Genomic DNA, 71,711 nt, shown 5'->3' with positions numbered 1-71,711 from the left:
CGAGCCTGTTTTACCCCCCTCCTATCGGGAAATGGCGGTCAGAGGGGCAACATAGGAGCCTAGAAAGCCGTCGCTACAGTAAGCAGGGGCCTCTGGGGGGGTTAAAACCATCAAGTACTGCATTCCTAGAAAGGAGGGGAGAGAAGGGCAGGATCATTCTAACGGGTCGCTCACGGGAGGAAGGTGGTCCGCCGAGTATCTTCTGGGCTCTTCCAAGAGTAGTAGCAGGCTAGCAGCAGCAGGTGGGTGAGTTGAGGACGGGTGGGAGGAGAAGCTGGGAGCAAGAAAGGCGGCTTGGTTTCCTCCGCAGCGAGGAAGCAGAGAAGCAACCGGAATGCAGAAAAACACATTGGCGGTCGTGTAGTCCAACCGCCTCCTCGAGCATGAGAACTAAAACCGTTTCCAAAACGACATCAACAGAATAACAGAGCTGGAAGGGACCTTGTGGGTCATCTAGTCCAGCCCCCTGCTCAGTCAGGAGACCATACACCATCTCAGACAAATGAGTATTTTCTTCAAAGCAGCCAGTGAGGAGCATCCTCAGCTTGGGAAGGTAAGCCCTTCCTCTGATTGCAGGAAATTTCTTCTTGTTTCTAGGATGCGTCTCTCCTTCATTAGTTTCCATCTATTACCTCTTGCCTTGCCTTCTGGTGCTTTTCAGAATAGGATAACCTTCTCTTCTTTGTTACAACATGTCACTTCTAATCCTTCTTTTCACCAGACTAGACCTACCCAATTCCTACAACTGTTTCCATCCGTTGTTCCTGCCCACTGGTGCCCTGGAAAATAGTGTGGATCCCTCCTCTCTGTTGCAACCCCTCAAGTGCCTGTATATTGCTATCATGTCTCCTCCAGTCCTCCTTTTTGCTAGACTATCCATGCCCAGTTCCAGCAACCTTTCTTCATATGTCTTGGTTTCTAGTCCCTTTGTCATGTTGGTTGCTCTCTTCTGTATCCTTTCTAGAGTTTTTATGTCCTTTTTGAAGTGAGGTGACCAGAATTGAATGCAGTACTCCAGGTGTGGTCTGACTAGGGGATTATATGGTGATATTAGCACTTATGCATGTTTTTCTGCCTCAAGCCCCCAGTCATGTCTGTTCTTTCATTTCTTCTCTTCAAACGAAACCTCCTGTTCATAAGTATTAAGTCAAGAATAGCTGACCCTCTAATTGTCTCTATCTTTTGCCCAACAGAATTGTCATATTCCTCAGGAACCTGTAAGAAGAAACTGGAGAGCCATTTATCCAGATGGTATGGGCTCTCCTGACTGAGCAGGGGATTGTCTAGATGTAGAAGATCTCCAAGATTCTTTCCACCTCTGTTTTTTTGTTATGAACCTGCTTGGTTATTTGATAATAATATTGGAATATCGGATTTTTCCTTTTTTGTTTCCATGTCTGGACACAAGCATGTGTTTCCTATTGGTGCCCCATCTATGTATAAATCAGATTAAAATTGTGTTTAAGGCAGCACTTTTTAAAAAATAGTTAATAACCATTGGGATGCTCTGTTGTAAATGCAGTCCTCCCTTACCATTTGTTCCCTGAGCCTTCACAGTTACAATGGCAGATATTTATTTATTTATTGGATTTCTATTCTGCCCCTCTCGGAGGACTCGGGGCGGCTCACAACATATAAAATATACAATACACAATATCTTAATCCAATTAACTAATCAAATATCTTTTTAAAAAACCCAGAAACCATAAAAGATATACATTTGGTCCACAAATTAGCGGCCATTGTAGCACATCCAGTCACAATTCAAAGTGTTGGTAATGACCTTTAAAGCCCTACATGGCATTGGACCAGAATACATCCAGAACCGCCTTCTACCGCACGAATCCCAGCGGCCGATAAGGTCCCACAGAGTTGGCCTTCTCCGGGTCCCGTCGACCAAACAATGTCGTTTGGCGGGCCTCAGGGGAAGAGCCTTCTCTGTGGTGGCCCCGGCCCTCTGGAATAAACTCCCCCCCAGAGATTAGAACGGCCCCCACCCTCCTTGTCTTTCGCAAATTACTCAAGACCCACCTTTATCGCCAGGCATGGGGGAACTGAGACATCCTCCCCCAGGCTTTTATATTTTATGTTTGGTATGTATGTGTTGTAGGGTTTTAAATTGTTGGGGTTTTAGATATGTTTTATTTTAATATTAGATTTGTCTCACTGTTATATTGTTTTTGTATTACTGTTGTGAGCCACCCCAAGTCTTCGGAGAGGGGCGGCACACAAATCTAATAAATTATTATTATTATTAATATTAATATTAATATTAATAATAATAACAACAACAACAACAACAACAACATGTTCAGCAACTTGAACAAATCAGCAGTTCCTGTGGCTATGAAAGTGCAAGAAAAGGACTTGCACCAATTTGGGTTTTGCCAACTGGTGCACATTTATGATGGTTTTAGCATCCCATACTCGGGATCCCCATTTGTGACCTTCCCAGCTAGATTCTTGTCAACCAAAACGAGTTGCAAGCCACAGTCAGGTGAACCTGCCTTTTAAACCCCCAGAGATTTGCTTAAAAACTGCAGAGCAGCAGATGTAAGTTGGCACTGTCATGTGATATCATGCTTCCAGATCAGGCTGCTGAGTGACTCAGATGCCAGTCCCAAATGCAGTCAGTAAGTGAGGACTGCTTCGATAGGAATGCCACCAGAGTGGTTGTGGAGAGTATTTTCTGCCCTTACTTGGAACCGAGGACGTTCATGGCAAAACTGGTGCTTCAAACCTTGCAGAGTCTTTAGGCATCATTTTATCAATTAAAGCCTCCATATCTTGAAAGTCAGCAAAGAAGGTTTGATTGTTAGCATTTTGGGTTTTGGGACAGCTTCCAGGCTGAAAACACATGGATTTTCTACATATGTACCGTGTGTCCCCAAAAATTCTTATTTTGTTTTGACCCGTGAAATAAGCAATTGACCTTATTTTTGGGGAGGTCTTAATTTTTTGGAGCGGCTGCAGGCTGTCTCTCCAGCGCCTGGAGGTGTTTCTGGAACACTCTTGCCAGCCCTAACCCTGTCAACCTGGGACTGAGGGGAGGGGGACTGGCATTGGGGCTCTGTCTCCGCAGCTTTGAAGCAGGATCGGCACGGGCAGTTCTTACCTGCAGCATTGCCGACCAAAATCAGATCAGAGTCACTGCCAGCCAAGATCAGCAGGCCAGATTTAGTGAGCCGGATGCAGTGTTGCTACCTGGAAGAATGGTGGGGAGACAGAGAGGGATGAAAGAGCGACTGAGTGTGTACCTGTCAATTGGCTTCCAGCGCCAGAGGGGGGGGGGGAAGGGGGGCAACCAGGCTGCCTTTAACTGGGGCAAATGGAGTGAGACAGGGCTCCTCTTATTGTCTTTTCTCCCCCCTTGTCAGGCATGGCAGGGCTTCCTGCCCCTCGCTTCTGCGGCTTCTGCTTTTGGCTGCTATGCAAGGAAAGCAGCAGAAATCTTTCTTTCTCTCCCCCCAAATGCCGCCGGAAATGAGTGTTTTTATTTATTTGTTTGTTTGTTTGGTTGATTGATTGGTTGATTGATTTGATTTGTATGCCGCCCCTCTCTGTAGCCTCGGGGCGGCTCACAACAACAACAACAAAACAAATCAAGACAAATCTAATAATTTAAAAACATTTTTTTAAAAGCCCTTTATAAAGCAGACAAACACACAAACATACCATACTTGAATTGTATAGGCCTGGGGGAGATATCTCAATTCCCCCATGCCTGATGGCAGAGGTGGGTTTTAAGGAGTTTACAGAAGGCAAGGAGGGTGGGGGCAGTTCTAATCTCAGGGAGGAGCTGGTTCCAGAGGGTCGGGGCCGCCACAGAGAAGGCTCTTCCCCTGGGACCCACCAAACGACATTTTTTCGTCGATGTGACCTGGAGAAGTCCAACTCTGAGGGACCTAATCGGTCGCTGGGATTCGTGTGGCAGAAGGCAGTCCCGGAGATATTCTGGTCCGATATTCTGGTCCGGTGCTATGAAGGGCTTTATAGGTCATAACCAACACTTTGAATTGTGACCGGAAATTGATCGGCAACCAATGCAGACTGCGGAGTGTTGGTGTAACATGGTCATACCTTGGGAAGCCCATGATTGCTCTCGCAGCTGCATTCTGCACGATCTGAAGTTTCCGAACACTTTTCAAAGGTAGCCCCATGTAGAGAGCATTACAGTAGTTGATAGTAGGTTTGTGAGTAGGTTTGTGAGACTCATTGCGCTGCTGCAGCTTCTTGAAGTAGGACGTTGTAAGGCTTATTGTTCCACCTACAGGCACAGCCACAAGCGGCAGGATGCCAGCTCTGCCTTTATGACGAAGCTCACAGCTCTGCAGCTATTTGTATGTGTAACGGTCATGGGATAGTGGGCGTACATTTGTGATCATGTGACTAGGTGGGTGTGGTTTGGCACTCTTGTGACTGGGTGGGAGTGGCTTTGTGGTGACTGGGAGAGGGTTGCTGGATGTCATTTGGCTGGGTGGTCATGTGACCAGGTGGGAGTGGCCAACTTGACATCACTCACATCAAGGGTTAGGATTAGGGTGCCTGGCCTCTCCTCATCTCAAAGGTCTCAATGAGATACAATGAGATATGTATGTTGTTGTGGAGTGGGAATTATTTCTTTTTAATATAATAGGGATTTTAGATTAGATAAGTGGGTTTTATATTAATTGGATTTAGGATTTGTATTGTATTGTTCTTTTTATATGTTGTAAGCCACCCCAAGTCCCTGGAGAGGGGAGACATATAAATCCAATCAATCAATCAATCAATCAATCAATAATAACTAAATAAATCCAATAAACAAACAAAGAAAATAAACAAACAAAATATACTATTTCATGCTATGTATATATGTCATATGTGTACTTACATGTTATACACAGGCACACAAAAAGATACATTATCTACTATATATAGTATGTGTATGCACACACACAGCTCTTCTAAAACTACACATTCAACCTCACTGTATTTGGAAAAACACACCCTTTCCACTTTCTGCCACACAATTTTGTGTAAATATGAATTGAAAGAGAAAGAGATTCTACCCAATAATTGCAGTATGAAAAATTTGTGATTGACCCAAGTCAACAATGTATTTCATGATTGAGTATATCTTTGAACTTGGATCTCAGTAATCTTTAATGTATGGAATGAGTCATAATTAACATTAGAAGCTATTTCAGCATTGTGGCATGTTTGATTTTTACTTGTGATGTACACTTTTTTCACATCCTCTGCAACCCTTTTATAAAGAAAAAAATTTAAACTTCCACTTTTATTTCAATCTTACAGATGAAGAGAATACCAATAAGAGCACTCGGGACAACTGAGGAGAACCAGCAACTTTGAAAATGAAAGCAAATTGATCCTTCAGAAAAGCAGAGAATTCTTCTCTTTCCCCAGCTGATGAGAGACAAAGGGGAGAAAATCAAGAAGAGATTTCAAATGGGGAAAAGTAGAATGTGCAGAACTCAACATTAGGTTACATGAAAAGGTCAAAGGAGATTATTTTTTCCATTCAGAAAAAGAGAGAAATATCTAGAAGTGAGTGGGTAGGAAAAAGACAATTCAATGGCCAAAAAAAGTAGACACTAATACAGATCTGTAAACAGTTATACAGGCCTTGCCCCATGAGGAAGAAAAAAATAATTTGAATCAAAGCTCCATGTAAAAAAAGATCACACGTATTTTTGACCTCAAGAACATCATGGGTGGAAAAACTCCATAGATGTATCTATTGGGGGGAAAGAACACATAGCAAATCACAAATTAAGCATAACATGGCACACACTGGAGGAAAGCCATACAAATTTTTTGAATGTGGGAAATGATTTATTTATTGAGACCATTTGCCTTGTGCTTCATGAGAGGGTCCACACAGGAGAGAAGTCGTATAAGTGCTCCAAATGCAATAAATGATTTTTCAAGCATCAGAGGAATCACACCAGGGGGAAACAGCTGATTGTGGGAAAACATTCTTTCAGAATTCCAACCTGTTGGTATATTAGAGGATGCACACAGGAAAGAAATCACATCACTGTCCTGATTGTGGGAAACGTTTCATTACAAATTTCCACCTGGTGATACACCAGAGGTCTCACACAGGAGAGAAACCCTTTGAATGTCCTGATTGTGGGAAAAGTTTCAGTCAGAATTCCCACTTGGTGATTCATCAGAGGACTCACACAGGAGAGAAACCATTTGAATGTCCCGACTGTGGAAAAAGTTTCAGTCATAACTCCAGTTTGGTGATACACCAGAGGACTCACACAGGAGAAAAACCATTTGAATGTCCGGATTGTGGGAAAAGTTTCAGTCATAATTCCAGTTTGGTGATACACCAGAGGACTCATACAGGAGAGAAACCCTTCCAATGTTCTGATTGTGATAAAAGTTTCAGTTGCAATTCCAGTTTGGTTAAACACAAGAGGACTCACACAGGAGAGAAGCCCTTTGAATGTCCTGATTGTGGAAAAGGTTTCAGTCAGAATTCCCAGCTGGTGATTCATCAGTGGACTCACACAAGAGAGAAACACTTTGAATGTCCTGACTGTGGGAGATGTTTCACTCAGAATTCCCACCTGGTGATTCATCAGAGGACTCACACAGGACAGAAACCCTTTGAATGTCCTGATTGTGGGAAACATTTCAGTCAGAGTTCCAGCTTGTCGACACATCAGAGGACTCACACAGGAGAGAAACCCTTTGAATGTCCTATTTGTGGGAAAAGTTTCACTCGTAATTCAAGCCTGGTGATTCATGAGAGAACTCACACAGGAGAGAAGCCATTTCAATGTTCTGATTGTGGGAAAGGTTTCAGTCACAATTTAAGTCTTGTGAAACACCAAAGGACTCACACAGGAGCAAAACCTTTTGAATGTCCTGATTGCGGGAAAGGTTTCCGACAGAATTCAACACTCGTGGAACATCAGAGGACCCACACAGGAGAAAAACCGTTTGAGTGTCCTGATTGTGGGAAAAGTTTCAGTCAAAATTCAATCCTGGTTAAACACAAGAGGACTCACACAGGAGAGAAACCCTTTGAATGTCCTGATTGTGGGAAAAGTTTCAGTCAGAATTCCAATTTGGTGATACACCAGAGGACTCACACGGGAGAGAAACCCTTTGAATGTCCTGATTGTGGGAAAGATTTCAATCAGAATTCAAGCCTGGTGATTCATCAGAGGACTCACACAAGAGAGAAACCCTTCCAATGTTCTGATTGTAACAAAAGTTTCAGTTGCAATTCCAATTTGGTTAAACACAAGATTACTCACACAGGAGAGAAACCCTTTGAATGTCCTGATTGTGGGAAAAGTTTCAGTCAGAACTCCAGTTTGGTGATACACCAGAGGACTCATACAGGAGAGAAACCCTTTGAATGTCCTGATTGTGGGAAAAATTTCAGTCAGAATAATGACCTGGTGAACCATCGGAGGACTCACACAGGAGAAAAACCCTTTGAATGTCCTGTTTGTGGGAAATGTTTCAGTTTGAATTCCAGTTTGATTAGACATCAGAGGACTCACACAGGAGAAAAACCCTTTGAATGTCCTGATTGTGAGAAATGTTTCTGTTATCAATCGAACTTGATGGTATACTAGAGGACTCATGAGATAAATGATATGAATGTCCAGATTGTGCAAAACATTTCTGTCAGAATTCTGATCTATATGGATATACCAGAAGAAGTGAAGCCACACGAGTGTGCAGAGTGTGGGAAAAGTTTCACTTACTGCTCTGTCCTAATGAAACACCAGATATCTCATACAGGAGAAAAGCCATGAGCGTCCAGATTGTGGAGAAAGTTTCAGTCTGATTTCCAACTTGTTGATATACTACAAGACCTCACACATAAGAAAAAACCTTTGAATGTCCTGATTGTGGGAAAAGGTTCAGTCACCATTTTAACCTGGCGAGAGACCAGAGGATACATGCAGGAGAGAAATCATACAAATGACTTATAGGTAATGTAGGTTTACACACTGGGTAAAAAGTTAAATAAATCCATATTTAGGCAAAAGCCGATGAGTTTAGAGAAGGCATACATTTTATTTTTGATCTGTCATTGAAAGTGTAGGTGAGAAATTGATTATTTAACTTCCAGCCTGATTCATTTTAGTGAAAGATATCTCAGAAGTAGACCTATGATTGGAGAAAAACGATTGAAAATATTAATTTGATAAAGGAATACTATATGGGGTTTTTAAAGTTAGAAGTTGATAAGTTTAGATAAGGCTTAAATTTGATTTTTGATCGTTCACTGAGAAATACTAATTTGATAAAGGTGTACTGCCTGGTTTTTCTTTGTTTGTTATCAAGATTTTCCCTCTCCACAGGATCCCTCCAAGTTTTGCCCTCTCCCACAGGGTCCCTACGGGTATTTCCCTCCTCCCCAAGGTCTCCACTAGCCTTTCCTTCCCCATAGAGTCCCCAGAGGCCTTTCCCTCTTCCACAGGGTCTCCACAAGCTTTTGCCCCACGCCCAGGTCCTCAAGGCTTTTCCCCTCTCCTGCTGCATCCCTGCAGTCCTTACACCTGACTTCCACTCCACCAGGCCTCACAGCCTTCTCCATATCCTTTGAATATCTCTGAACCTAATGTTGGTGGACACACATCCCAGGGCCACGTGGCTATATTCTGGAAGAAGCCATTATTTTCAGTGTGCCTGGGATTCAATCCTGGGCCATGTGATGGACTTGTGGATGCAGCTGCTTCAAAATGTAGACCAGATTACTTATTGAACCGTCTTCTGCCTCATACATCCGAACGACCTGTTCGGGCCCACAGAGTTGGCCTTCTCCAGGTTTGGCGGGGCCTAGGGGAAGGGCCTTCAATGTGGCCCCCCCAGCCCTTTAGAATGAGCTCTCCCCAGAGATTCATTCTGCCCCCACTCTCCCTGCCTTCTGCAATGTTTTAAAGACCCATCTCTGACGACAGGCTTGGGGCCATTGAAACTTGACATCTTGCTCCGCCCAAGGAATGAATGTTGGATGTATGGTGTGTGAATCTATTTATTTAGTTTTAGTTGTGGATTTTTGGTATACTGTTTTTTATGAAGATTTCTAACATGTTGTAAGCCGCCCTGAATCTCAGGAGAAGGGCGGCCTAGAAATCAAATAAATAAATAAATAAATAAATACTTTTTAAAAAATGGTGGCCCCTTCTGAGTCATTGTCGCATTGGACATGGAGAAACTGCTCTGTTTAGCTACCTTCACATAGTACAACTTGCATTAAGGGATTTTGTGTGTATACTGAAAATGATGGCTGCCTCCAGGAGGTCTCCAAAAGGCAGGTGTCTGATGGGTGTGTAGGGAATAGACCCAAGGCCCAATGAAAAAAAGGGATGTAAATTTTCAGATGAAAATGCTATTCTGCCTTGCAGGTGAATAGAAACAGAAACATAGAAGTCTGACGGCAGAAAAAGACCTCATGGTCCATCTAGTCTGCCCTTATAGGAATATTTAGTTGAGGAGAAAAGAGAAAATGGCTTTGATGACAGGATCTAAAATTATACAGTGATACCTCGTCTTACAAACGCCTCGTCATACAAACTTTTCGAGATACAAACCAGGGGTTTAAAAATTTTTTGCCTCTTCTTCCAAACTATTTTCACCTTACAAACCCACTGCCGCCGCTGGGATGCCCCGCCTCTGGACTTCTGTTGCCAGCAAAGCACCCGTTTTTGCGCTGCTGGGATTCCCCTGAGGCTCCCCTCCATGGGAAACCCCACCTCCGGACTTCCATGTTTTTGTGATGCTGCAGGGGAATCCCAGCATCGCAAAAACGAGCGCTTCGCTGGCAACGGAAGTCCGGAGGTGGGGTTTCCCATGGAGGGGAGTCTCATGGGAATCCCAGCAGCGCAAAAACGGGTGCTTCGGCTGGCAATGGGGGTGAATTTTGGGCTTGCACGCATTAATCACTTTTCCATTGATTCCTATAGGAAACTTTGTTTCGTCTTACAAACTTTTCACCTTAAGAACCTCGTCCCGGAACCAATTAAGTTTGTAAGACAAGGTATCCCTGTATTAGCAACTCTTGCTGTGATCTTGTTTTCTTGCAGTTTCCTCCTTGTTTCTCTTCGATGGTTGATGGTCAATAGAAGGACTCTGACATGTCTATTGTATCTCCTTGGTGGTGGTAATGTGAGAAAAAAATTGAATGGCGGAAAATCTTTCATTTTTAATAATGCATTGTGTAATGTAAGAACTATCAATAACTTTTGGCTAGGAAATAAATTGGGTAGCACCAGTGTTGCAATGAATGTTAAGGCAAGGGAAGGCACTCCAAATGGCCTACCGGCTCTGCAATGAATAAGTTTAATAATAAAATGAATAAAATTGTAACACAAAGTCCTTTTTCAATTCTTCTTCATATACAGTGGATTTCTAATACGCTACAATTATTAATCTACATGTAATCTGTCTCTTTTGCATTCTGCATTTCTATATCCAGTCTCTCTTCTTCAGCTTCATTTTTTCCCTCATTATAAATTTTAATTATCTGTTTCAATACCACCTCAGTCTATCCGCTCTGGGCCTCTGATGATGTGAGCTGCAATTAGGCCTCTGCCTCTTAAATTTGTTGCATTGCTATTTGCCTCAATCCTAAATCTATGAAAGGGTGACATTTCTTTATACAGAGGTTAAAAAATAAAATGCCTAAACTGGATCTGTTTTAATTGGCATTCTTCTCAGATTCAGGGGTGGCCTTCTCCAGCATTACCAGTCAGAGAGATCAAATTTAGGACATTTCAAAATGGCGAGCTAAGGTGCGGTTTCCCTTGTAACTTTACGTCCCCTAAAGCAGCCATTGATTGTGCCAGTAGGTTTGTAGCTTTTGAAAATCAAAAAACTAGAGAGGGTCTATCTGATTTCCCTGATGATTCTTCCAGTTCTGAAGCGGATCCAATAGATATTATGAAAATTGAGATCCTCGTGGATGGAAAAGGAGCCAATACACCAGTGGTTCCCAAACTTTTTCACTCCTCCGCCTCCTTGGTGCTACAAACTCATGCTCACCACTACACCACCGCCACCCCGTCAGGTGAGTGTGGCTGGGTGACTGGGTGGGCGTGGCCAAGTTATAAAATGTGGTGAAACTCATTTTCTTTTTCTTTCTGCCTTTCCTTCCATCTTTTTCTTTCTTTCTTCCGTCCTTCCATCCTACCATCTTCCTTTTTTTCTTTCTTTCCCTTTTTCCTTCTATACTCCCTTCCCTAACCTACCTCCTTTCTTTTTTTCTGTCTTCCTTCCTACAGTCTTCCTTCCTTCCTTCCTTCATTCAATCATTCCTTTTCTTTCTTTCCTTTATCTTTCCTTCTACCCCTCCTTTCTTTTTCTGTCTGTCTTCCTTTTTCCCTACCATCTTTCATTCTGTCTATATTCCTTCCCAACATCTTTCTTTCATGGGAGAGTTTGGTCCTGCCCAGTGCTCGCCTTACCATCCTAGCATGGCTTGGAGACTACCTGGCATGTCCATCCGCTGGCTTTCCAATTTCTCCCTGTCCTGAAGCCCAGGGGAGCTCCATAGGTGTGCAGCTCGATGCTTCTCGGCCCACAAATGTCCTGGAGCTAAAGCCGGGTGGCAGCAACTGCACTCTGACAGCATCACATCCCCTGTTATGTGATGTCTGGGAGTGTGATCTCCGGGCTATTGGAGGCCTTTGCAGGGCAGGCAGAAAGTGTAGAGCTGGCAGATTTATTTATTTATTTATTTATTTATTTATTTATTTATTTAGTTAGTTAGTTAGTTAGTTAGTTAGTTAGTTAGTTAGTTAGTTAGTTAGTTAGTTAGTTATTGGATTTGTATGCCGCCCCTCTCCGTGGACTCGGGGCGGCTAACAACAGTGACAAAAAACAGAATGTAAAAATCCAATACTACAACAGCTAAAAACCCTTGTTATAAAACCAATCATACATACAAACATACCATACATAAATTGTAGAAGCCTAGGGGGAAAGATTATCTTAATTCCCCCATGCCTGACAGCAGAGGTGGGTTTTGAGGAGCTTATGAAAGGCAAGGAGGGTGAGGGCTATTCTAATCTCTGGGGGGAGTTGGTTCCAGAGGGTCGGGGCCGCCACAGAGAAGGCTCTTCCCCTGGGCCCCGCCAACCGACATTGTTTAGTTGACGGCACCCGGAGAAGGCCCACTCTGTGGGACCTAAGTGGTCGCTGAGATTCGTGCGGCAGAAGGCGGTCCCTGAGATGGGTGTGCCAGGTGGTCTCTGAGTCTTGCCAGGAAGGTAAGTTGAGCACCAGCGAGTCTACTTACTCCCACTTGCACTTCGCTCCAACTGGCCAATGCGTTCCTGCCTGCCTCTCGCTCTGGCTGTCTCCTGGAAAGTTTTCAAGAGGCCAATGGTCTTGTTGGCGGCTTGGCCAAGGAAAATGTTTGAAAATGCTGCTGGAGGCAGCCAAGCCAGTCTCCCAGTTTGTGCACATAGCCCCCTCTCGATTGCTCCCTCCCTCTGTCTCTCCCGTGGCCAAGAGAGTACCTGCCACAGAAAGTGTGGCTGCTTTTTTTGATGACCTTATTGATGTTAGGTGACCAGACAGTTATAGGGGGGCAGATGACAGACTCAATGATTCCTCTGTAGAACTGTATCAGCAGCTCCTTGGGCAGATTGAGCTTCCTGAGTTGGCGCAGAAAGAACATTCATTGCTCTACTTTTTTGATGATCTTATTGACATTAGGTGACCCTTTTAGATATGATAGAACGTAGAAATTTGAAGGTCTCTACTGTTGATATTGCGTTGTCTAGTATTGTGAGAGCTGGAAGGATGGGAGGGCTTCACTGCACAACCCCAGCAGCATCACAGAAACCTGATAAAGATCCATCCACTCTTTCGACCAGTCGGTCAGCTGCCCTGGAACCACAGGCTGGTTCTGCTCATTAATAAACATGCCTTCATTTGTAAATAGCGTCTGTTTTATTCCCTGCTTGGAAATGGACCTGGATTTTTCTTCCAACAAAATGTAGGGCAGTTTTGATCTCCACTGAGAGTCACACTAAAATAAGATCAGGAATTTTACAAAGTAGCCCCCTGCAAGGTCCCTGCCTCCAATAATCAAGGTGGAAATCTCTGGAAATTGGGAAGGTTGCTCAGAGCAATTCTTTAGGCTCTGCAAGATAAAATGATACTACAGTCAATCCTTGACGTAAGAACAGTTGGTCAGTGGAATCTATTGCCTCCAGAAGTTGTGGATGCTACACCGGAGGAAGTTTTTAAGAGGAGACTGGACAGCCGTTTGTCCGGAATAGCATAGGCTCCTCCTACTTCCAACTCTTATTGTGTAATTCTTGCAAACGCCTTAACAGGGAGAGACGGGTTGAGCCTGTTTTACCGCCTCCTGTCGGGAGATGGCGGTCAGATGGGCGCCTAGAAAGCTGTCGCTATAGTAAGCAGAGGCCTCTGGAGTTGAAGCTTTAAAATAAATGGTTAAAACCATCAAGTATTGCATTCCTAGAAAGGAGGGGAGAGAAGAGCGGTATAATTGTAGCGGGTCACGGGAGGAAGGTGATGCGTCGAGTATCTTCTGGGCTCTTAGCAAGAGTCGCAGCAGCAGCTGGTGGGTAAATTGAGGGCGGGTGGGAGGAGAGGCTGGGAGCAAGAAAGGCGGCTTGGTTTCCTCCGCAGCGAGGAAGCAGAGAAGCAAACAGAATATAGAAAAACACAGTTGGATGTGAGCTTGGCGGTCCTGTAGTCCAGGGGTCTCCAACCGCCGGTCCGCGGACCGGGACCGGGCCGTTGGGGGTTTTCAGCCGGTCCGCGGCGCCAGGGCCCCCTCGGCCTTTCCGCGCTGCCCACCGCCCGCCCGATTTGCCCCCTCTGCTCCTCTGCCACCTCCTGCCTTTCACCGCAGCTCCTCCCGCACCCGGAACGCACGCCCTGCCCGCCTCACATTTGCCGAGAGGACTTTCGCCCCGGGCTCTCAGCAAGGGGGCTGCATGAGAGGCGGGGCCGGCGGAAGGTGATATTCAATGTCGGGGGCGCACGGGCGGTTTTGCGCGCGCTCCCTATCTCCCTGCTAGCCCACTCGGAATACTGTATTCAAAATAAGAAAAGCCTTCGCCGGCTTCCTTTCCTTTCTTTTCCTTTTTCCTGGATTTTTTTCAGATAAAGGAAGGAATTGGCACACTGGGTGCTCTTGGATGTGTCTGGCCTAATGGTACTGCCGTGTCCCAAATCCTTGGGTGCCAGAAGAAATCAGTTTTGGGATTGTGGGAAATACCCCACCCCCGGAAGAATTAAATATTTGGGGGAATATTAGAAAGCAGAATATATTCCCACAAAGGAGAAATTGAGAAGTATGTTTTTAAAGGAAGAAAGCAGTCTTTCTTAATAGTCCCCAGCAGATACGTTCATTAAGAAGGACCCGGCTAGTCTATTCATAAGTAAAGGACCTTCATCACTAGAGATGGGATTAAAATTAAAAATTTCTTCACCACCCAAATTCTAAGAACAGAAGTTTGTAGAGATTCTCAGTCATCCAGGTCAGGGTTGTCCCAAAGGTGTTTTTCCGGGAGGCAAGTAGACTTTCTTGTGGTTTTTGTTTTTGGAAGATATTTCATTTCTCACCATAAAGCTTCTCCAGCTCTGACAGAATTCCATTCCCCACTCTCCTGTCTGAGTTGAAGAAGCTTCTTGGATGAGAAGCAAAAGATCTTAAAAAAAAAGTAAAGTAAGTCCAGTTGCCTTCTGAAAAAGCACCTTTGGGATATCTACAAGACATGACTTTTAAGACATAATGGAATTAACACACCACCATTTCTGGGAGTTGAAGTCCACAAGTTTAAAGTTGCCAAGTTTGGGGACCCCTGTCCCACAAATAGGACATTCAAAGTATGTGAAAAGCTTTTCCATTTTCAGATCCAAAATTCCCAATAAATACAGTTCTGGATTCATTTGAATTTTATATTCCACCATTCCTTCTATCCATTTTTGCCACAATTTCCTTGCATGAAGACATGTGTAGAATGTTCCACATTTATGACTACATTTCCAGCATTCAAATCCAATAAATAAATAAATTCTGGGGACAGGTTTGAAAACATTTTGCTATTTATTTATTTATTAGATTTGTATGCTGCCCCTCTCTGTAGACTCCGTGGAATTATGGGAGTTGAAGTCCACAAGTCTTAAAGTTCCCAAGTTTGGGGACCCCTGCTCTACACGATATGATACTGCAGGCAATCCTTGACGTAAGAACAATTGATCAGTGGGATGTCTTGCCTCCAGAAGTTGTGGATGCTCCACCGGAGGAAGTTTTTAAGAAGAGACTGGACAGCCGTTTGTCCGGAATAGCATAGGCTCCTCCTCCTTCCAACTCTTATTGTGTAATTCTATAAGAACTTCATGTACGTTTAGGATTCAGCGTGTCCCTAATCTTCCCAAGTTAAGTAGTGTCACGTTTCACTATTTCACCTACATCGGTTGCAAAGGTGGGTTCGTAGGAGTCGCAAATGACTTGATGGCAAGTAATCCGTGAAAACGTCTTGCAAACGTTAACAGAGAGAGACGGGCTGAGCCTGTTTTACCCCTTCCTGTCGGGAGATGGCAGTGAGATGGATGCCTAGAAAGCCGTCGCTACAGTTATCAGAGGCCTCTGGGGGTGAGCATTAAGCGGTTAAAACCATCAAGTATTGCATTCCTAGAAAGGAGGGGAGAGAAGAGCGGTATAATTGTAGTGGATCGCTTACGGGAGGAAGGTGGTGCGCCGAGTAACTTCTGGGCTCTTCCAAGAATCGCAGCAGCAGCTAGTGGGTGAGTTGAGGGCGGGCGGGCGGGCGGAGAGGCTGGGGGCAAGAAAGGCGGCTTGGTTTCCTCCGCAGCGAGGGAGCAGAGTAACAATTTGAATATAGGAAAACACAGTTGGATGTGAGCTTGGCGGTCCTGTAGTCCAACCGCCTCCTCGAGCGTGAGAACTTAGAGCGTTTCCATAACGGCAACAACAGAATAACAGAGCCGGAAGGGACCTTGTGGGTCATCTAGTCCCGCCCTACTGCTCAGTCAGGAGAACATACACCATCTCGGACAAATGGCTGAGTATCTTCTTCAAAGCCTCCATTGAGGAGCATCCTCAGCTTGGGAAGGGAAGCCCTTCCTCTGGTCGCTCTCAGGACATTTCTTGTTTCTAGGATGCTTCTCTCTTTCATTAGTTTCCATCCATTACCCCTTGTCTTCCTTTCTGGTCTTTTGCAGAATAGGTTAATCTTCTCTTCTTTGTTGCAGCAGGTCACTTCTGTGCCTTCTTTTCACCAGACTAGACCTACCCAATTCCTACCACTGTTCTTCATGCGTTTTAGCCTGAAGTCCCCAGTCATGTTTGTTGCTCTTTCGTTTCTTTCATTCCAGTTCCTGCAACTGTTTCCATCCGTTGTTCCTGCCCCCTGGTGCCCTGGAGAATAGTGTGAATCCCTTCTCTCTGTGGCAACCCCCCAAGTGCCTGTGTGTTACTATCATGTCCCCTCCAGCCCTCCTTTTTGCTAGACTATCCATGCCCAGTTCCAGCAACATTTCTTCACATGTCTTGGTTTCTAGTCCCTTTGTCATGTTCGTTGCTCTCTTCTGTACCCTTCCTAGAGTTTCTATGTCCTTTTTGTAGTGAGGTGACCAGAATTGCAGGCAGTCCTCCAGGTGGGGTCTGACTAGGGCCGTGATGATGAACCTGTGGCACCCGGAGCCATATGGGAGGGCACGCCACACTTTGCCTGGTTTCAGCTCTAGGGCTCATGTGCACGCTGCCAGCTGATTTTCGGCCTTGAAAAAGGCCATTTCGCCTTCCAGACCCTTCAGAGACACTTCCCTGAAGCCCTGGAGTCAAAAATATCCCTCAACGGGCAAACCGGAAGTTCAGAAAATGCACTTCCGGTTTGCTGTTGAGAGCCACCCTGTGTCCAAGGCTACTCAGGAGGAATGTGACACTATGGCTGTGAGTTCACGTATGCTGCCTTCCCTTCCTTTGTATGGGATCCCAAGCAGAAGGAACGGAAAGGGAGAAGGGAGCAGAGTCCCTTTGTGTTGCCCTTTCTCTGTGCAAATGCTGCTTTTCCCTTCTTTGTATGGAAAAAGCCTTTTTATCAGTTTGCATCAGAAAATAAAACCTAATCCTACGTAGCTTCTGCTCTGGCAATCTCACACTACTTACCAGAGCTTACAAAACTTTTGCCAGACCCATCCTCGAATACAGCTCATCTGTTTGGAACTCATTTCGCATCTCAGACATTAACACCCTTGAAAATGTCCAAGGATACTTCACCAGAAGAGCCCTTCACTCCTCCACTCGAAACAGAATACCCTACGACAGTGTTTCCCAACTAGTGTGCCGCGGGACATGGTCAGGTGTGCCGCGAGCCCGGCCTGGCTGGAGCTTCCTTGGCGGTGACGGGCGCCCGCACAGCCATTAGCAAACCCCCCCGCAGAAATTTTTGAAGTGGCACAAAGCCACGCAGTCCTGGATCGCTCGCTTCTCCGGCCAGCAAGTCGGCTGCCCAGGAAAGCGCCGCGTTTGAAAAGTGCGCGTTTAAAAACCGCGCCGCTTTCCCAGGCAGCCGGCTTGCTGGCCGGAGAAGCGAGCGATCCAGGACTGCATGGCTTTGCGCCATGATGACAGCGGTTCCGTGGTGGCCTTCAAGCGCTGCCCTTCGTGGTGCCCCACCACCCATTCCTGTAGGTAGAAGTCGGGCGGGGTACCAGGAGGCGGAGACAGTGCGTGGCCTGGCGCTGAGCGCCATGGATGCCTGGGAGGGCGAAGGGGTAAATGTGGCCGCTGCCTCTTAGGCGGGGGCGAAGGCAACGGCGGAGTCCGCCCTGGGGCCATGCGGGGCTGCTGATCCAGGGCGCCGCGGACCGGCAAACAGCCCTCCACTCTCTCTCCGCTCTCTCTCTCTGTTGCCGGCATGGTGCACGAGAGAGAAAGAGAGAGAGAGAGAAAGCAAGAAAGAAATCAAGAGAGAGAGAGAGAGAGAGAAAGCAAGGGAGAGAGAGAGAGAGAGAGAGAATGTGTGTGTGAGAGAAAGAGAGAGAAAGCAAGAAAGAGGAAGAGAGAGAGAGAGAGAGAAAGCAAGAGAGAGAGAAAATGAAAGCAAGAGAGAAAGAGAAAGAGAGAAGGAAAGCAAGAGAGAAAGAAAGAGAGAGAGAGAGAAAGCAAGGGAGAGAGGGTGTGTCAGAGAGAAAGAAAGCAAGAAAGAGAGAAAGAGAGAGAGGGAGAGAGAGAAAGAAAGCAAGAGAGAAAGAGAAAGAGAGAAGGAAAGAAAGAGAGAGAGAAAGCAAGGGAGAGAGAAAGAGAGAAGGAAAGAAAGAGAGAGAGAAAGCAAGGGAGAGAGAAAGAGAGAATGAAAGAGAGATAGCAAGAGAGAGAGAGAAAGGGAGAGAGAAAGCAAGAAAGAGAGAAAGAGGAAGGGAAGGAGGGAGAGAGAAAGAGCAAAAAAGAGAGGAAGAAAGAAAGAAAGAGGGATGGAGAGAGAGAGGGAAAGAAAGAGGGAAGGAGAGAGAAATAGGGTGAAAGGGAGGAAGAGAGGGTTTTTTTTGTCCAAACTTTTTTAGCCCCCCGCCCCCCACTCCGCTCCCGCTCAATGTTCCCCAGGATTTTGTAAATGTGAATAATGTGCCGCGGCTCAAAAAAGGTTGGGAAACACTGCACTACGAGATTAGACTTTCAATCCTGGGCCTTGAAAGCCTAGAACTAAGACGCCTTAAGCAAGATCTAAGTATTGCCCACAAGATCATATGCTGCAACGTCCTGCCTGTCGGCAACTACTTTAGCTTCAACCACAACAACACAAGAGCACACAACAGTTTTAAAGTTAATATTAACCGCTCCAAAGTTGACTATAAAAATATGACTTCAGTAACCGAGTTGTCGAAGCGTGGAACTCATTACCGGACTCCATAGTGTCATCCCCAAACCCCCAACAATTTACCCTTAGATTATCTACGGTTGACCTATCCAGATTCCTAAGAGGTCAGTAAGGGGCGAGTACAAGTGCACTAGAGTGCCTTCCGTCCTCTGTCCTATTGCTCTCCTATATCTCCTATTCCTTTCTTCTATTCCTATATCTCTTCTATTCTTTCATTGATATGTTCTATTACTATACCTTCTTTTCTATTATTTCTTAGATATATTTTACTATGAGTATCTCCTCTATAACCTTCATCATGTATTTTACTATGTGTATATAGATATATATCCACTAAAACCCTCATTGTGTATTGGACAAAATAAATAAATAAAATAAATAAATAAATAAAATGAGATGGGAACCCTCTGTACCCCATTTTTTTCAAAAATGCCCCTGTTTATCTGTGGCGTGTGCAGAAGGTTTGAGAGGCCTGCAAAGTGCTTCTGGGGGGTGGTAGGGTGGACATTTTTTCTTACTTATCTCTTCACAATCTTGGTGTGTCTTATAGTCTGAAAAATACAGTAAATTTCCCTATTGGCACTCAGAGATAAATACGTGGGTGTTGGGTTGCGGCTTGGGCACTCGGTCTCAAAAAGGTTCGCCATCACTGGTCTAGGGCATTATATGGTGGTATTAGCACGTCTTCATGTGTTCCACCTCAAGCCCTCGGTCATGCCTGTTCTTTCATTTCTTCTCTTCAAACAAAACTTCCTGTTTGTAAGTATTAAGTCCATAATAGTCTAATTGTCTCCATCTTTTGCACGACAGAGTTGTAAGGTTCCTCAAGTCCCATCTATGTATTAATCAGATTAAACTAGTGTTTTAGCTAACACTTTAAAAATAGTTAAGAACTTTTGGGATGTTAAGTTCTATAGGTAGTCCTCCCTTACTATGATAGCGAGGGTGTAAATACACACATAGATAAAGGGGACCCAGTTGATATTGTAGGAGGAATTCTCAGAGTTGACAAGTTTGAAGTTTGTAAAATGTGTCCATGTTTGTAAAAAGTATTCTGCTATACTTTTGGTATTTTATTAAATAATGTATTACCGCACCATTTGATTCAGAATACTTTTTTCCTTGTTTTCCACCTCTAAAATATAGGTGTGTCTTATATACCAGTGCGTCTTATACTCTGAAAAATATGGTATATTGTATGTGTATGTATTTGTATGCATGCAGGCGTGCACACACACACACACACACACACAAGCAAAGCTCTTCTAAAATTACTTACTCACTTACTGCATTTGGGAAAGCACACCCAGAGTCCACTTTCTGCCACACATGGAACCATAACTTCCATACATTAGGACATTACAAATGCCTTCAGATGATCTTCCCTAGCTTGCCCATCACTATTAGAACCAGGAAATGTTATGGACTGAGTAAAATGTGATGAAACGCACTTAACAATGCTCTTGCTTAGCAACCTTCCTCTTCTTCCTTTCACTCTCTCTGTCTCTCTCCTCTCGCTTTCTTCTTTCCTTCCTCTTTTTCTTTCTTTCTTTCTCTTTCTTTCACCCTTTCACTTTCTTTATCTTTGTCTTCTCCCCCTTCCTCTTTTTCTATTCTTCTTCCTTCTCTCTTTCTCTCTCTTATCTGCACTCTCCCTCTCTCCCTTTTTCCCTTCCTGTAAAGAATCCCAGAAGGTCTTTGGTGGCAGGGGGAAAAGAACAGAACTTTTGAAACTGAGAACATGCCCATTGTGTCAGGGTTCAATTGTACATATATAAATCAATGGCAAACATCCTTCTGATTCAAACTCTTTAGATTTGAGGATAGAGTCACAATAATTACATATTATTTGACTATTTATTTATTTATTTATTATTTGGATTTGTATGCCGCCCCTCTCCGAAGACTCGGAGTCCACCAGGCTGGCCTCCCCACCATTTCCTACGGAGGAGACACACAAAGAGGAAGGCATGACTAACAAAGTGATGATTAAAATCAACATTTCCTTTAACCTCATCATTCCATAAAGAGCTTTGCCATCAAAATCTTTATTCATGCCTGTCAAGCTCAAGGAACTTCACTCACTCTTTTTGCCAGAAAACAACAAGCATCAAAGTATAGTTTTAAATCTGGTAAACTCAAACCAGTTTAAGGAAAGATCCTTAAAACTATTGCAATTATTTTATATTTCATTTTTGTTTTTTCCATATGACATATAAACTTAGAGATGTCCATCTGCCATAGTTTGAATTGAGTTTCAGTTATAACATTTAAACTATGAAGGAAAAATAACCTGTATGGTAAAATATTTATCTGAATTGAAAGAGAAAGAGATTCTACCCAATAATTGCAGTATGAAAAATTTGTGATTGAGCCAAGTCAACAATGTATTTCATGATTGAGTATATCTTTGAACTTTTATCTCAGTAATCTTTAATGTATGGAATGAATCATAATTAACATTAGAAGCTATTTCAGCACTGTGGTATGTTTGATTTTTACTTGTGGTGTTCTCTTTTTCACACCTTCGGCAACCATTTTATAAAGAAACAATTTTAAACTCCCACTTTTATTTCAATCTTACAGATGAAGAGAATACCAATAAGAGCACTCGGGACAACTGAGAATAAGCAGCAACTTTGAACATAAAAGCAAATTGAGCCTTCAGAAAAGAACACCATTCTTCTCTTTCCCCAGCTGATGAGAGACAAAGGGGAGAAAAGAAAGAAGAGATTTCAAACGGAACAAAGGAGAGTGTGTAGAATTCAACAACAGATTACATGAAAAGGTCAAAGGAGATTAATTTTCCCATTCAGAAAAAGAGAGAAATATCTAGAAGTGAGTGGGTAGGAAAAAGACAATTGAATGGCCACAATAGGTAGACACTAATACAGGTCTGTAAACAGTAATGCAGGCTTTGCCCCATGAGGAAGAAAACAGTAGTTTGAATCAAAGATCCATGCAAAAAAAGATCACACGTATTTTTGACCTCTTCAAGGACATCATTGGTGGAAAAGCTCCATAGATGTGTCTATTGGGGGGAAAGAACACATAGCGAATCACACATTAAGCATAACTTGACCCACACTGGAGGAAAGCCACACAAATTATCTGAATGTGGGAAATGATTTATTTAGACCAATTCCCTTGTGCTTCATGAGAGGGTCCACACAGGAGGCAAATTCTATAAGAGCTCCCAAGGCAATAAAGGCTTTTTCAAGCATCAGAGGAATCACACCAGGGGAAAACAGCTGATTGTGGGAAAACATTCACTCAGAATTCCAACCTGTTGGTATATTAGAGGATGCACAGAGGAAAGAAATCACATCACTGTCCTGATTGTGGGAAACGTTTCATTGCAAATTCCCACCTGGTGATACACCAGAGGACTCACACAGGAGAGAAACCCTTCCAATGTTCTGATTGTGATAAAAGTTTCAGTTGCAATTCCAGTTTGGTTAAACACAAGAGGACTCACACAGGAGAGAAACCCTTTGAATGTCCTGACTGTGGGAAAGGTTTCACTCACAATTCCCACCTGGTGAGTCATCAGAGGACTCACACAGGAGAGAAACCCTTTGAATGTCCTGTTTGTGGGAAACATTTCAGTCAGAGTTCCAGTCTGTCCACACACAAGAGGACTCACACAGGAGAGAAACCCTTCCAATGTTCTGATTGTGATAAAAGTTTCAGTTGCAATTCCAGTTTGGTTAAACACAAGAGGACTCACACAGGAGAGAAACCCTTTGAATGTCCCGATTGTGGGAAAGGTTTCAGTCAGAATTTCCAGCTGGTGATTCATCAGTGGACTCACACAGGAGAGAAACCCTTTGAATGTCCTGACTGTGGGAAAGGTTTCACTCAGAATTCCCACCTGGTGATTCATCAGAGGACTCACACAGGACAGAAACCCTTTGAATGTCCTCTTTGTGGGAAACATTTCAGTCAGAGTTCCAGCCTGTCAACACATCAGAGGACTCACACAGGAGAGAAACCCTTTGAATGTCCTGTTTGTGGGAAATATTTCACTCGTAATTCAAGCCTGGTGATTCATGAGAGGACTCACACAGGAGAGAAACCCTTTCAATGTCCTGATTGTGGGAAAGATTTCAGTCACAATTCAAGTCTGGTGAAACACCGGAGGACTCACACAGGAGAAAAACCCTTTGAATGTCTTGATTGCGGGGAAAGTTTCAGTCAGAATTCCAATTTGGTTAAACACCAGAGGACTCACACAGGAGAGAAATCCTTTGAATGTCCTGTTTGTGGGAAATGTTTCACTCATAATTCAAGCCTGGTGATTCATGAGAGGACTCACACAGGAGAGAAGCCATTTCAATGTCCGGATTGTGGGAAAAGTTTCAGTCACAATTTAAGTCTGGGGAACCATCAGAGGACTCACACAGGAGAGAAACCTTTTGAATGTCCTGATTGCGGGAAAAGTTTCAGTCAGAATTCCAATTTGGTGATACAACAGAGGACTCACATTGGAGAGAAACCCTTCCAATGTTCTGATTGTAACAAAAGTTTCAGTCAGAATTCCCATTTCGTTAAACACCAGAGGACTCACACAGGAGAGAAACCCTTTGAATGTCCTGTTTGTGGGAAATGTTTCAGTTTGAATTCCAGTTTGATTAGACATCAGATGACTCACACAGGAGAGAAACCCTTCCAATGTTCTGATTGTAACAAAAGTTTCAGTCAGAATTCCCATTTGGTGATACACCAGAGGACTCACACAGGAGAGAAACCCTTCCAATGTTCTGATTGTAACAAAAGTTTCAGTCAGAATTCCCATTTTGTTAAACACCAGAGGACTCACACAGGAGAGAAACCCTTTGAATGTCCTGATTGTGGGAAGTGTTTCAGTCAGAATTACGATTTGGTTAAACACCAGAGGACTCATACAGGAGAGAAACCTTTTGAATGTCCTGTTTGTGGGAAGTGTTTCAGTCAGAGTTCCAATTTGGTTAAACACCAGAGGACTCACACAGGAGAGAAACCCTTTGAATGTCCTGTTTGTGGGAAGTGTTTCACTCGTAATTCAAGCGTGGTGATTCATCAGAGGACTCACACAGGACAGAAACCCTTCCAATGTTCTGATTGTAACAAAAGTTTCAGACAGAATTCCCATTTCGTTAAACACCAGAGGACTCACACAGGAGAGAAACCCTTTGAATGTCCTGATTGTGGGAAGCGTTTCAGTGAGAATTCCAATTTGGTGGTACACCAGAGGTCTCACACAGGAGAGAAACCCTTTGAATGTCCTGTTTGTGGGAAGTGTTTCAGTCACAATTCCAATTTGGTTAAACACCAGAGGACTCACACAGGAGAGAAACCCTTTGAATGTCCTGTTTGTGGGAAGTGTTTCACTCGTAATTCAAGCCTGGTGATTCATCAGAGGACTCACACAAGAGAGAAACCCTTCCAATGTTCTGATTGTAACAAAAGTTTCAGTCAGAATTCCCGTTTCGTTAAACAGCAGAGGACTCACACAGGAGAGAAACCCTTTGAATGTCCTGATTGTGGGAAAAAGCCAGTCCAGTCCCATGGGTTGTGCACATAGCCCCCTCTCGATTGCTCCCTCCCTCTGTCTCTCCCGTGGCCAAGACTACCTGCTGCAGAAAGAGTGGCTGCTGGCCACGACAGCGATAGCAAGTGAGAGGCGGGTGCGCACACATCCTGCGTGACTAGATCAACTCCTATGGGGTTTGGCTACGGCATTGCATAAATGGTCAGTAAGGGCCGTGCATAAGGGCACTAGTGTGCCTCCCATCCCGTCCTATTGTCTCTCCTATATCTCATATATCATATCTACAATTCTTCTATTCTAATCTTCTTATACTACTCTCATATTATCCTTCCATTCTCTATTTGATATATTCTATTCCTAAATTTTCACTTCTATTCTTTCTCTAATATATATTTACTCGAGTGTAACCTCTATAACCTTCATTGTGTATTGTTGTGTATTGGACAAAATAAATGAATGAATAAATAAAAAATGATCTTCTGTCTGGGAGGAAGAGGACCGTGTTTGAAAACACCGCTGGGGGCAGCCCAGAGCAGCCACTCCAGTCCCGCGGGATGTGCACCTTTGCGATATCTAAGAACAAGACATGACTTTTCAAATTCAAATGAATCTAGAACTGTATTTATTGGGAATTTTGGATCTGAAAATGGAAAAAACCAATATTTACCTGTTCACATACTAACCGCTGCCAGAATTGCCTTTAACAGATTAACAGCTGGAAGGAATCTTGTAGGTCATCTAGTCCAATCCCCTCCTAAATAATTTCTAACAAATGGCACTCCAATCTCTTCTTGAAAATCTCAAGTGTTGAAGCTCCCACAATTTCGGAAGGCAAGTTGTTCCACTGATCGTTCTCACTATCAGAAAGTTCCTCCTTATTTCTAGGTTGAATGTCTTCTTGATCAATTACCATCCCTTATTCCCTGTTCAATTTGATGTTTGTCTTATTATGTTTATATCTATTTAGTTTTTTTGTATTTGTATTCTGTATTTGTTCTTTAAGAATAGAATATAATTCTTTATTGGCCAAGTGTGATTGTACACACAAGGAGTTTGTCTTGGTGCATATGCTCTCAGTGTGCATAAAGAAAATATACCTTTATTAAGAATCATGAGGTACAAAACTTAATGATTGTCAAAGTGGTCAAATAAGCAACGAGGAAACAATATTAATAAAAATCTTAAGGATACAAGCAACAAGTTACAGTCATGCAGTCATAAGTGGGAGGAAATAGATGACAGTGTTGCGGCAAAACTCAGCTGCCAGCCAAGGGAATGGAGACCACAAGGAGATTGCGTAACTCAGGTTTATTTGATGCATGCATCAGGTTCAGAAGATATAAGAGCAATGTCTGAACAACGTGGATTGTTTTTCAGGGCTCTTTATATTTCCAAAGGAGTATAAAAAACACACAATATCAGCCAATCCGATACTAGTTGTCAACGTTTCCTTATACAGAAAGTAAAAAAGGGGTTATACAATGTAGAAGGTGCAGAATGTACAACAAAAAAGGAACTTGCGGTTAGTATGTGGGTTCATGCATGAAGCTATGTGCCTTGAGAGCAGGTGTCAAATCTATCTCTGCGCCATCAAAGCCATGTCCTTTTCCTGTAGCACAGCTATGTTCTGCCAGATGCAAGGCATAGATTATAAACACAAAAGGTACTTTTGTACTCTAAATGTCAAACATAACTATATATGTGGGGCATAGGTCAAGGCTTAAGAATTTGGGCTAGCACTAAATATGAATGTATATCTCAGGCTAGCTTCCTCAATAGGAACGATGAGAAAAGAACTAGTACTAATAGAAGTGCAGATTTAGTAGATAGTTTGACACTGTTGAGGAAATTATTTGTTTAGCAGAGTGATGGCATTTGGGAAAAAACTGTTCTTGCATCTAATTGTCTTGTTGTGCAGAGTTCTGCAGCGACATTTTGAGAGTAGGAGTTGGAACAGTTTATTTCCAGGATGTGAGGGGTCAATAAATATTTTCACTGCCCTCTTTTTGATTCGTGCAGTATGCAGGTCCTCAATGGAAGGCAGGTTGGCAGCAACTGTTTTTTTCTGCAGTTCTGATTATTTAGTTTAGTTTATTTATTTATTAGATTTGTATGCCGCCCCTCTTTTGATGACCTTATTGATGTTAGATGACCCTTTTAGATATGATAGAAGTTAGAAATTTGAAGGCCTCTAGTGTTGATATTGCGTTGTCTAGTATTGTGAGAGGTGGGAGGAGGGGAGGGCTTCACTGCACAAGCCCAGCGACGTCACAGAAAACTGATAAAGATCCATCCACTCTTTCGACCAGTCGGTCAGCTGCCCTGGAACCACAGGCTGGTTCTGCTCATTAATCAACATGCCTTCATTTGTAAATAGCGTCCGTTTTATTCCCTGCTTGTAACTGGAACTGGATTTTTCTTTCCACAAGATGTAGGGCAGTTTTGATCTCCACTGAAAGTCACACTAAAAAAAGATCAGGAATTTGTAAATCAGCTTTTTACAAAGTAGCCCCCTGCAAGGTCCCTGTCTCCAATAATCAAGGTGGAAACCTACTTCCTCAGGAAATTGGGGAAGGTTGCTCAGAGCAATTCTTTAGGCTCTGCAAGATAAAACGATACTAGAGGCAATCCTTGACCTAAGAACAATTGATCAGTGGAATCTGTTGCCTCCAGAAGTTGTGGGTGCTCCACCGGAGGAAGTTTTTAAGAGGAAACTGGACAGCCGTTTGTCCGGAATAGCATAGGCTCCTCCTTCCAACTCTTATTGTGTAATTCTATAAGAACTTCGTGTACGTTTAGGACTCAGCATGTAGCTAATCTTCCCAAGTTAAATAGTGTCACGTTTCACTATTTCACCTGCACCGGTTGCAAAGGTGGGTTGCTTGGAGTCGCAAATGACTTGCTGGCAAGTAATCCGTGAAAACGTCTTGCAAATGCCTTAACAAGGAGAGACGGGTTGACCCTGTTTTACCCCATCCTGTCGAGAGATGGCGGTCAGATGGGCGCCTAGAAAGTCATCGCTACAGTAAGTAGAGGCCTCTGGAGTTGAAGCTTTAAGCGGTTAAAACCATCAAGTATTGCATTCCTAGAAAGGAGGGGAGAGAAGAGCGGTATAATTGTAGTGGATCGCTCACGAGAGAAAGATTGTCCGCCGAGTATCTTCTGGGCTCTTCCAAGAGTCGCAGCAGGAGCTGGTGGGTGAGTTGAGGGCGGGTTGGAGGACAAGCTGGGAGCAAGAAAGGCGGCTTGGTTTCCTCCGCAGCGAGGAAGCAGAGAAACAATTTGAATATAGGAAAACACAGTTGGATGTGAGCTTGGCGGTCCTGTCGTCCAACCGCCTCCTCGAGCGTGAGAACTTAGAGCGTTTCCATAACGGCAACAACAGAATAACAGAGCTGGAAGGGACCTTGTGGGTCATCTAGTCCCGTCCCCCTGCTCAGTCAGGAGAACACACACCATCTCGGACAAATGGCTGAGTATCTTCTTCAAAGCCTCCATTGAGGAGCATCCTCAGCTGGGGAAGGGAAGCCCTTCCTCTGGTCAGGAAATTTCTTCTTGTTTCTAGGATGCTTCTCTCCTTCATTAGTTTCCATCTATTACCTCTTGTCTTGCCTTCTGGTGCTTTGGATGATAAGTTAATCTTCTCTTCTTTGTTGTAGCAGGTCACTTCTGCTCCTTCTTTTCACCAGACTAGACCTACCCAATTTCTACAACTGTTCTTTATGTGTTTTAGCCTCAAGTCCCTATTCATGTTTGTTGCTCTTTCATTTCTTTCATTCCAGTTCCTACCACAGTTTCCATTCGTTGTTCCTGCCCCCTGGTGTCCTGGAGAATAGTGTGTATCCCTCCTCTCTGTGGCAACCCCCCTAGTGCCTGTCTGTTGCTATCATGTCCCCTCCAGCCCTCCTTTTTGCTAGACTATCCATGCCCAGTTCCAGCAACATTTCTTCACATGTCTTGGTTTCTAGTCCCTTTCGTCATGTTGGTTGCTGCCTTCTGTACCTTTTCTAGAGTTTCTATGTCCTTTTTGTAGTGAGGTGACCAGAATTGCAGGCAGTCTTCCAGGTGTGGTCTGACTAGGGCCGTGATGATGAACCTGTGGCATATTATTAACCGCTCCAAAGTTGACTATAAAAATATGACTCCAGTAATCAAGTTGTCGAAGCGTGGAACTCATTACCAGACTCCATAGTGTCCTCCCCAAACCCCCAACACTTTACCCTTAGATTATCTACAGTTGATCTACCCAGATTCCTAAGAGGTCAGTAAGGGGTGAGTACACGTGCATTAGAGGGCCTTCCGTCCCCTGTCCTATTGCTCTCCTATATCTCCTATACCTTTCTTCTATTCCTATATCACTTCTTCTATTCTTTCATTGATATTATTACTATTACTATATCTTCTTTTCTATTATTTCTTAGACATATTTTACTATGAGTATCTCCTCTATAACCATCATGTATTTTACTAAATGTATATAGATATATACCCACTAAAACCCTCATTGTGCATTGGACAAAATAAATAAATTAAATAAATAAATAAAATGAGATGGGAAGCAAATCACTTTCCTCAACTGTTCTCTGTTAAGCTCACCCCGTGACGGCGAACTTATGGGACCCAGTTTTCACAAAAACTGGGGTGTTTGTACCTTCCAGGAGCCCTCAGAAGCACTCTGCAGATCTCCCAAACCCTCTGCGTACCCCATTTTTAAAAAAACAATGCCCCTGTTTTTCTGCGGGGTGTGCAGAAGGTTTCAGAGGCCTGCAAAGTGCTTCTGGGGGGGGGGGGCAGGGTAGACAATTTTTTCTTACTTTTCTCTTCACAATCTTTGTGTGTCTTGTAGTCTGAAAAATACAGTAAATTGCCCTATTGGCACTCAGATATAAATACGTGGGTGTTGGGTTGCGATTTGGGCACTCGGTCTCAAAAAGATTCGCCATCACTGGTCTAGGGCATTATATGGTGGTATTAGCACGTCTTCATGTGTTCCGCCTCAAGCCCTCGGTCATGTCTGTTCTTTCATTTCTTCTCTTCAAACAAAACTTCCCGTTTGTAAGTATTAAGTCCAGAATAGCTGACCCTCTAATTCAGGGGTCGACAAAGTTGTTCAGAATCTAGGAGCCAGCCAAAAAATTTAGGAGCCAGAATTTTTTTTAAGCAAACTTGGTTTTTTGCCGAGTCTCCACCTGACATCACTTTCACCCCCTCCCCCCCGGCGCAGGCCTGGCTCCGCCGAGCCGGCTCTGCTGTACTCCCGTCGGGATCCGAGGGGAGACCGTTAGTCAGAAACCGAAACAGAGAAGAAGGAAAGGGAGACCGGGCCGGGGACACGGGTGAGGGGGGGAGGGGGGAGGAGGGGTTACTGGTCGGAAGTCACCGCGCACGCGGCCGGAGGAGGAATGAACAAAACCTCACACCGGGAGGGGAGGGGCTTCCGCTTCTCTCCGAAGGCGGGTGAGCGGCCAAGATCGGAGCGTCTGTGTGCGGTGGGGGGGAGTGAAGGGGTTCGAGTAGGAGGCGGAATGGAGGCAAGGGGGGGAGGGAGAGACGCACGCAAGCGCAGGGGACGCTGGGAAAGCAGCTCGCTCCGAGGTTGATGGGCGGAGCTACGGAAGCCAAGATGTACCATTTCTGGGCGTAAACACAAGGCGGGAAAAATATACTGTATACACATACAGCAGTGTTTCCCAACCTTTTTGGAGCCGCGGCACATTTTTCATATTTTCAAAATCCTGGGGAACATGGGGGGGGGGCGCTAAAAAAAGTTTGGACAAAAAAAATCTCTCTTCCTCCCTTTCGCTCTATTTCTCTCTCCCTCCCTCTTTCTCTCTCTTCCTTCCTTTCTCTCTCCATCCCTCTTTCTTTCTCTCTTCCTTCCTTCCTCTCTTTCTGTCTCCTCCTTCCTCTCTCATCTCTTTCCTTCCTCTCCCTCCCTTTCTCTCTTTCCTTTCTCTCCCTTTCTGTCTATCCTTTCTATCTCTCACCCCTTCTCCCTCTTTCATTCCCTTTCTCTCCCTCCCTTTCTCTCTCATTCCTTTCTCTCCCTCTTTCCTTCCTATCTCTCTTTCTTTTTCTCCCTCCTTCATATCTTCTTTCTCTCCCCCTTCCTCCCTCTTTCCTTTCTCCCCCTCCCTTTCTCTTCCTTTTTCTCTATCCTTTCTACTTCTTACTCTTTCTTTCTCTCCCTCCTTCATTCAATTTTCTCTCCCTCCCTTTCTCTCCCTTTCTCTCTCTTTCCTTTCTCTCCCTCCCTTTCTCTTCCTTTTTCTCTATCCTTTCTACTTCTTACTCTTTCTTTCTCTCCCTCCTTCATTCAATTTTCTCTCCCCCCCTTCCTCCCTCTTTCCTTTCTCTCCCTCCCTTTCTCTTCCTTTTTCTCTATCCTTTCTACTTCTTACTCTTTCTTTCTCTCCCTCCTTCATTCAATTTTCTCTCCCGCCTCCCTCCCTCTTTCCTTTCTCCCCCTCTTTCTCTTCCTTTATCTCTATCCTTTCTACTTCTTACTCTTTCTTTCTCTCCCTCCTGCATTCAATTTTCTCTCCCCCCCTTCCTCCCTCTTTCCTTTCTCCCCCTCCCTTTCTCTTCCTTTTTCTCTATCCTTTCTGCTTCTTACTCTTTCTTTCTCTCCCTCCTTCATTCAATTTTCTCTCCCTCCCTTACTCTCTCTTTCCTTTCTCTCCCTCCCTTGTTCTCCCCTGGGGCTGCCTGTGCCTGCCCTGCACCACCCAACACGGACGGACAGCCCCCGGTCGTCGGTTCGTCGCCCCCCACCCCCCCACGGAGGGAGATCAGGCTGGCGAGGGCGGTAGAACTACGTCACCAGCCACTGGAGGGAGATCGGGCTGGCGGGGGCGGCGAATCCACCTCCCCAGCCGCGCGGAGGGAAATCTGGTAGGCGGGCGGGTGGCCGCGGCTCCCTGCGCGCCCCTGGAAAAGCGTACAGGGAACGGTGCCCGGGGCCGCTTTAGCCGCCCCCCGCTCCCCCCGCCATCTCCCCGCGACTGCCTGTGCCGCTGCAGCCGCGGCCCCCCCCCCCGCTCCCACCGCCAGTGCCCTCCCGCCGGGCCCCAAAGGACACTTGCCGATGACGACAGGGAACCTTCAGCTGGGCGGGCGCTGCCGTGCCGGTGCCTCCGACCTCCCGGTTCCTGCTCGATGCCGCGGTTTCTGGTGCTCTCCTGCTGAGCCCGAAAGAAGGAAGGCGGGAAAAAGGCGCGAAGAATGGAGCTCTCCTTCCTGCCTGCCTTCTTTGGGACCCAGCAGGAGAGCGCCAGAAACCGCGGCATCGGGCAGGAGCGGAGAGGTCAGAGGCACCGCAGCGCCCTGCCCAGGCGGCACACCGGTTGGGAAACGCTGACATACAGTACAGCAGGCAACATTTTCTAGGCGCCAGACAACATTTTCTAGGCGCCACTGGCGACCAGGCGCCTGGGTTTGTCGAACCTTGCTCTAATTGTCTCCATCTTTTGTACGACAGAGTTGTAAGGTTCGTTAGGTCCCATCTATGTATTAATCAGATTAAACTGGAGTTTCAGCTAACACTTTAAAAATAGTTAAGAACTTTTGGGATGTTAGGTTCTATAGGTAGTCCTCCCTTACCATGATAGCTAGGGTGTAAATAAACAGATAGATAAAGGGGACCCAGTTGATATTGTAGGAGGAATTCTCGGAGGTGACAAGTTTGAAGTTTGTAAAATGTGTCCATGTTTGTAAAAAGTATTCTTATCTATACTTTTGGTATTTTATTAAATAATGTATTACCGCACCATTAGATTCAGATTACTTTTTTCCTTGTTTTCCACCTGTAAAATGTAGGTGTGTCTTATATACCAGTGCATCTTATACTCTGAAAAATATGGTATATTGTATGTTTATGTATTTGTATGCATGCAGGCGTGCGCGCACACACACACACACACAAGCAAAGCTCTTCTAAAATTACTTACTCACTTACTGCATTTGGAAAAGCACACCCAGAGTCCACTTTCTGCCACACATGGAACCATAACTTCCATACATTAGGACATTAAAAATGCCTTCAGATGTTCTTCCCTAGCTTGCACATCACTATTAGAACCAGGAAATGTTATGGACTGAGTAAAATGTGATGAAACGCACTTAACAATGCTGTTGCTTAGCAACCTTCCTCTTCTTCCTTTCACTCTCTCTGTCTCTCTCCTCTCGCTTTCTTCTTTCCTTCCTCTTTTTCTTTCTTTCTCTTTCTTTCACTCTTTCACTTTCTTTATCTTTGTCTTCTCCCCCTTCCTCTTTTTTTTTCTTTTTCTGTTCTTCTTCCTTTATTTTCTCTCTTTCTCTCTCTTCTCCGCATTCTCCCTCCCTCCCTTTCTCCCTTCCTGTAAAGAACCCCAGAAGGTCTTTGGTAGAGCGGGAAAAGAACAGATCTTTTGAAACTGAGAACATGCCCATTGTTTCAGGGTTTCAAATAGCATCTAAGATCAAATCAGAGTCCGAGGCAAAACTTCCTCAAAGTTCCTTTTTTTAACAGAGTCATGTTGGTAAAACTGAGAAGTCCAAATCTGAGCTTTTAGAGTTTCTCCACCCAGTTTAAAGTTCATTCCCCTGTCTGAGTGACCGGAAACTGATCGGCAACCAATGCAGACTGTGGAGTGTTGGAGTAATATGGGCATACTTAGAGAAGCCCATAATTGCTCTCGCAGCTGCATTCTGCGCGATCTGAAGTTTTTTTAATTTATTTTATTTATTATTTGGATTTGTATGCCGCCCCTCAGGGAAGAGCCTTCTCTGTGGGGGCTCCGACCCTCTGGAACCAGCTCCCCCCTGAGATTAGGATTGCCCCCACCGTCCCTGCCTTTCGTAAACTCCTTAAAACCCACCTCTGTCGTCAAGCATGGGGAAACTAAAACATCTCCCCCTTGCCCATGTTGTTTTGCCGTTTGATTGATTGACTGTGTGCCTGTTTTTTATATATATTGGGATTGTTTTATGAATTTTTTTAAAATTTAAAATTGTAATTAGATTAGTGGGAATTGGATTTGTTACTATGTACTGTTTTTATTATTGTTGTGAGCCGCCCCGAGTTTGCGGAGAGGGGTGGCATATAAATCCAATAAATCTAATCTAATCTAATCTAATTGCAATATGAAAAATTTGTGATTGAGCCAAGTCAACAATGTATTTCATGATTGAGTATATCTTTGAACTGTTATCTCAGTAATCTTAATGTATGGAATGAATCATAATTAACATTAGAAGCTATTTCAGCACTGTGGTATGTTTGATTTTTAGTTGTGGTATACACTTTTTCACACCTTCAGCAACCCGTTTATGAAGAAACAATTTTAAACTTACACTTTTATTTCAATCTTACAGATGAAGAGAATACCAATAAGAGCACTCAGGACAACTGAGAATAACCAGCAACTTTAAAAATGAAAGCAAATTGAGCCTTCAGAAAATAACACCATTCTTCTCTTTCCCCAGCTGGTAAGAGACAAAGGGGAGAAAATCAAGAAGAGGTTTCAAACGGAACAAAGCAGAGTGTGTAGAACTCAACAACAGATTACATGAAAAGGTCAAAGGAGATTATTTTTTCCCTCAGAAAAACAGAGAAATATCTAGAAGTGAGTGGGTAGGAAAAAGACAATTGAATGGCCGAAAAAGGTAGACTCTAATACAAGTCTGTAAACAGTAATATAGGCCTTACCCCATGAGGAAGAAAACAGTAGTTTGAATCAAAGCTCCATGCAAAAAAAGATCACACGTATTTTTGACCTCTTCAAGGACATCATTGGTGGAAAAGCTCCAGAGATGTGTCTATTGGGGGGAAAGAAGACATAGCGAATCACAAATTAAGCATAACATGACCCACACTGGAGGAAAGCCATACAAATTATCTGAATGTGGGAAATGATTTATTGAGACCAGTTCCCTTGTGCTTCATGAGAGGGTCCACACAGGAGGCAAATTCTATAAGAGCTCCCAAAGCAATAAAGGCTTTTTCAAGCATCAGAGGAATCACAGGAGGGGATAACAGCTGATTGTGAGAAAACATTCACTCAGAATTCCAACCTGTTGGTATATTAGAGGATGCACAGAGGAAAGAAATCACATCACTGTCCTGATTGTGGGAAACGTTTCATTGCAAATTCCCACCTGGTGATACACCAGAGGTCTCACACAGGAGAGAAACCCTTTGAATGTCCTGATTGTGGGAAAGATTTCAGTCATAACTACAGTTTGCTGATACACCAGAGGACTCACACAGGAGAAAAGCACTTTGAATGTCCTGATTGCGGGAAAAGTTTCAGTCAGAATTCCAATTTGGTGATACACCAGAGGACTCACACAGGAGAGAAACCCTTCCAATGTTCTGATTGTAACACAAGTTTCAGTCAGAATTCCCATTTCGTTAAACACCAGAGGACTCACACAGGAGAGAAACCCTTTGAATGTCCTGATTGTGGGAAGTGTTTCAGTCAGAATTACAATTTGGTGATACACCAGAGGACTCACACTGGAGAGAAACCCTTCCAATGTTCTGATTGTAACAAAAGTTTCAGTCAGAATTCCCATTTCGTTAAACACCTGAGGACTCACACAGGAGAGAAACCCTTTGAATGTCCTGTTTGTGGGAAGTGTTTCAGTCAGAATTACGATTTGGTGATACACCAGAGGACTCACACAGGAGAGAAACCCTTTGAATGTCCTGTTTGTGGGAAGTGTTTCAGTCACAATTCCAATTTGGTTAAACACCAGAGGACTCACACAGGAGAGAAACCCTTTGAATGTCCTTTTTCTGGGAAGTGTTTCACTCGTAATTCAAGCGTGGTGATTCATCAGAGGACTCACACAAGAGAGAAACCCTTCCAATGTTCTGATTGTAACAAAAGTTTCAGTCAGAATTCCCATTTCTTTAAACACCAGAGGTCTCACACAGGAGAGAAACCCTTTGAATGTCCTGTTTGTGGGAAGTGTTTCACTCGTAATTCAAGCGTGGTGATTCATCAGAGGACTCACACAAGAGGGAAACCCTTCCAATGTTCTGATTGTAACAAAAGTTTCAGTCAGAATTCCCATTTCTTTAAACACCAGAGGACTCACACAAGAGAGAAACCCTTTGAATGTCCTGTTTGTGGGAAACATTTCAGTCAGAGTTCCAGCCTGTCGACACATCAGAGGACTCACACAGGAGAGAAACCCTTTGAATGTCCTGATTGTGGGAAAGGTTTCAGTCATAACTCCAGTTTGCTGATACACCAGAGGACTCACACAGGAGAGAAACCCTTTGAATGTCCTGTTTGTGGGAAGTGTTTCAGTCACAATTCCAATTTGGTTAAACACCAGAGGACTCACACAGGAGAGAAACCCTTTGAATGTCCTGTTTGTGGGAAACATTTCAGTCAGAGTTCCAGCCTGTCGACACATCAGAGGACTCACACAGGAGAGAAACCCTTTGAATGTCCTGATTGTGGGAAAGGTTTCAGTCATAACTCCAGTTTGCTGATACACCAGAGGACTCACACAGGAGAGAAACCCTTTGAATGTCCTGTTTGTGGGAAACATTTCAGTCAGAGTTCCAGCCTGTCGACACATCAGAGGACTCACACAGGAGAGAAACCCTTTCAATGTCCTGATTGTGGGAAAGGTTTCAGTCATAACTCCAGTTTGCTGATACACCAGAGGACTCACACAGGAGAGAAACCCTTTGAATGACCTGATTGTGAGAAAAAGCCAGCCCAGCCCCGCGGGTTGTGCATATAGCCCCCTCTCGATTGCTCCCTCCCTCTGTCTCTCCCGTGGCCAAGACTACCTGCCGCAGAAAGAGTGGCTGCTGGCTACGACAGCGATAGCAAGTGAGAGGCGGGTGTGCGCACATCCCGCGTGACTAGATCAACTCCTATGGGGTTTGTCTACGGCAATGCATAAGTGGTCAGTAAAGGCCGTGCATAAGTGCACTAGTGTGCCTCCCATCCCCTGTCCTATTGTCTCTCCTATATCTCATATATCATACCTACTATTCTTATATTCTAATTTTTTTATACTACTGTCATATTATCCTTCTATTCTCTATTTGATATATTCTATTCCTAAAATTTCACTTCTATTCTTTCTCTAATATACATTTATTTGAGTGTAACCTCTATAACCTTCATTGTGTATTGTTGTGTATTGGACAAAATAAATGAATGAATAAATAAAAAATGATCTTCTGTCTGGGAGGAAGAGGACCGTGTTTGAAAACACCGCTGGGGGCAGCCCAGAGCAGCCACTCCAGTCCCGCGGGATGTACACCTTTGGGATATCTAAGAACAAGACATGACTTTTCAAATTCAAATTCAAATGAATCCAGAACTGTATTTACTGGGAATTTTGGATCTGAAAATGGAAAAACAGTATTTACCTGTTCACATACTAACCGCTGCCAGAATTGCCTTTAACAGATTAACAGCTGGAAGAAACCTTGTAGGTCATCTAGTCCAATCCCCTCCTAAATAATTTCTAACAAATGGCACTCCAGTCTCTTCTTGAAAGTCTCAAGTGTTGATGCTCCCACAATTTCGGAAGGCAAGTTGTTCCACTGATCGTTCTCACTATCAGAAAGTTCCTCCTTATTTCTAGGTTGAATGTCTTCTTGATTAATTACCATCCCTTGATCCTTGTTCAATTTGATGTTTGTCTTATTATGTTTATATCTATTTAGTTTTTCTTTTTGTATTTGTATTCTATATTTGTTCTTTAAGAATAGAATATAATTCTTTATTGGCCAAGTGTGATTGTACACACACAAGGAATTTGTCTTGGTGCATATGCTCTCAGTGTGCATAAAGAAAATATACATTTATTAAGAATCATGAGGTACAAAACTTAATGATTGTCAAAGGGGTCAAATAAGCAACGAGGAAACAATATTAATAAAAGTCTTAAGGATACAAGCAACAAGTTACAGTCATGCAGTCATAAGTGGGAGGAAATAGATGATAGTGTTGCGGCAAAACTCAGTTGCCAGTCAAGGGAATGGAGACCACAAGGAGATTGCGTAACTCAGGTTTATTTGATGCATGCATCAGGTTCAGAAGATATAAGAGCAATGTCTGAACAACGTGGATTGTTTTTCAGGGCTCTTTATATTTCCAAAGGAGTATAAAAAGCACACAATATCAGCCAATCAGATACTAGTTGTCAACGTTTCCTTATACATAAAGTAAAAAAGGGGTTATACAATGTAGAAGGTGCAGAATGTACAACAAAAAAGGAACTTGCGGTTAGTATGTGAGTTCATGCATGAAGCTATGTGCCTTGAGAGCAGGTGTCAAATCTATCTCTGCACCATCAAAGCCATGTCCTTTTCCTGTAGCACAGCTATGTTCTGCCAGATGCAAGGCATAGATTATAAACACAAAAGGTACTTTTGTACTCTAAATGTCAAACATAACTATATATGTGGGGCATAGGTCAAGGCTTAAGAATTTGGGCTAGCACTAAATATGAATGTATATCTCAGGCTAGCTTCCTCAATAGGAACGATGAGAAAAGAACTAGTACTAATAGAAGTGCAGATTTAGTAGATAGTTTGACACTGTTGAGGAAATTATTTGTTTAGCAGAGTGATGGCATTCGGGGGGAAAACTGTTCTTGCATCTAATTGTCTTGTTGTGCAAAGTTCTGCAGCGACATTTTGAGAGTAGGAGTTGGAACAGTTTATTTCCACTGCCCTCTTTTTGATTCGTGCAGTATGCAGATCCTCAATGGAAGGCAGGTTGGCAGCAACTGTTTTTTTCTGCAGTTCTGATTATTTATTTTAGTTTATTAGATTTGTATGCCGCCCCTCTTTTGATGACCTTATTGATGTTAGGTGACCCTTTTAGATATGATAGAACGTAGAAATTTGAAGGCCTCTACTGTTGATATTGCGTTGTCTAGTATTGTGAGAGGTGGGAGGATGGGAGGGCTTCACAGCACAACCCCAGCGGCGTCACAGCAACCTGATAAAGATCCATCCACTCTTTCGACTTGTCAGTCAGTTGCCCTGGAACCACAGGCTGGTTCTGCTCATTAATAAACATGCCTTCATTTGTAAATAGCGTCCGTTTTATTCCCTGCTTGTAACTGGAACTGGATTTTTCTTTCCACAAGATGTAGGGCAGTTTTGATCTCCACTGAAAGTCACACTAAAAAAAGATCAGGAATTTGTAAATCAGCTTTTTACAAAGTAGCCCCCTGCAAGGTCCCTGCCTCCAATAATCAAGGTGGAAACCTACTTCCTCAGGAAATTGGGGAAGGTTGCTCAGAGCAATTCTTTAGTCACTACAAGATAAAATGATACTAGAGGCAATCCTTGACGTAAGAACAATTGATCAGTGGAATCTGTTGCCTCCAGAAGTTGTGGGTGCTCCACCGGAGGAAGTTTTTAAGAGGAGACTGGACAGCCGTTTGTCCGGAATAGCATAGGCTCCTCCTTCTTCCAACTCTTATTGTGTAATTCTATAAGAACTCATTGTACGTTTAGGACTCAGCATGTAGCTAATCTTCCCAAGTTAAATAGTGTCACGTTCCACTATTCCACCTGCACCGGTTGCAAAGGTGGGTTGCTAGGAGTCGCAAATGACTTGATGGCAAGTAATCCGTGAAAACGTCTTGCAAAAGCCTTAACAGGGAGAGACGGGATGAGCCTGTTTTACCCCCTCCTGTCGGGAGATGGCAGTCAGATGGGCGCTTAGAAAGCCGTGGCTACAGTAAGCAGAGGCCTCTGGGGTTGAGCTTTCAGCGGTTAAAACCATCAAGTACTGGATTCCTAGAAAGGAGCGGAGAGAAGAGCGGTATAATTGTAGCCGGTCGCTCACGGGAGGAAGGTAGGTGCGCCGAGTATCTTCTAGGCTCTTCCAAGAGTCGCAGGAGCAGCTGATGGGTGAGTTGAGGGCGGGTGGGAGGAGAGGCTGGGAGCAAGAAAGGCGGCTTGGTTTCCTCTGCAGCGAGGAAGCAGGGAAGCAACAGAATGCAGAAAAACAGTTGGATGTGAGCTTGGCGGTCCTGTAGTCCAACCGCCTCCTCGAGGGTGAGAACTCACAGCGTTTCCATAACGACATCAACAGAATAACAGAGTTGGAAGGGACCTTGTGGATCATCTAGTCCAGCCCCACTGCTCAATCAGGAGACCATACACCGTCTCAGACAAATGGCTGAGTATCTTCTTCAAAGCCTCCATTGAGGAGCATCCTCAGCTTGGGAAGGGAAGCCCTTCCTCTGGTCAGGAAATTTCTTCTTTTTTCTAGGATGCTTCTCTCCTTCAATAGTTTCCATCCATTACCTCTTGTCTTGCCTACTGGTGCTTTGCAGAATAGCTTTATCTTCTCTCCTTTGTTGCAGCAGGTCACTTCTGTTCCTTCTTTTCTCCAGACTAGACCTACCCAAGTCCTACCACTGTTCTTCATGTGTTTCAGCCTCAATCCGCCAGTCATGTTTGTTGCTCATTTCTTTCATTCCAGTTCCTACAACTGTTTCCATCCGTTGTTCCTGCCCCCTGGTGCCCTGGAGAATAGTGTGGATCCTCTCTGTGGCAGCCCCCCAAGTACCTGTATATTGCTATCATGTCCCCTCCAGCCCCCTTTTTGCTAGTTCCAATTTATGAATAGAGCCATGTTGGCACAACGGTGAGAAATCCAAATCTGAGCTTCTAGGGGGACCCAGTTGATATTGTAGGAGGAATTCTCAGAGTTGACAAGTTTGAAGTTTGTAAAATGTGTCCATGTTTGTAAAAAGTATTCTGCTATACTTTTGGTACTTTATTAAATAATATATTACCGCACCATTTGATTCAGAATACTTTTTTCCTTGTTTTCCACCTCTAAAATGTAGGTATGTCTTATATACCGGTGCTTCTTATACTCTGAAAAATATGGTATATTGTATGTGTATGTATTTGCATGCACGTAGGCACGCGCGCGTGCACACACACAAACAAACACACACAAGCAGAGCTCTTCTAAAATTACTTACTCACTTACTGCATTTGGAAAAGCACACCCAGAGTCCACTTTCTGCCACACATGGAACCATAACTTCCATACATTAGGACGTTACAAATGCCTTCAGATGATCTTCCCTAGCTTGCCCATCACTTAGAACCAGGAAATGTTATGGACTGAGTAAAATGTGATGAAACTCACTTAACAATGCTGTTGCTTAGCAACCTTCCTCTTCTTCATTTCACTCTCTCTGTCTCTCTCCTCTCGCTTTCTTCTTTCCTTCCTCTTTTTCTTTCTTTCTCTTTCTTTCACTCTTTCACTTTCTTTATCTTTGTCTTCTCCCCCTTCCTCTTTTTCTTTTTTCTTTTTCTATTCTTCTTCCTTTGTTTCCTCTCTTTCTCTCTCTTATCCGCACTCTCCCTCCCTCCCTTTCTCCCTTCCTGTAAAGAACCCCAGAAGGTAGATAGATCTTTTGAAACTGAGAACATGCCCATTGTGTCAGGGTTCCAAATAGCATCTAAGAACAAATCAGAATCCGAGGCAAAACTTCCTCAAAGTTCCTTTTTTTAACAGAGTCATGTTGGTAAAACTGAGAAATCCAAATCTGAGTTTCTAGGGTTTCTCCACCCAGTTTAAAGTTCATTCCCCTGTCTGAGTTCAATCCACTTGATAATTATTAATAACTTGCTAATATCATAACTCACAAATACTTCTCACTAACACAAATAACAAACATAATCAAACTAAGTCGTCACAATCCATATTCCTGCTAGTTTGCAGGTACTACGCCCCCCTCTCTTTTCCTCTCTTTTCTTTCTTTCTCCTTGTTTCCTTTCTTCCTCCTTTTCTTTTCTATCCCTCCTCCAACTACCTATCCTTTCCACGTCACCCTTGGACTACTAAATACTACAGAATATTGAATACAAAATAATTACATATAGACAAATATTTGGAATGTATATACAACAATATATATAAGCTACTGTATAAAAATATTGTTTACCCCATCCCCCTCCTACTTCTCTTTTTGTATTCCCATCCCCCCTTTCCCTTTTTTCAAAATAACCTAATAAAATAAAAAATAAAATTCATTCCCCTGTCCTACACCCTCATGTTCCTCACATGGACCATTCATCTTCTGCCAACGGATCCGTTCACTCCCATCCACTTCCGAGTTTCAATTCATTTTTCACAAAATCGTATCCATAGTTCTTTTCGTCTAGTTCAAATCTTTCTTTCAATTGTACATATATAAATCAACAGCAAACATCCTTCTGATTCCAACTCTTTAGATTTGAGGATAGAGTCACAATAATTACGTTTTATTTGACTATAAGTCCACCAGTCTGGCCTCTCCACCATTTCTCTTCTAAAAAGCTTTCCTATGGAGGAGACACCCAAAGAGGAAGGCATGACTAACAAAGTGATTATTAAAACCAACATTTCCTTTAACCTTATCATTCCATAAAGAGCTTTGCCATCAAAATCTTTATTCATGCCTGTCAAGCTCAAGGACCTTCACTCACTCTTTTTGCCAGAAAACAACAAGCATCAAAGTATAGTTTTAATTCTGGTAAACTCACACCAGTTTAAGGAAAGATCCTTAAAACTATTGCAATTATTTTATATTTAATTTTTGTTTTTTCCATATGACATATAAACTTAGAGATGTCCATCTGCCATAGTTTGAATTGAGTTTCAGTTATAACATTTAAACTATGAAGGAAAAATAGCCTGTATGGTAAAATATTTATCTGAATTGAAAGAGAAAGAGATTCTACCCAATAATTGCAGTCTGAAAAATTTGTGATTGAGCCAAGTCAACAATGTATTTTATGATTGAGTATATCTTTGAACTTGGATCTCAGTAATCTTTAATATATGGAATGAATCATAATTAACATTAGAAGCTATTTCAGCACTGTTTGATTTTTACTTGTGGTGTACACCTTTTCACACCTTTAGCAACCATTTTATAAAGAAACAATTTTAAACTTCCACTTTTGTTTCAATCTTACAGATGAAGAGAATACCAGTAAGAGCACTCAGGACAACTGAGAATAACCAGCAAGTTTGACAATGAAAGCAAATTGAGCCTTCAGAAAAGCCCACAATTCTTCTCTTTCCCCAGCTGGTGAGAGACAAGGGGAGAAAAGCAAGAAGAGATTTCAAACGGAACAAAGGAGTGTGTGTAGAACTCAACAACAGATTACATGAAAAGGCTAAAGGAGATTAATTTTCCCATTCAGAAAAAGAGAGAAATATCTAGAAGTGAGTGGGCAGGAAAAAGACAATTGAATGGCCACAAAAAGTAGACACTAATACAGATCTGTAAGCAGTAATGCAGGCCTTGCCCAATGAGGAAGAAAATAGTAGTTTGAATCAAAGCTCCATGCAAAAAAAGATCACACGTACCTTTGACCTCTTCCAGGACATCATTGGTGGAAAAGCTCCAGAGATGTGTCTATTGGGGGGAAAGAAGACATAGTGAATCACAAATTAAGCATAACATGACCCACACTGGAGGAAAGCCATACAAATTATCTGAATGTGAGAAATGATTTATTTAGACCAGTTCCCTTGTGCTTCATGAGAGGGTCCACACAGGAGGCAAATTCTATAAGAGCTCCCAAGGCAATAAAGGCTTTTTCAAGCATCAGAGGAATCACACGAGGGGAAAACAGCTGATTGTGGGAAAACATTCTCTCAGAATTCCAGCCTGTTGGTATATTAGAGGATGCACACAGGAAGGAAATCACATCACTGTCCTGATTGTGGGAAACGTTTCATTGCAAATTCCCACCTGGTGGTACACCAGAGGTCTCACACAGGAGAGAAACCCTTTGAATGTCCAGTTTGTGGGAAAGGTTTCAGTCATAACTACAGTTTGGTGATACACCAGAGGACTCACACAGGAGAGAAACCCTTCCAATGTTCTGATTGTGATAAAAGTTTCAGTTGCAATTCCAGTTTGGTTAAACACAAGAGGACTCACACAGGAGAGAAACCCTTTGAATGTCCTGACTGTGGGAAAGGTTTCAGTCAGAATTTCCAGCTGGTGATTCATCAGTGGACTCACACAGGAGAGAAACCCTTTGAATGCCCTGACTGTGGGAAAGGTTTCACTCAGAATTCCCACCTGGTTGTTCATCAGAGGACTCACACAGGACAGAAACCCTTTGAATGTCCTGTTTGTGGGAAACATTTCAGTCAGAGTTCCAGCCTGTCGACACATCAGAGGACTCACACAGGAGAGAAACCCTTTGAATGTCCTGTTTGTGGGAAATGTTTCACTCGTAATTCAAGCCTGGTGATTCATGAGAGGACTCACACAGGAGAGAAACCCTTTCAATGTCCTGATTGTGGGAAAGGTTTCAGTCACAATTTAAGTCTGGTGAAACACCAGAGGACTCACACAGGAGAAAAACCCTTTGAATGTCTTGATTGCGGGAAAAGTTTCAGTCAGAATTCCAATTTGTTTAAACACCAGAGGACTCACACAGGAGAGAAACCTTTTGAATGTTCTGATTGTGAGAAAAGTTTCAGTCAGAATTTCAATTTGGTGATACACCAGAGGACTCACACAGGAGAGAAACCCTTTGAATGTCCTGTCTGTGGGAAGTGTTTCACTCGTAATTCAAGCCTGGTGATTCATCAGAGGACTCACACAAAAGAGAAACCCTTCCAAATTTCTGATTGTAACAAAAGTTTCAGTCAGAATTCCAATTTGGTTAAACACCAGAGGACTCACACAGGAGAGAAACCCTTTGAATGTTCTGCTTGTGGGAAGTGTTTCACTCGTAATTCAAGCCTGGTGATTCATCAGAGGACTCACACAAGAGAGAAACCCTTCCAAATTTCTGATTGTAACAAAAGTTTCAATCAGAATTCCAATTTGGTTAAACACCAGAGGACTCACACAGGAGAGAAACCTTTTGAATGTTCTGATTGCGGGAAAAGTTTCAGTCAGAATTTCAATTTGGTGATACACCAGAGGACTCACACAGGAGAGAAACCCTTTGAATGTCCTGTTTGTGGGAAGTGTTTCAGTCAGAATTCCAATTTGGTTAAACACCAGAGGACTCACACAGGAGAGAAACCCTTTGAATGTCCTGTTTGTGGGAAGTGTTTCACTCGTAATTCAAGCCTGGTGATTCATCAGAGGACTCACACAGGAGAGAAGCCCTTTCAATGTCCTGATTGTGGGGAAAGTTTCAGTCAGAGTTCCAGCCTGTCGACACATCAGAGGACTCACACAGGAGAGAAACCCTTTGAATGTCCTGTTTGTGGGAAATGTTTCACTCATAATTCAAGCCTGGTGATTCATGAGAGGACTCACACAGGAGAGAAGCCCTTTCAATGTCCTGATTGTGGGAAAAGTTTCAGTCACAATTCAAGTCTGGTGAAACACCAGAGGACTCACACAGGAGAGAAACCTTTTGAATGTCCTGATTGCGGGAAAAGTTTCAGTCAGAATTCCAATTTGGTTAAACACCAGAGGACTCACAGGAGAGAAACCCTTTGAATGTCCTGTTTGTGGGAAGTGTTTCACTCGTAATTCAAGCCTGGTGATTCATCAGAGGACTCACACAAGAGAGAAACCCTTCCAATGTTCTGATTGTAACAAAAGTTTCAGTCAGAATTCCCGTTTCGTTAAACACCAGAGGACTCACACAGGAGAGAAACCCTTTGAATGTCCTGATTGTGGGAAAAAGCCAGTCCAGTCCCATGGGTTGTGCACATAGCCCGCTCTCGATTGCTCCCTCCCTCTGTCTCTCCCGTGGCCAAGACTACCTGCCGCAGAAAGAGTGGCTGCTGGCCACGACAGCTATAGCAAGTGACGGGCGGGTGCGCACACATCCCGCGTGACTAGATCAACTCCTATGGGGTTTGGCTACGGCAATGCATAAGTGGTGAGTAAGGGCCCTGCATAAGTGCACTAGTGTGCCTCCCGTCCCCTGTCCTATTGTCTCTCCTATATCTCATATATCATACCTACTATTCTTCTATTCTAATCTTCTTATACTACTATCATATTCCCCTTCTATTCTCTATTTGATATATTCTATTCCTAAATGTTCACTTCTATTCTTTCTCTAATATACATTTACTCGAGTGTAACCTCTATAACCTCCATTGTATATTGTTGTGTATTGGACAAAATACATGAATACTGTAAATAAATTAAAAAGGAGCTTCTGTCTGCGAGGAAGAGGACCGTGTTTGAAAACACTGCTGGGGACAGCCCAGAGCAGCCACTCCAGTCCTGCGGGATGTGTGCGTAGCTCCCTCTAGATTGCTCTAGCTCTGTGTCTCGTGGCAAGGGGGAGAATCAGGACAGGCAGAAGCCGCGGGGTAAAGAGCGACCAGAATCGAGGGGACCCTGTCTTAAAGCAGCCAAAGAGTTGGAGTTGGGGAAAAGAAAGAAAGAGTTCTGCTGCTTCTGCTTTTGGCTGCACGGAAGGAAAGCAGCAAAAGTCTTTCTTTCTATCTATCTTTCCTTCCTTCCTTCCTTCCTTCCTATCTTCCTATCTTCCTTCCTACCCTCCCTTTCCTTTCCTTTCCCTGTTTCTGCACGGAAGGAAAGCAGCAAAAGTCTTTCTTTCTTTCTATCTTTCCTTCCTTCCTTCATTCCTTCCTTCCTTCCTTCCTTCCTATCTTCCTTCCTTTCTTTCCTTCCCTTTCCTTTCCCTGCTTCTGCACGGAAGGAAAGCAGCAAAAGTCTTTCTTTCTTTCTATCTTTCCTTCCGTCCTTCATTCCTTCCTTCCTTCCTTCATTCCTTCCTTCCTATCTTCCTTCCTTTCTTTCCTTCCCTTTCCTTTCCCTGCTTCTGCACGGAAGGAAAGCAGCAAAAGTCTTTCTTTCTTTCCTTCCTTCCTTCCCTTCCCTTCCCTTTCCTTTCCTTTCCCTGCTTCTGCACGGAAGGAAAGCAGCAAAAGTCTTCCTTTCATTTCCTTTCCTTCTTTCCTTCCTTCCTTCCTTCCTTCCCTTTCCTTTCATTTCCTTTCCTTCTTTCCTTCCTTCCTTTCCTTTTCTTTCCTTTCATTTCCTTTCCTTCTTTCCTTCCTTCTTTTTTTCCTTCCTTTCCTTTCCTTCTTTCCTTCCTTCCTTTCCTTTTCTTTCCTTTCATTTCCTTTCCTTCTTTCCTTCCTTCTTTCTTTCCTTCCTTTCCTTTCCTTTCATTTCCTTTCCTTCTTTCCTTCCTTTCCTTTTCTTTCCTTTCATTTCCTTTCCTTCTTTCCTTCCTTCCTTCCCTTTCCTTTCATTTCCTTTCCTTCTTTCCTTCCTTCCTTTCCTTTTCTTTCCTTTCATTTCATTTCCTTTCCTTCTTTCCTTCCCTTTCCTTTCATTTCCTTTCCTTCTTTCCTTCCTTCCTTCCCTTTTCTTTCCTTTCATTTCCTTTCCTTCTTTCCTTCCTTCTTTCTTTCCTTCCTTTCCTTTCCTTTCATTTCCTTTCCTTCTTTCCTTCCTTCCTTTCTTTCCTTCCCTTTCCTTTCCCTGCTTCTGCACGGAAGGAAAGCAGCAAAAGTCTTTCTTTCTTTCCTTCCTTCCTTCCTTCCCTTCCCTTCCCTTTCCTTTCCTTTCCCTGCTTCTGCACGGAAGGAAAGCAGCAAAAGTCTTCCTTTCATTTCCTTTCCTTCTTTCCTTCCTTCCTTCCTTCCTTCCCTTTCCTTTCATTTCCTTTCCTTCTTTCCTTCCTTCCTTTCCTTTTCTTTCCTTTCATTTCCTTTCCTTCTTTCCTTCCTTCTTTTTTTCCTTCCTTTCCTTTCCTTCTTTCCTTCCTTCCTTTCCTTTTCTTTCCTTTCATTTCCTTTCCTTCTTTCCTTCCTTCTTTCTTTCCTTCCTTTCCTTTCCTTTCATTTCCTTTCCTTCTTTCCTTCCTTTCCTTTTCTTTCCTTTCATTTCCTTTCCTTCTTTCCTTCCTTCCTTCCCTTTCCTTTCATTTCCTTTCCTTCTTTCCTTCCTTCCTTTCCTTTTCTTTCCTTTCATTTCATTTCCTTTCCTTCTTTCCTTCCCTTTCCTTTCCTTTCATTTCCTTTCCTTCTTTCCTTCCTTCCTTCCCTTTTCTTTCCTTTCCTTTCATTTCCTTTCCTTCTTTCCTTCCTTCTTTCTTTCCTTCCTTTCCTTTCCTTTCATTTCCTTTCCTTCTTTCCTTCCTTCCTTCCTTCCTATCTTCCTTCCCTTTCCTTTCCTTTCCCTGCTTCTGCACGGAAGGAAAGCAGCAAAAGTCTTCCTTTCCTTTCCTTTCCTTTCCTTCTTTCCTTCCTTCCTTCCTTCCCTTTCCTTTCCCTGCTTCTGCACGGAAGGAAAGCAGCAAAAGTCTTCCTTTCATTTCCTTTCCTTCTTTCCTTCTTTCCTTCCTTCCTTCCTTCCTTTCCTTTCATTTCCTTTCCTTCTTTCCTTCCTTCCTTTCCTTTTCTTTCCTTTCATTTCCTTTCCTTCTTTCCTTCCTTCTTTCTTTCCTTCCTTTCCTTTCATTTCCTTTCATTTCCTTTCCTTCTTTCCTTCCTTCTTTCTTTCCTTCCTTTCCTTTCCTTTCCTTTCCTTCTTTCCTTCCTTCCTTTCCTTTCATTTCCTTTCATTTCCTTTCCTTCTTTCCTTCCTTCCTTTCCTTTTCTTTTCTTTCCTTTCATTTCCTTTCCTTCTTTCCTTCCTTCTTTCTTTCCTTCCTTTCCTTTCCTTTCCTTTCCTTCTTTCCTTCCTTCCTTTCCTTTCCTAATGGAGACTTCCATAAAAGCAGATCTACAGAAGCACATGGATTTTTTTCAGATAAAGGAAGGAATTGGCACACTGGGTGCTCTTGGATGTCTCTGGCCTGATGGTGCTGCCGTGTCCCAAATCCTTGGGTGCCAGAAGAAATCAGTTTTGGGATTGTGGGAAATATCCCACCCCCACCCCCACCCCCAGAAGAATTAAATATTTTGGGGAATATTAGAAGGCAGAATATATTCCCCCAAAGGAGAAATTGAGAAGTATGTTTTTAAAGAAAGAAAGCCGTCTTTCTTAATAGTCCCCAGCAGATACTTTCATTAAGAAAGACCCGGCTAGTCTATTCATAAGTAAAGGACCTTCATCACTAGAGATGGGATTAAAATTAAAATTTCTCCACCACCCAAATTCTAAGAACAGAAGTTTGTAGAGATTCTCAGTCATCCAGGTCAGGGTTGTCCCAAAGGTGTTTTTCCGGGAGGCAAGTAGACTTTCTTGTGGTTTTTGTTTTTGGAAGATGTTTCACTACTCACCATAAAGCTTCTCCAGCTCTGACAGAATTCCATTCCCCACTCTCCTGTCAGAATTGAAGAAGCTTCTTGGATGAGAAGCAAAAGATCTTTTAAAAAAAGTAAAGTAAGTCCAGTTGCCTTCTGAAAAAGCACCTTTGGGATATCTACAAGACATGACTTTTTAGACATAATGGAATTAACACACCACCATTTCTGGGAGTTGAAGTCCACAAGTTTAAAGTTGCCAAGTTTGGGGACCCCTGTGCCACATACAGGACATTCAAAGTATGTGAAAGGTTTTTTCCATTTTCAGATCCAAAATTCCCAATAAATACAGGTCTGGATTCATTTGAATTTTATATTTCAACATTCCTTCCACCCATTTTGCCACAATTTCCTTGCATGAAGACATGTGGTAGAATGTTCCACATTTATGACTACGTTTCCAGCATTCAAATGCAATAAATAAATAAATTCTGGGGACAGGTTTGAAAACATTTTGCTATTTATTTATTTATTAGATTTGTATGCCGCCCCTCTCCGTAGACTCTCATTGACAAAAACCCCCATTGTGTATTGGACAAAATAAATATAAATAAATAAGAGAGAGAGAGAGAGAAATAAATAGAGAAAGAAAGAAAAAGAAAGAAAGTCGAAAGTGACCTGATGGCAAGTAATCCGTGAAAACGTCTTGCAAACGCCTTAACAGGGAGAGACGGGATTAGCCTGCTTTACCTCCTCCGATCGGGAGAGGGCGGTCAGACGGGCAACATGGATGCCTAAAAAGCCGTCAGTACAGTAAGCAGAGGCCTCTGGGTTTGTGCTTTAAGGGGTTAAAACCATCAAGTACTGCATTGCTAGAAAGGAGGGAAGAGAAGGGGAGGAAGGTGGTGGGCCGAGTATCTTCTGGGCCCTTCCGAGAGTCGCAGCAGCAGCAGCAGCTGGTGGGTGAGTTGACGACGGGTGGGAGAAGAGGCTGGGAGCAAGAAAGGCGGCTTGGTTTCCTCCACAGCGAGGAAGCAGAGAAGCTACCAGAATATAGGAAAACACAATTGGATGCGACCTTGGCAGTCCCATAGTCCAATCCCCTCGAGGGTGAAAACTAAGACCGTTTTTATAATAATAATAATGACAACAACAAAATAACAGAGTTAGAAGGGACCTTCTAGGTCAGGGGTGGGCAATTAATTTTGCCATAGGGCCGCATGAGAAATTGGGATGGTTTTAGAGGGCCGGACTAATATAATTAACTCAGTTCTACCCAATACTGTATATTATTGGGTGGAACTTCGTTAATTCTATTATAATCATAAATTCTAAATTATAATTATAAATTATATTATATATTATATCTTGAACACCCGGTTCTTATCTAGAAAAGTTGGACCAACCTCTGCCGGCCGGTCACAGACAGTGGTCATTGTAGCACTTGTTCAGTGACTTGAAGAAATCAGCAGTTCCTATGAAGGTGCAAGAAAAGGAGTTGCACCAATTTGGGTTCTGCCAACTGGTGCATGTTTATGAAGTTAGTTGGGGGAAAGATCAAAAGCAACATGAGAAAATATTATTTTACTGAAAGAGTAGTAGAGCCTTGGAACAAACTTCCAGCAGACGTGGTTGGTAAATCCACAGTAACTGAATTTAAACATGCCTGGGATAAACATAGATCCATCCTAAGATAAAATACAGAAAATAGTATAAGGGCAGACTAGATGGACCATGAGGTCTTTTTCTGCCGTCAGTCTTCTATGTTTCTATGATGGTTTCGGCATCCCACACTCGGGATCCCTATTTGTGACCTTCCAGGCTAAATTCTGGTCAAGCAAAATGAGTATGGATGAAAGCAGGAAGTTGCAAGCCACAGTCAGGTGAACTTGCCTTTTAAACACACAGGGATTTGTTTAAAAAATGCAGAGGAGTAGATGTAAGTTGTGATATCAGGTGCTTAGTGACTCAGATGCCAGTCCCAAATGCAGTCAGTAGGTGTGGACTGCTTCGATAGGAATGCCACCAGAGTGGTTGTAAAGAGTATTTTCTGCCCTTACATGGAACTGAGGACGTTCATGGCAAAACTGGTGCTTCAAATCTTGCAGTCTTTAGGCATCATTTTATCAATTATTATTATTATTATTAATTAGATTTGTATGCCGTCCCTCTTTGTAGACTCGGTGCGGCTCACAACAGCAATAAAACAATTCATGACAAATCTAATAATTTACAAACATTTTAAAAAACCCGTTATTAAGCAGACATACACACAAACATACCATACATAAATAGTATAGGCCTGGGGGAGATATCTCAATTCCCCCATGCCTGGCGGCAAAGGTGGGTTTTAAAGAGTTTACGAAAGGCAAGGAGGGTGGGGGCAATCCTAATCTCTGGGGGGAGCTGGTTCCAGAGGGTCGGGGCTGCCACAGAGAAGGCTCTTCCCCTGGGACCTGCCAAACGACATTGTTTAGTCGACGGGACCCGGAGAAGGCCAACTCTGTGTGACCTAATCGGTCGCTCGGATTCGTGCGGCACAAGGCGGTCCCAGAGATATTCTGGTCCGATGCCATGACTTAAAGCCCCCACATCTTTAAAGTCAGGAAAGAAGGTTTGACTGTAATCATTTTGAGTTTGGGGACAGCTTTCAGGCTGAAAACACATGAATTTTCTACATATGTACCATGTTTCCGCAAAAATAAGATTGATTCTTATTTTCTTTTGACCCCCGAAATAAGCACTTGACCTTATTTTGGGGGAGGTCTGTCTCTCCAGCGCCTGTAGGTGTTTCTGGCACACTCTTGCCAGCCCTAACCCTGTCAAGTTGGGACTGAGGGGAGGGGGACCGGCATTGGGGCTCTGTCTCCGCAGCTTTGAAGCAGGATCGGCACGGGCAGCATCGCCAGCCAGAATCAGGTCGGAGCCTCTGCCAGCCAAGATCTTCTGCCGCACAAATCCCAGCGACCGGTTAGGTCCCACAGAGTTGGCCTTCTCCGGGTCCCATCGACTAAGCAATGTCGTTTGGTGGGACCCAGGAGAAGAGCCTTCTCTGTGGTGGCCCTGACCCTCTGGAACCAGCTCCCTCCAGATATCAGAGTTTCCCCCACCCTCCTTGCCTTTCGCAAGCTCCTTAAAACCCACCTCTGTCGTCAGGCATGGGGGAATTGAAATTTTCCCTTCCCCCTAGGCTTATAGAATTTATATATGGGTGAGCAGTGTGGTTGTGTGGTAGGAAAAGCAAGTAGGATGCTTGACTGCATAGCTAGAGGTATAACAAGCAGGAAGAGGGAGTTTGTGATCCCATTATATAGAGTGCTGGTGAGACCACATTTGGAATACTGTGTTCAGTTCTGGAGACCTCACCTACAAAAAGATATTGATAAAATTGAACGGGTCCAAAGACGGGCTACAAGAATGGTAAAACCTATCAGGAGAGATTTAATGAGCTCAATCTGTATAAGGAAAAGGGGGGACATGATCAAAACATTTAAATATGTTAAAGGATTAAATAAGGTTGAGGAGGGAAGTGTTTTTAATAGGAAAGTGAACACAAGAACAAGGGGACACAATCTGAAGTTAGTTGGGGGAAGGATCAAAAGCAACATGAGAAAATATTTTTTTACTGAAAGAGTAGTAGATCCTTGGAACAAACTTCCAGCAGCCGTGGTTGGTAAATCCACAGTAACTGAATTTAAACATGCCTGGGATAAACATAGATCCATCCTAAGATAAAATACTGTACAGGAAATAGTATAAGGGCAGACTAGATGGACCATGAGGTCTTTCTCTCTCTCACCCCTAGTCTTCCTCCCTCCATTTCTCCCTTCTTGTAAAGAATCCCAGAAGGTCTTTGGTAGCACGGGGAAAAGAACAGATCTTTTAAAACTGAGAAAATGCCCATTGTGTCAGGCTTCCAAATAGCATCTAAGAACAAATCAGAGTCTGAGGCAAAACTTCCTCAAAGTGCCAATTTATTAATAATAACTTTAATAATAATAACAACAACAACAACAATAATGATGATGATGAATTATACTTGTATGCCGCCCCTCTCCAAGACTCGGGGCGGCTCTCAACAGCAATAAAACAATACAGTACCAACCTAATGGTTAAAACTATAACTAAAAACAGTTCATTCCCCTGTCCTACACCCACAAGTTTGTCACATGGACCATTCATCTTCTGCCAACAGATCCGTTCACTCCCATCCACTTCCAGGTTTCAATAATAGGGTCACAATAATTAAATGATATTATTTGACTATAAGTCCACCAGTCTGGCCTCTGCACCATTTCTTTTCAAAAAAGCTTTCCTAGGAGACACCCAAAGAGGAAGGCATGTCTAACAAAGTGACGATTAAAATCAACATTTCCTTTAACCTTATCATTCCATAAAGAGCTTTGCCATCAAAATCTTTATTCATGCCTGTCAAGCTCAAGGAACTTCACTCACTCTTTTTGCCAGAAAACAACAAGCATTAAAATACAGTTTCAAATCTGGTCAACTCAAACCTCTTTCCTTGGCACCTTACAATTATTTTATGTTTAATTTTTGTTTTTTTTCCACATGACATATAAACTTAGAGATGTCCATCTGCCATAGTTTGAATTGAGTTTCAGTTATAACATTTAAACTATGAAAGAGAAATTGCCTGTATGGTAAAACATTTATCTGAATTGAAGAGATTCTAATCCAATAATTGCAGTATGAAGAATTTGTGTACAGTATTTCATGATTGAATGTGTCTTAGAGCTTGGATCTCAGATATCTTTAATGTATCAAATGAATCATAATTAACATTAGAAGCTATTGCAACATTGTGGTATGTTTGATTTTTACTTATGGCGTACGCTTTTTCACAACTTCTGCAACCATTTTATAAAGAAACAATTTTAAACTTCCACTTTTGTTTCAATCTTACAGATGAAGAGAATACCAATAAGAGCACTCAGGACAACTGAGAATAGCCAGCAACTTTGAAAATGAAAGCAATGTCCTCAATGTGGGAAAACTTTCAGATTTAACTCAAGCCTGCTGAATCATTGGAGGGCTGAGAATAATCAGCCACTTTGGAATTGAAAGCAAATTGCGCCTTCAGAAAAGCCCACAATTCTCCAGGTGATGAGAGACAAAGGGGAGAAAATCAAGAAGAGATTTCAAATGGGGAAAAGTCAATTATAGATTATATGAAAAGGTCAAAGGAGATTATTTTTTCCATTCAGAAAAAGAGAGAAATATCTAGAAGTGAGTGGGTAGGAAAAAGACAATTGAATGGCCGAAAAAGGTAGACTCTAATGCAGGTCTGTAAACAGTAATACAGGCCTTGCCCCATGAGGAAGAAAACAGTAGTTTGAATCAAAGCTCCATGCAACAAAAGGTCACACATATTTTTAACCTCTTCAAGGACATCATTGGTGGAAAAGCTCCAGAGGTGTGTCTATAGGGGGGAAAGAAGACATAGCATATCCCAAATTAAGCATAAGATGACCCACACTGGAGGAAAGCCACACAAATTATCTGAATGTGGGAAATGATTTATTTAGACTAGTTCCCTTTTAGTTCATGAAAAGGCCCACACAGGAGAGAAGTCCTATAAGTGCTCCCAATGCAATAAATGATTGTTCAAGCATCAGAGGAATCACACCAGGGGCAAAGAGCTGTGGGAAAACTTTCACTCAGAATTCCAACCTACAGGATGGACACCGGAAAGGAATCATATAACAGTCCTGATTGTGGGGAACATTTCATTGCAAATTCCCAACTGGTGATACACCAGAGGACTCACATAGGAAATAGACCCTTTGAATGTGTCATTTGTGGGAAAGGTTTCAGTCAGAATTCCCACCTGGTGATTCATCTGAGGACTCACACAGGAGAGAAACCCTTTGAATGTTCTGATTGTGACAAAAGTTTCATTTGCAATTCCACTTTGGTTAGACACAGGAGAACTCACACAGGAGAGAAACCCTTTGAATGTCCTGATTGTGGGAAAAGTTTCAGTCAGAACTCCAGTTTGGTGAAACACCAGAGGACTCACACAGGAGAGAAACCCTTTGAATGTCCTGATTGTGGCAAAAGTTTCAATCAAAGTTCAAGCCTGGTGATTCATCAGAGGACTCACACAGGAGAGAAACCATTTGAATGTCCTGATTGTGGTAAAAGTTTCAACAGTTATTCAAGCCTGGTGATTCATCAGAGGAGTCACACAGGAGAGAAACCCTTTGAATGTCCTGATTGTGGGAAAAGTTTCGATCACAATTCCCACCTGGTGATACACCAGAGGACTCACACAGGAGAGAAACCCTTTGAATGTCCTGATTGTGGGAAAAGTTTCAGTCACAATGTCAGCCTGGTGATTCATCAGAGGACTCACACAGGTGATAAACCATTTGAATGTCCTGTTTGTGGTAAAAGTTTCAGACATAGCTCCACTTTGGTGATACACCAGAGGACTCACACAGGAGAGAAACCCTTTGAATGTCCTGATTGTGGGAAAAGTTTCAGTCGCAGTTCCAGTTTGGTTAGACACCAGAGGACTCACACAGGAGAGAAACCCTTTGAATGTCCTGATTGTGGGAAAGATTTCAATCAGTGTTCAAGCCTGGGGATTCATCAGAGGACTCACACAGAAGAGAAACCCTTTGATTGTCCTGATGGTGGGAAAAGTTTTAGTCCCAAGTCCACTTTGGTGATACACCAGAGGACTCACACAGGAGTGTAACCTTTTGAATGTCCTGATTATGGGAAATAGTTCAGTCACCGTTTTAACCTGGTGAGACACCAGAGGATACATACAGGAGAGAAATTATGCAAATGACTTATAGGTGATGTACATTTACACATAGGATTAAAAATTAAAGAAATCCATATTTAGGCAAAGGTTAATGAGCATTTCCTTGTTGATCTGTCATTGGAAATGTAGGTGAGAAATTGATTATTTAACTTCCAGCCTGATTCATTTTAGTGAAAGTTATCTCAGAAGTAAATCTATGATTGGATAAAAACTATTGAAAATATTAATTTGATGAAGGAATACTGTATGAAGTTTTTTAAAAGTAAAAGTTGATGAGCTTAGATAAGGGTTCAATTTGATTTTTGATCATTCACTGAAAAATGGTAATTTGATAAAGGTGTAATGTCTGATTTTTGTTTGTTTGTTATCAAGATTTTCCCTCTCCACAGGATCCCTCCAGGATTTGCCTTCTCTCACAGGGTCCCTACAAGCCGTTCCCTCTCCTACAGGCAATGTTCCCTCTAATTTTTTTTCGGTGTGGGTGGAAAAGTATAGTGTCTGAGCAACAGTCCATTTGGGACTGGGCGGCATAGACATATAGATAGATAGATAGATAGATAGATAGATAGATAGATAGATAGATAGATAGATAGATAGATAGATAGATAGGGAAAAAATTCCCTTCTTTTTTTATTAAAATAAATTAATAATAAAACAAAACCAAAATCTATTATTATTATTACTGTCTTCTCCTCTTTTTCCATCCCTGTCTCCTCCCCCTTGTGTGTGTGTGTGTGTGTGTGTCTGAACTTTTGAACCATTTCCAATAACAGGTGAGCTATTGGAAATGGTTCAAGAGTTCACACACACACACAAACACACACACACAAATGGCTGGGTTTTTTTACTCTGTTATTATTTCGGTGCTTTTTACCATACGCTTTAAATCAAGAGTCATTTCTCTCTCTTTCTCTCTCCCCCTCTTGCTCTCTCTCTCTCTCTCTCTCTTTCTTTCTCTCTCTCTCATTTTCTTTCTCTTTCTATTGCTTTCTTTCTCTTCTCTCTCTTGCTATCTCTCTCCCCCCCTTTCTCTCTCTCTCTCTTTCTCACTTACTTTCTCTCTCCCTCTCTCTCTGTCAGCCAGGGGGCTGCGAGAGCGCTTTCTCTGAGTGCTTCGGAAACGCCTGCCCTGCCTCTACTGCAGCCCCCTTGCTGAAAGTCCGGGACGAAAGCGCTCCCAGCGAAGGGGCTGGGAGAGGGGCGAGGCGGGCATTCCCGAACCACAGGGAGAAAGCCCTCTCTCGCAGCCCCCTGGCTGGGAGCACTTTCGTCCCGAGAAGCCGCAGCCGCCACTGCCACGGGAGAAGTCGAGCCCCAAGGCAGGAGGTGGCGGAGGAGCAGAAGGGGCGGATCGGGCGGGCGGGGGGCAGGGCCGAGAAGCTAGGGGCACAAGTGGGCCGGAGGCACCATGGGGAGGCAGGGGCGGCCGCAGCTCCCTTTCCTTTTACTGCCAGCGCCTCCCCACCCCCACCCCCCACGGACTGGCAGGGGGATGGGGAGCGTGCGCCCGTGGAAAAGGGTGCGCGGGGGGGGTATTTTGGGGTGTGTGCGTATGCACGCGCGCAGCTTACGGGGAACGCTGCCTACAGGGTCTGCACAAGCCTTTTCCCCGTGCACAAGGTCCCCAAAAGCTTTTTTCCTCTCTTGCTGCATCCCGACAGTCCTTAGGCCTGACTCCCACCCCACTAGGCCTCACAGCTCCTCCATATCCTTTGAATATCAATGAACCTAATGTTGGTGAAAAAGGCCAGGACCCGCATCGCAGGGCCAGATGGCTATGTCCTGGAAGAAGCCATTATTTTCAGTGTGCCTGGAATTCAATCTTGGGACATGTGATGGACTTGAGGATGCAGCTACTTTTAAATTTATTCCAGATTACTTACGGAACCATCTTCTACCTCATACATCCCAGCGACCTTTTAGGGCCCACAGAGTCTGCCTTCTCCAGGTCCCTTCAGCTAGACAATGTCGTCTGGCAGGGCCTAGGGGAAGGACCTTCTCTGTGGTTGTCCCAGCCCTTTGGAATGAGCTCCCCCCCCCCAAGATTCGTACTGCCCCCACTCTCCCTGCCTTCCGCAAAGTTTTAAAGACCCATCTCTGCCAGCCGGCTTGGAGCCATTGAAACTTGATATCTTGCTCCGCCCAATGAATGATGTGTGAATCTGTTTATTTAGTTTTAATTGTGGGTTTTTAGTACAGTGGTACCTCTACTTACTAACTTAATTTGTTCTGTGACCAGGTTCTTAAGTATAAAAATGTATAGTTAGAAGCAATTTTTCCCATAGGAATCAAAGTAGGGAAACCACAGGGTGGGTGGAGGCCTTCTTTCCTCCCGGGAGATGCCTAGAGAGGCCCCATGGAGGCTTCTCCCCACCTTTTCCGGCCTTGTTTCCTCCCAGGAGATTCCTAGAGAGGCCTCACAGAGGCTTCTCCCTGCCTTTTCCGGTTACAGTTTCGGAGGCTTGGGTTTGTAAGTGGAAAATGGTTCTTGAGAAAAGGCGGAAAAAATCTTGAACACCCAGTTCTTATCTAGAAAAGTTCGTAAGTAGAGGCATTCTTAGGTAGAGATACCATTGTACAGTAATCCCTTGTTTTGGCGGAGGATACATTCCAAGACCACCCTTGAAAAACGAATTTCTGTGAAGTAAAGATATTTTTTATGTATTTAACGTGCATTTCATCTTTTAAAATCCACCCTTTGCATTAAACAGTCATTCTATAATGTGTCTCACCTGGAACTACATGTGATATCCTACCAGTTTCTTTAATAGACTTCAGTAGCACTGTAGAAGAATTTTATGGATTTTTAATGGATTTAAGATTTTTCAATGGATTTAAGATCCCTTTGAAAACCGTGAAGTACCGAATCCGCAAAAGATGAACCGTGAAGTAGCGAGGGATTACTGTATACAGTTTTTTATGTAGATTTCTAACATGTTGTAAGCCGCCCTGAGTCTCAGGGGAAGGGTGGCATAGAAATCAAATCAAATCAAGACTGACCGCAAAAAAAGACCTCTAGTCTGCCTTTATACTGTATTTTATCTTAGGCTGGATATATGTTTATCCCAGGCATGTTTAAATTCAGTTACTGTGGATTTATCAACCACGTCTGCTGGAGGTTTGTTCCAAGGATCTACTACTCTTTCAGTGAAATAATATTTCCTCACATTGCTTTTGATCTTTCCCCCAACTAACTTCAGATTGTGTCCCCTTGTTCTTGTGTTCAATTAAAGTGGAAATCTACCTCCTCTGGAAATTGGGAAAGTTGCTCAGAGCAATTATTTAGGCAGTGCAAGAATGAAGCTAAAAAGATACTACAGGCAATCCTCCATATACAATCACAATTGAGCTATGCTTACACAGAAAGGGAGAGAGGGCGGCCTATTCTTCAAAGTTCCCCAGAGTAGGACAAGGAGTAACAGTGGGAGAAAAGAGAAAGGGATCCAATGTAGAATTAAGGAGAAATGTCCTGTCAGTAAGGACAATTACTCAGTGGAATGTTTTCCCTCCAGAAGTTGTGGCTGCTCCCCCGAGGAGGTTTTAAGAAAAGGCAAGAGAGCAGGTTCCCCTGCTTGAAGAATTGGACCCTTCCAACTCTTATTCTGTAATTCTATAAGAACCTCATGAACTTTTAGGCATGTATCTAATCTTCCCTTGTTTCACTATTTCACTTGCACCGATTGATTGCTAGAAGGATTCCATAGTGTCATCCCCAAACCTCCAACACTTTACCCTTAGATTATCCACGGTTGACCTCTCCAGATTCCTAAGAGGTCAGTAAGGGGCGAGTGCAAGTGCACTAGAGTGCCTTCCGTCCCCTGTCCTATTGCTCTCCTATATCTCCTATACCTTTCTTCTATTCCTATATCTCTTCTTCTATTCTTTCACTGATATGTTCTATTCCTATATCTTCTTTTCTATTCTTTCTTAGATATATTTTACTATGAGTATCTGTAACCATCATGTATTTTACTATGTGTGTATGTGTGTGTGTATATATATGTGTGTGTGTGTGTGTGTATGTGTGTGTATGTATATATATATATATATATATATATACATGTGTGTGTGTATATATATATATATATATATATATATATATATATATATATATATATATATATATTTGTTTTCGTATATATATATATATACACACACACACACACACACACACACACACACACACACACGCGATGAGCCTGCTTTACCTCCTCCTATCGGGAGAGGGCGGTCAGACGGGCAACATGGATGCCTAAAAAGCCGTCGGTACAGTAAGCAGAGGCCTCTGGGTTTGTGCTTTAAGGGGTTAAAACCATCAAGTACTGCATTGCTAGAAAGGAAGGAAGAGAAGGGGAGGAAGGTGGTGGGCCGAGTATCTTCTGGGCCCTTCCGAGAGTCGCAGCAGCTGGTGGGTGAGTTGGGGACCGGGTCGGAGGAGAGGCTGGGAGCAAGATAGGCGGGTTGGTTTCCTCCGCAGCGAGGAAGTAGAGAAGCAACTAGGATATAGGAATACTGTACACAGTTGGATGTGAGCTTCGCGGTCCCGTAGTGCAGCCCCCTCCTCGAGCATGAGAACTAAGACCATTTCCATAATAATAATAATAACAACAACAAAATAACAGAGTTAGAAGGGAGGTCAGGGGTGGGCAATTAATTTTGCCATAGGGCCGCATGAGAATTTGGGATGGTTTTAGAGGGCCGGACTAATATAATTAACTCAGTTCTACCCAATACTGTACATTATTGGGTAGAACTGAGTTAATTATATTATAATCATAAATTCTAAATTATAATTATAAATTATATTATACATAATATCTTGAACACCCGGTTCTTATCTAGAAAAGTTGGACCAACCTCTGCTGGCCGGTCACAGACAGTGGTCATTGTAGCACTTGTTCAGTGACCTGAACAAATCAGCAGTTCCTATGAAGGTGCAAGAAAAGGAGTTGCACCAATTTGGGTTCTGCCAACTGGTGCATGTTTATGAAGTTAGTTGGGGGAAAGATCAAAAGCAACATGAGAAAATATTATTTTACTGAAAGAGTAGTAGATCCTTGGAACAAACTTCCAGCAGACGTGGTAGATAAATCCAGAGTAACTGAATTTTAACATGCCTGGGATAAACATAGATCCATCCTAAGATAAAATTTAAAAAACTTGTATAAGGGCAGACTAGATGGACCATGAGGTCTTTTTCTGCTGTCAGTCTTCTATGTTTCTATGATGGTTTCGGCATCCCACACTCGGGATCCCTATTTGTGACCTTCCATTTTGTGACCTAAATTCTTGTCAAGCAAAATGAGTATGGATGAAAGCAGGAAGTTGCAAGCCACAGTCAGGTGAACTTGCCTTTTAAACACACAGGGACTTGTTTAAAAAATGCAGAGGAGTAGATGTAAGTTGTGTTATCAGGTGCTTAGTGACTCAGATGCCAGTCCCAAATGCAGTCAGTAGGTGTGGACTGCTTCGATAGGAATGCCACCAGAGTGGTTGTAAAGAGTATTTTCTGCCCTTACTTGGAATTTAGGACGTTCATGGCAAAACTGGTACTTCAAATCTTGAAGTCTTTAGGCATTATTTTATCTATTATTATTATTATTATTATTATTATTATTATTATTATTATTATTATTTAGATTTGTTATGCCGCCCCTCTCCGTAGACTCGGGGCGGCTCATAACAGCAATGAAACAATTCATGACAAATCTAATAATTTAAAAACATTTTAAAAACCCCGTTATTAAGCAGACATACACACAAACATATCATATATAAATTGTATAGGCCCGGGGGAGATATCTCAATTCCCCCATGCTTGGCAGCAAAGGTGGGTTTTAAAGAGTTTACGAAAGGCAAGGAGGGGGGGCAGTTCTAATCTCCGGGGGGAGCTGGTTCCAGAGAGTCGGGGCCGCCACAGAGAAGGCTCTGCCCCTGGGACCAATCTTCCCAGGGGCAGAGCCTCAATCTTCTATGTTTCTATGTTTCTACCTAATTGAAGTCTTCAACAAAACACAGCAGCAGGCTTTCATGTAAAATATACCGTATATTTTACTTCTCTTTTATCAAACTGCTTCTCTAAATAAACTGTCATACAATACTATCTTATAACTCTTATTAAATCCACCACTGCAACCACTAAGCACTAACCACTAACATACAAATCTGTCTATAACAAACCGCCCTGTATCAAACCACTCTCAGTAACAAAACAAAACCCACGCCAGGGTGTTCTTCCTTAAATAGGATACAGCCAATCAGGTTGCAGCACAATTAGCAAACCTATGATTACATGCTGGTTATGGCTTTCATCAGCCTCTCCCATGGTTGCAAACCATTTACTTGCATTGTGACATTACCTTCAGAAATGAAATTATTTCTGACACTGAGTGTGTGCCTGTCAATTGGCTTCCAGCGCCAGAGAGGGTGGGGAAGGGGGGGCAACCAGGCTGCCTTTAACTGGGGGAAATGGAGTGAGACAGGGCTCCTCTTATTGTCTCTTCTGCCCACTTGCCAGGCATGGAAGGGCTTCCTGCCCCTCGCTTCTGCAGCTGCTATGCAAGGAATATATAGAGCGCTGGTGAGACCACATTTGGAACACTGTGTCCAGTTCTGGAGACCTCACCTACAAAAAGATATTGACAAAATTGAACGGATCCAAAGACGGGCTACAAGAATGGTGGAAGGTCTTAAGCATAAAACCTATCAGGAAAGACTTAATGTACTCAATCTGTATAGTCTGGAGGACAGAAAGGAAAGGGGCGACATGATCTAAACATTTAAATATGTCAAAGGGTTAAATAAGGTCCAGGAGGGAAATGTTTTTAATAGGAAAGTGAACACAAGAACAAGGGGACACAATCTGAAGTTAGTCGGGGTAAAGATCAAAAGCAACGTGAGAAAATATTATTTCACTGAAAGAGTAGTAGATGCTTGGAACAAACTTCCAGCAGACGTGGTTGGTAAATCCACAGTAACTGAATTTAAACATGCCTGGGATAAACATATATCCATCCTAAGATAAAATACAGGAAATAGTATAAGGGCAGACTAGATGGACCATGAGGTCTTTTTCTGCCGTCAGTCTTCTATGGTTCTATGAAAGCAGCAGAAATCTTTCTTTCTCTCTCCCAAACGCAGCCGGAAATGAGTGTTTGTGAGACTCATCGCGCCGCTGCAGCTTCTTGAAGCAGGACATTGCAAGGCTTGTTGTGCCATTGAATGCAGGAATGGCAGCACCGCTGGCAGGTTGCACATAAAGGCCGAGCAGCAGGACACCAGCTGTGCCTGTATGACAACGCTCATGGCTGTGCTGCTGTTTGTTTGTGTAACGGCACAGCAAGCCTTGCGTAATCATGCTCCAAGAAGCTGTGGCGGCCTGATGAGTCTCACAAAGACTCATTTCTGGCAGAGTTTGAGGGGGAGAAAGACTTCTATTGCTTCTCCTGCTTTTGTTGCTGCAGCCAAAAGTTCTCAAAAGGCAGGAAGGTGAACTGCTCTCAACAGCAATAAAACAATACAATACCAACATAGTGGTTAAAACTATAACTAAAAACAGTTCATTCCCCTGTCCTACACCCATAAGTTCGTGACATGGACCATTCATCTTCTGCCAACTGATCCATTCACTCCCATCCACTTCCAGGTTTCAATTCATTTTTCACAATAGGGTCACAATAATTAAACAATATTATTTGACCATAAGTCCACCAGTTTGGCCTCTCCACCATTTCTTTTCAAATAAAGCTTTCCTAGGGAGGAGATACCCAAAGAGGAAGGCATGTCTAACAAAGTGACGATTAAAATCAATATTTCATTTAACCTTATCATTCCATAAAGAGCTTTGCCATCAAAATCTTTATTCATGCCTGTCAAGCTCAAGGAACTTCTTATTTTGGAGAGTCACTCACTCTTTTTGCCAGAAAACAACAAGCATCAAAGTACAGTTTCAAATCTGGTCAACTCAAACCTCTTTCCTTGGCACCTTGCAATTATTTTATGTTTAATTTTTGGGTTTTTTTCCACATGACATATAAATTTACAGATGTCCATCTGCTGTCTGGCCAGCCTTTGAATTCACATTTTAATCATAGTTTGAATTGAGTTTCAGTTATAACATTTAAACTATGAAGGAAAAATAGCCTGTATGGTAAAACATTTATCTGAATTGAAGAGATTCTAATCCAATAATTGCAGTATGAAGAATTTGTGATTGACTCAACAATGTATTTCATGATTGAATGTATATTTGAATTTTGATCTCAGTAATGTTTAATGTATCAAATGAATCATAATTAACATTAGAAGCTATTGCAACATTGTGGTATGTTTGATTTTTAGTTGTGGTGTACGCTTTTTCACAGCTTCTGCAACCATTTTATAAAGAAACAATTTTAAACTTCCAGTTTTATTTCCATCCTACAGATGAAGAGAATGCCAGTAAGAGCACTCAGGACAACTGAGAATAACCAGCAACTTTGAAAATGAAAGCAAATTGAGCCTCCAGAAAAGAACACAATTCTTCTCTTTCCCCAACTGTTCAGAGACAAAGGGGAGAAAATCAAGAAGATATTTCAAATTGGAAACAGTAGAGTGTGCAGAACTCAACAACAGATTACATGAAAAGGTCAAAGGAGATTATTTTTTCCATTAAAAAAAGATAGAAATATCTAGAAGTGAGTGGGTAGGAAAAAGACAATTGAATGGCCATAAAAAGTAGACACTAATACTGGTCAGTAAACAGTAATGCAGGTTTTGCCCAGCGAGGAAAAAAACAGTAGTTTCAATCAAAGCTCCAAGCAACAAATGATCACAAATATTTTTGACTTCTTCAAGGACATCATTGGTGGAAAAGCTCCATAGATGTATCTATTGGGGGAAAAGAAGACATAGCTAATCACACATTAAGCATAAGATGACCCACACTGGACAAAAGCCATACAAATTATCTGAATGTGGGAAATGATTTATTGAGACCAGTTCCCTTGTGCTTCATGAGAGGGTCCACACAGGGGAGAAGTCCTATAAGTGCTCCCAATGCAATAAATGGTTTTTCCAGCATCAGAGGAATCACACCAGGGGAAAACAGCTGTGGGAAAACTTTCACTCAGAATTCCAACTGGTGATACAGTAGAGGATGCACACAGGAAAGGAATCATATAACAGTCCTGATTGTGGGGAACGTTTCATTGCAAATTCCCAACTGGTGATACACCAGAGGACTCACATAGGAAACAAACCGTTTGAATGTGTCATTTGTGGGAAAGGTTTCAGTCAGAATTCCCACCTGGTGATTCATCAGAGGACTCACACAGGAGAGAAACCCTTCCAATGTTCTGATTGTGACAAAAGTTTCAGTTGCAATTCCACTTTGGTTAGACACAGGAGAACTCACACAGGAGAGAAACCCTTTGAGTGTCCTGATTGTGGGAAAAGTTTCAGTCAGAACTCCAGTTTGGTGAAACACCAGAGGACTCACACAGGAGAGAAACCCTTTGAATGTCCGGACTGTGGGAAATGTTTCAATCAGAGTTCAAGTCTAGTGATTCATCAGAGGACTCACACAGGAGAGAAACCATTTGAATGTCCTGATTGTGGGAAAGATTTCAATAGTTATTCAAGCCTGGTGATTCATCAGAGGACTCACACAGGAGAGAAACTCTTTGAATGTCCTGATTGTGGGAAAAGTTTCAATCACAATTCCCACCTGGTGATACACCAGAGGACTCACACAGGAGAGAAACCCTTTGAATGTCCTGATTGTGGGAAAAGTTTCAGTCACAATGTCAGCCTGGTGATTCATCAGAGGACTCACACAGGCGATAAACCATTTGAATGTCCTGTTTGTGGTAAAAGTTTCAGACATAGCTCCAGTTTGGTGATACACCAGAGGACTCACACAGGAGAGAGACCCTTTGATTGTCCTGATTGTGGGAAAAGTTTCAGTCACAAGTCCACTTTAGTGAAACACCAGAGGACTCACACAGGAGAGAAACCATTTGAATTTCCTGATTGTGGGAAAGATTTAAATCAGAATTCAATCCCGGGGACACACCAGAGGATTCACACAGGAGATAAATCCTTTGAATGACCTGATTGTGGGAAAGGTTTCAGTCACAATTTAAGCCTTGTGGAACACCAGAGGACTCACACGGAAAAAACCCTTTGAATGTCCTCATTGTGGGGAAGATTTCAATCAGAATTCAAGCCTGGTGATTCATCAGGGGACTCACAGAGAAGAGAAATCCTTTGATTGTCCTGATGGTGGGAAACGTTTTAGTCACAAGTCCACTTTGGTGATACACCAGAGGACTCACACAGGAGTGTAACCCTTTGAATGTCCTGATTGTGGGAAAAGTTTCAGTCAAAATTTAAACCTGGTTAAATACAAGAGGACTCACACAGGAGAGAAAACATATGAGTGTCCTGTTTGTGGGAAAAGTTTGACTTATAATTCCAGCCTGGTAAAACACCAGAGGACTCACACAAGCGGAAACCCTTTTTAAATGTCCTGATTGTGTGAAAGGTTTCAGAGAGAATTCATGACTTGTGGGACACCAGTGGACTCACATAGGAGAAAAACCTTTTTAATGTCCTTATTGTGGGAAAATTTTCAGACAGAATTCCAGATTTGTGGAACACCAGAGGACTCACACAGGAGTATAACCCTTTGAATGTCCTGATTATGAGAAATAGTTCAGTCACCGTTTTAACCTGGTGAGACACCAGAGGATACATACAGGAGAGAAATCATGCAAATGCCTTATAGGTAATGTACATTTACACATAGCATTAAAAATTAAAGAAATCCATATTTAGGCAAAGGTTAATGAGCATTTCCTTGTTGATCTGTCATTGGAAATGTAGGTGAGAAATTGATTATTTAACTTCCAACCTGATTCATTTTAGTGAAAGTTATCTCAGAAGTAAATCTATGATTGGAGAAAAACTATTGAAAATATTAATTTGATGAAGGAATACTGTATGAAGTTTTTTAAAAGTAAAACTTGATGAGCTTAGATAAGGGTTAAATTTGATTTTTGATCATTCACTGAAAAATGGTAATTTGATAAGGGTGTAATGTCTGATTTTTGTTTGTTTGTTATCAAGATTTCCCCTCTCCTACAGGGTCTCCACAAGCCTTTTCCTCATGCACATGGTCCCCAAAAGCCTTTTTCCTCTCTTGCTGCGTCCCGACAGTCCTTAGGCCTGACTCCCACCCCACTAGGCCTCACAGCTCCTCCATATCCTTTCAATGAACCTAATGTTGGTGAAAAAGGCCAGGACCCGCATCGCAGGGCTACATGGCTATGTCTTAGAAGAAGCCATTATTTTCAGTGTGCCTGGAATTCAATCTTGGGACATGTGATGGACTTATGGATGCAGCTTCTTTAAAATTTAGACCAGATTATTTACGGAACCGTCTTCTGCCTCATACATCCCAGCAACCTTTTAGGGCCCATAGAGTCAGCCTTCTCCAGGTCCCGTCAGCTAGACAATGTTGTCTGGCAGGGCCTAGGGGAAGGACCTTCTCTGTGGCTGCTCCAGTCCTTTGGAATGAGCTCCCCCCAGAGATTCGTACCGCCCCCACTCTCCCTGCCTTCCGCAAAGTTTTAAAGACCCATCTCTGCCAGCCGGCTTGGAGCCATTGAAACTTGACATCTTGCCCCGCCCAATTAATGAATGTTGGATGTATGATGTGTGAATCTGTTTATTTAGTTTTAATTCTGGGTTTTTAGTACAGTGGTACCTCTACTTACTAACTTAATTTGTTCTGTGACCAGGTTCTTAAGGAGAAAAATGTATATCTCCGAGACCGCCTTCTGCCGCACGAATCCCAACGACCGATTAGGTCCCACAGAGTGGGCCTTCTCCGGGTCCCAGCCAACTGAACAATATCGGTTGGCGGGCCCCAGGGGAAGAGCCTTCTCTGTGGCGGCCCCGACTCTCTGGAACCAGCTCCTCCCAGAGATTAGAACTGCCCCTACCCTCCTTGCCTTTCGTAAACTTCTTAAAACCCACTTTTGTCATCAGGCATGGGGGAACTGAGATATTTCCCCCGGGCCTATACAATTTATGTATGGTATGCTTGTATGTATGTCTGCTTAATAATGAGGTTTTTAAATGTTTTTAAATTGTAAATTATTAGATTTGTCATGAACTGTTTTTATTGTGTTGTGAGCCGCCCCGAGTCTACCGAAAGGGGCGCATATGGGTGGAGGCCTTTTTTCCTCTCCGGGAGATTCCTAGAGAGGCCCCACAGAGGCTTCTCCCTGCCTTTTCCGGTTACAGTTTCAGAGGCTTGGGTTTGTAAATGGAAAATGGTTCTTGATACGAGGCGAAAAAATCTTGAACTCCCAGGTTTTATCTAGAAAAGTTCGTAAGCAGAGGCATTCTTAGGTAGAGATACCATTGTACAGTAATCCCTTGTTTTCGCGGGAGATGCATTCCAAGACCACCCATGAAAAACGAATTTCCGTGAAGTAAAGATATTTTTAATGTATTTAACGTATATTTGGTCTGTAGAAGAATTTTATGAATTTTCAATGGATTTAAAATTTTCAATGGATATAATGGATTTAAGCCCCCTTTGAAAACCGTGAAGTAGCGAATCCGCAAAAGATGAACCGTAAAGTAGCAAGGGGACACTGCATACTGTTTTTTATGTAGATTTCTAACATGTTGTAAGCCGCCCTCAGTCTCAAAGGAAGGGTGGCATAGAAATCAAATCAAATCAATAAACAAACCAAAATAAAATAAAATAAAGGCTGGCTGCTTCTGATTCATTGTCATGTGGGACATAGAGAAACTGCTGTTTTGCTATCTTCACATAATGCAATGTCCATTCAGGGATTGTGTGTGCAGTGAAAATGATGGCTGCCTCCAGGAGGTCTCCAAAAGGCAGGTGTTTGATGGTTGAGGGGTGTGTAGGGAATAGACCCAAGGCCCAATGAAAAAAAGGAAGGTAAATTTTCAAATGAAAAGGCTATTCTGCCTTGCAGATGAATCTGATGGAGAAGAGGCATAGGAATATTGAGTTGAGGAGAAAAGGGAATTAGGAACTCCTGCTGTGATCTTGTTTCCTTGGAGGTGCCTCCTTGATTCCCTTTGATGGCTGATGGTTGATAGAAGGACTCTGACATATGTATTGTACAGTGTTCCCTCGATTTTCGCGGGGATGCGTTCCAAGACCACCCACAAAAGTCGAATTTCCGCAAAGTAGAGATGCGGAAGTAAATACACTATTTTTGGCTATGAACAGTGTCACAAGCCTTCCCGTAACACTTTAAACCGCTAAACTGCAATTTCTCATTCCCTTAGCAACCATTTAGATCAGTGTTTTTCAACCAGTGTGCCGTGGCACACTAGTGTGCCATGAGACATGGTCAGGTGTGCCATGGGGAAGTTAAACGTGGGTCCCCAAACTATGGCCCACGTACCGGGTACGGCCTGCGGAGGCCATTTACCCGGCCCACCGCCAGCTGCCTCCATCCGAACATAAACATTCCCCTCACAATCCCTCCAGCTATCAGCGACTGGAAGAGTGGAGTCACAGGGAACGCTCACTGACCAATCACCTTCTAGGTTTCATCCTGACCATTAGCAATGAACCAATAGCAGGCCGCCTCTCATCCACACCCAGGAAGGTCCCTGTTTGGGCTGCCATGCACTTGTCATTGTGTGGCCGTGGCAAGTAGTTGAAGCTGCTACTCCTCCCCAAGGTCCCGATTTCTAATCACGGTTTAAAGCTAAAATTTGCTGATCTTCCTTTGGACAGTTTTTGATTATTTGTTGCCAAGGAGTTCCCCATTCTGGCCAACAAAGATTGCTCACATTTTCAACCACATATCTATGTGAACTGAGCTTCTCAAGCTTGACTGGGCATAACTAAAAATAACTAAAAACATTCCAGCCCTTTTGTGTTCATCGAAACAGGCCCAGGTTTCACACTACGTGAGTATAAATACATTTAGAAACTATATTATTAACTATATGTATAATATATACTGTGTTACAATGTCATTTTGTGTCATTTTGGTTAGTGGTGTGCCCCAGGATTTTGTAAATGTAAAAAATGTGCCGCGGCCCCAAAAAGGTTGAAAATCACTGATTTAGATTATTACTCACCATGTTTATTTATTAAAGTTTATTAAAAAAAATATTTATTAAAGGCAGACGAAAGTTTGGCGATGACGTATGACGTCATCGGGCGGGAAAAACCGTGGTATAGGAAAAAAACAGCAAAGTATTTTTTAATTAATATTTTTGAAAAACTGGTATAGCCGTTTCGCGAAGTTCGAACCCGCAAAAATCGAGGGACCACTGTATTCCAAATGTGGTCTCACCAGCGGTCTATATGTATAGCAGGATCATAATCTCCCTCTTCCTGCTTGTTATACCTCTAGCTATGCAGCCAATCATCCTACTTGCTTTCCCTACCGCCTGACTGCACTGTTCACCCATTTTGAGACTGTCAGAAATCACTACCCCTAAATCCTTTTCTTCTGAAGTTTTTGCTAACACAGAACTGCCAATACAATATTTTTTGAAAACCCGTGGTACAGTGATCCCCCGCTCGTTGCGAGGGTTCCGTTCCAGGACCCCCCGCAACGAGCGGGTTTTCGCGAAGTAGCGCTGCGGAAGTAAAAACACCATCTGTGCATGTGCAGATGGTGTTTTTACTCCCGCAGCGCTAGCGAGGAGCCGAAGATTGGGGGCGGCGCGGCTGTTTTAAAATGTCGCCGCCGGCATGGGGGGCTTCCTAGCAGCCCCCCAAACCCGGGTTGGGGGTCCGGGGGGTGCTGGCAAGCCCCCCATGCCGGTGGCGACATTTTAAAACAGCCGCGCCGCGCTGACTGTCGGCGCTTTCGAGCTGAGTCCCGGAGCGAATTCGCTCCGGGACTCAGCTCCAAAGCGCCGACAGCCAGCGCCAGCGAACGGCTTCTCCGTGCTGGCTGTCGCCGCTTTGGAGCTGAGTCCCAGAGCGAATTCGCTCCGGGACTCAGCTCAAAAGCGCCGACAGCCAGCGCCAGCGAACGGCTTCTCCGCGCTGGCTGTCGGCGCTTTGGAGCTGAGTCCCGGAGCGAATTCGCTCCGGGACTCAGCTCCAAAGCGCCGACAGCCAGCGCCAGCGAACGGCTTCTCCGCGCTGGCTGTCGGCGCTTTGGAGCTGAGTCCCGGAGCGAATTCGCTCCGGGACTCAGCTCAAAAGCGCCGACAGCCAGCGCCAGCGAACGGCTTCTCCGCGCTGACTGTCGGCGCTTTCGAGCTGAGTCCCGGAGCGAATTCGCTCCGGGACTCAGCTCCAAAGCGCCGACAGCCAGCGCCAGCGAACGGCTTCTCCGCGCTGGCTGTCGCCGCTTTCGAGCTGAGTCCCGGAGCGAATTCGCTCCGGGACTCAGCTCGAAAGCGGCGAGAATGAACGGCGTGGGCGGGCGAAGGGCGGGCGGCAGCGAGGAGTTTGCGTGGGCGGTGGGGAAACTCCTTGCTGATGCCCGCTGCTCGCCCTCCCGCCAGCAAGAGGGGGAAGACCCAGGGAAGCCGCCCAGCAGCTGATCTGCCGGGCCCCATCTACGCATGCGTGCCCATAGAAAAAAAGGGCACACATGCGCAGATGGTGTTTTGACTTCCGGGTTGAAAAATCGCAAATTACCCTGTTCGCAATGGTCGGGGACGCAATAACCGGGGGATCACTGTATAGGCTATTCACGAAGTTCAGACCCGCGAAAATTGAGGGAACACCATATTAAATCTTTTATAACTTCAAATATCTATTACAATGTTCACAAAAAAAATGTGTTTGAAAAGGAGAAGGTGGGAGATAATAGCAGAATATAGAGTGTAAAAAGGAGAAGTTGGTAGATGCTGAGGAACATAAGATTAGGGCAAAGGGCAGAGGGCAAAGGGGGAGCCTGCAAGATAGCAGGCGGTTTGGAGTTTACGACTTTTTATTTTGATTCTATAGTAGGTGTATATGATTAAAAAGGGGAAGTAATTCTACAATTGTTTGGAATAATAGATAATTAGTATTTACATGTCAATATAAATAGGAATAGATTCAGATAGTTTATATACGTCTGCTTTAAAATTTGAGTTGTATGCGAACGGTGTGCAATTTTATTCATTTATTGTTGTCTATTATCAAATGGAATCGTGAAGGGACTTAAGACATTTCTTTTTTTCTTTTCAATAATTGTCTTATACTTTTTATTAAATAACCATTGGTACCATTTCTCCCAAACCTTGTAGAAATCTGAGTCATTTTTATTTTGTAGTTCCATTGTCATTTTAGACATTTCTTGGTATAATTGCTTATAAAATGTCATTTGATTTTCATTTGAAGCATAAATAGAGAC

General features: G+C 43.2%; 2 protein-coding genes and 1 pseudogene across 2 annotated transcripts; all 3 read left to right on the top strand.

Annotated features, from left to right (window-relative positions):
* Positions 1-330: 330 nt before the first annotated feature.
* On the top strand, positions 331-9,081 carry LOC139159916 (zinc finger protein 271-like). The gene is made up of 3 exons (XM_070737372.1): positions 331-553; positions 1,194-1,251; positions 5,299-9,081. The coding sequence occupies exon 3, from the start codon at positions 6,018-6,020 to the stop codon at positions 7,608-7,610; it is 1,593 nt and encodes a 530-aa protein (XP_070593473.1). The 5' UTR covers positions 331-553; positions 1,194-1,251; positions 5,299-6,017; the 3' UTR covers positions 7,611-9,081.
* A 6,617-nt stretch (positions 9,082-15,698) lies between these two features.
* On the top strand, positions 15,699-36,606 carry LOC139159960 (zinc finger protein 585A-like). Its single transcript, XM_070737454.1, has 3 exons — positions 15,699-15,777; positions 21,459-24,407; positions 34,692-36,606. The coding sequence occupies exons 2-3, from the start codon at positions 22,177-22,179 to the stop codon at positions 36,100-36,102; spliced, it is 3,642 nt and encodes a 1,213-aa protein (XP_070593555.1). The 5' UTR covers positions 15,699-15,777; positions 21,459-22,176; the 3' UTR covers positions 36,103-36,606.
* Positions 36,607-42,383: 5,777 nt separating this feature from the next.
* On the top strand, positions 42,384-68,121 carry LOC139159256 (zinc finger protein 850-like; annotated as a pseudogene).
* The last annotated feature ends 3,590 nt before the right edge of the window (positions 68,122-71,711 follow it).

The sequence above is a fragment of the Erythrolamprus reginae genome, chromosome 2, assembly GCF_031021105.1.
Source record: "Erythrolamprus reginae isolate rEryReg1 chromosome 2, rEryReg1.hap1, whole genome shotgun sequence".
Taxonomy (NCBI): domain Eukaryota; kingdom Metazoa; phylum Chordata; class Lepidosauria; order Squamata; family Dipsadidae; genus Erythrolamprus; species Erythrolamprus reginae.
This window is presented reverse-complemented; position numbering and strand designations above follow the sequence as displayed.

Bases quoted from the DNA above. Each gene is read 5' to 3' on its own strand.
- LOC139159960 (XM_070737454.1), top strand. From the start codon at position 22,177: ATGCACAGAGGAAAGAAATCACATCACTGTCCTGATTGTGGGAAACGT. The intron at 24,408-34,691 runs GCCAGTCCAGTC...TTGCGGGAAAAG, and splicing joins TGTCCTGATTGTGGGAAAAA to TTTCAGTCAGAATTCCAATT.
- LOC139159916 (XM_070737372.1), top strand. From the start codon at position 6,018: ATGCACACAGGAAAGAAATCACATCACTGTCCTGATTGTGGGAAACGT.